Genomic DNA, 72,089 nt, shown 5'->3' on the forward strand with positions numbered 1-72,089 from the left:
CTATTGCTCAACCAGTAGAACAAGCCCTAGCAGCTAAAGTTGAAGTAAAGGATGAATGGATCATTGACTCAGGATGCTCACATCATATGATAGGAGACAAAGGTAAATTCTTGAACTTTCAAGAATACAATGGAGGTTTAGTAAGATTTGGAGATGACAAAGCTTGTTCAATCAAAGGTAAGGGTACAATATCTCTTTATGGTAAGCATAACACTGACAATGTCTACTATGTTGAAGGATTAAAGCATAATCTTTTAAGTGTTGGTCAATTGGTTGAGAAAGGATTTCAGTTACAATTTAAGAATGGAAAATGCAAAATCATGAATAGAACTGGTTTAGAAATTGTAACTGGTAATCAGACTAGAGGTAATATCTTTCATTTGAATAACAGTGAAAAGGCATGCTTGATTGCACATATAGATGAATGTTGGTTATGGCATAAGAGACTCTGGCATGTAAACTTTGATTGCATAGTAAAGATTAGTACTTCTAAGGCAGTTAGAGATCTACCTAAAATTGTCAAACCTCAGAATACAATTTGTAAGGAATGTCAATTTGGAAAACAAGTTAGAGCTAGTTTCAAAAGTATTCCAGAAAAATTCAATAATGCTCCTGATTTGATTCACATTGATTTATGTGGTCCAGCTAGAACTAAAAGATTACAAGGTGATAGATATTTCATGCTAATTATTGATGATTATTCTAGAATGTGTTGGGTTACTTTTCTCAGAGAAAAATCAGAAGCACTTGGAAAGTTCAAACTATTCAAAGCAATGGTTGAAAATGAAACCGGTAAGAAAATCAAATGTTTAAGATCAGATCAAGGAGGTGAATTCACATCTAAAGACTTTAATACATTCTATGAAGTGAATGGAATCAGAAGACAGCTATCAGCACCTCAGACACCACAGCAGAATGGAGTTGTTGAAAGGAAAAACATAACTATCTTGGATGCAACAAGAAGTATGTTATCTGAAGTAAATTTACCACATGTGTATTGGAGGGAAGCAGTCAGCACAACGGTCTATACATTCAACAAAGTTCACATCAAAGGTGAAACCGGTAAGACCCCTCATGAACTATGGTTTGGTAATACTCCTACTCTTAAGTATTTTAGAATTTTTGGAAGTAAATGTTATATTAGAAGAGATGAGTATATTGGAAAATTTGATACTAGAAGTGATGAAGGAATATTTCTTGTTTATTCATCTAAAAGAAAGGCATACAGATGTTTTAACAAGAGATTGCAGAAAATTGTTGAGAGTACAAATGTAAAAATTGATGAACAATTCAGAGGAACTTCAAGGTTTATAGACTCTAAACTGGCAACAGAAATTGTGACAAATGAACCTACTCTAAATCCACCAGTACAGAATGAAGATCCATTTACCTTGGTACCATCTAAGGATTCCATAGTAATTGAAGAACAACAGTAAACTAAGACACCCCGATATGTAAGATTGAATCATTCTGAAGATCAGATAATTGGAAACAAATTTAAAGGAGTTATGACAAGAGGAAGATTGTGAAATGAAGAGGTATGTCCTATTTCTCAAATTGAACCATCATCTATTAATGAGGCATGTGAAGATAAATTTTGGATTAAAGCTATGGAAGAAGAATTAGAACAAATTGAGAAAAATAATACTTGGACACGAGTTCCCTGACCTAAAGATAAAAATGTAATTGGAACAAAATGGGTATTCAGAAACAAACTTAATGAAGAGGGTAAGGTTGTCAGAGATAAAGCAAGACTAGTGTGTAAGGGATATTCTCAGAAAGAAGGAGTTGATTACAATGAAACCTTTGCACCGGTAGCTAGAATTGAGGCAGTCAGATTATTCTTGGCTTTTGTAGCACACAAGAACTACAAAGTTTATCAAATGGATATTAAATGTGCATTTTTGAATGGAGATCTTGAAGAGGAAGTCTATATTGAACAACTTGATGGATTTTTTTTGACAAATGACAATGATATGGTTTGCAGGTTAAGAAAAGCTCTGTATGGACTGAAACAAGCCCCAAGAGCTTGGTATGCAAGATTGGATAAGTATCTTTTAAAGATTGGTTTTACTAAAGAAAATGTAGATAACAATTTATATTACAAAATAACTAATGATGATATCTTGATTATAGAAGTGTTTGTTAATGATATAATCTTTGGAGGAGAAGATGGATTATGTAAGGAATTTTCTATTAAAATGCAACAAGAATTTGAAATGTCTATGATTGGAGAATTAAAATTCTTTTTAGGATTGTAGATTTCACAGACTGACAAAGGTATATTTTTGAGTCAATCCAAGTACTTGAAAGAGTTACTAAAGAAATTTGGGATGGAAAACTCTAAACCGGTAAGCACACCTATGACTACAAATGACAAATTATCTCAAAGGGATGAATCTACACCTTTTAATCCAACTAGATACAAATCTATGATAGGAGGTTTACTGTATTTGACACAAACCAGACCTGATATTATGAATGTAGTATGTATTGTTTCTAGATTTCAAAGTAGTCCTAGAGAAAATCATGAATCAGCAGTAAAAAGGATTTTCCGGTACTTACAAGGCACTACAAATCTTGGATTATGGTATCCTAGAGATGAAAATTTTGATCTATGTGCATACACAAATGCAAATTGGGCAGGAGATATGGATGATAGAAAAAGCACCATCGGCGGAGCATTCTTTCTTGGAAAGAGATTAGTTTCTTGGTTGAGTAAGAAACAGAGTTGTACATCTTTATCAACAGCAGAATCAAAATATGTTGCAGCAGCAACTAACTGTACACAGGTACTATGGCTTAAGCAAATGTTGAAAGACATAAAGGTAAAATGCAAGGAACCTATTACTATATATTGTGATAACACTGTAGCAATTGATATATCTAAGAATCCGGTATTACATTCTAAAACAAAACATGTTTCTATCAAACTGAATTTTCTAAGGGAAAAAGTTGAAGAAAAAGAGATAAAACTGGTTTATGTGAATATTAAAGAACAACTTGCAGATATTTTCTCAAAACCTTTGCCTAACGAGACTTTTGAATATCTCAGAGATCAGCTTGGAGTCATACCACCACCGGTAGAGACTTAGATAGTTGATGATTATCATCAACCGACAAAATTTACAGAGAAATCTTTTACTCCGGTCTTTGATGGGGAAGCTACTTCTCAGGGGGAGTAGTTGGTATATTGAATTGATTGGTATTTTGTATATGAACTTGATTTTATTATTGTAACTTTGGCATTTGATGTCAAAGGGGGAGAGATATCTATGGAAAAACACATTATATTTTAAGAGAACTTTGGATAACACATGTTGCCCCTAGGGGGAGAGATTGTTGTTTGGGAGAGACTATTACTCTTTGTATTCTGGTTATGATCTTTTTGGAGATTGTTGGTTTTTGGCATGTTTGTTTTGGCACTTTGATGGTTTTTCCATCTTGTGTTGCCATCAATGCCAAAGGAGGAGATTGTTGGTATTTTGGTATGGTTTTGTCATTGATGTCAACACCTACTAAAACACTAGCACTTTGGAGATCCAACAACATTCACTGGCAAGCAAGTAACTACTCCACAGTTACTGGTATATGGTTCACCAACAGGATATAATGATCACCAGTACTTGGTAATGTCGAAGACATCATGTGGACAATTTGTTTTGAACAATTAATCATTGGTATATTCATATTTGTATATTTTCTTTTATCGGCAAATAGGTCCAGGGTTACCTAGGGTTACACCGACAGGTTTATCTTTTCCAGATCACCATGGCACGCTATCGAGATGATTAATTATTATTGTAAATGCTTTAAGCCGACATGTTCAATTGGTTATTGCATTGGATATTATATTGCTTGTAAAATGTTTTTTCTTGTAGAGCCGACCTACTAAAATTGGTCTTAGGTTATGGTATAAATGTAAGATCTTATTTGTAAGATCGAATGTGGAATGCGAAAAAGAGTTGTGAGAAGGTATATGCAAGATTAAGCAGAGCTATACATGAAGACATCATTTGAAGGTGAAGCTAGGTTTTTGTGGAAGCATATCAACATTACACCAGTACTGAATCTAGCATATGAAGATGCTATTTTGTATAGTACATTCTTATCAGATTTAACCATCCAACTGTAGTCAGTATGACTCCCTTTTTGTGATTGAGCAGTGAGCTCTAGGCTGTTGGCCTGTTTGCATGTGCAGACCACATTTATGTACACTTACTATCTACAATAGTATCATCTGATTGTGGGTAAGGTTTCCCACCATGGTTTTTCCCCTTACAGGGTTTCCACGTACAAATGTTGGTGTTATGTGTTGTGGATGACTTTTTCTTTTATGTTTCATGCATTAATCTTTACCGGTATAGCAATTAACTGTTAACACTGTCTACTGGCATACTTAACTGGTTTACCGGTATTAAGCATTAATTTGGGTAAGTTGTTTTTAGTTTGAATATATTTGACAACTAATTCACCCCCCCCTCTCAGTTGTCTCCAGGACCTAACACCTTGAAGTCATTAATGAAGTCTTTAGCTGCATTCAAATTTTTCTTTAAGAAACTTATCTCATTTCTTGCTGCATGAATATCCTTAAGAGCTACACAAAGATATCTCTGCAAACTAGAATCCATTAATTCAATCTTCCAGACCTTCCTCAAGTGGTTAGGCTTCCTCGAAGCAAATAGGATTTGATATCAATTATTGAAACTAAGGATCACTGAGGGGGCGATGAATCAATGATCTACCAACAAACAATTTTTTTGACATAATCTCAAACCATCGGAAGCATATGCAAGAAAGTAAGATTCATAAACACGAGGCAATCAAGCAAATAATCATAACACTAGGATTTTTTACATGGAAACTCAAATGGGAAAAACCAAGGCAAGATTTGAACCCACAATATTATTCTACTATGGCCAGTAGCAAAACAATATTAAAAAGAGGGGAATGCACTTTGCATTCGGGCAAACTGCCTAGAGCTTACTGCTCAATTACAATAAGAGCTTCAACCTCGAAAGGATCATTTCCTTAAAAATCATTTACAATGATGAATTACAATGAATGAAATCCAAAACGGCATCAAAAAATTATCGGATGAGTTATGGTTAAGCACAAAAGTCTGACTGTATCTGCTCTACAACTCTACTCTATTTTCTATCTCAGTCAGCTACCACATCAAGAATGCGCATTTGAAACTGCTCTAAAAGGGATTTTCGATCACTAATCGCTCATACTACTTCATACCATAGGTCAAAAAGATCTTTTACACCAGTCTTATATATCCACAACCACAAACAAAACATTTATCAAGTCAGCTTGTAATGTAATGTGTAAACATGAGTCGACTTGAACCAAATTACCCAAAAGATGATAAAATGATTTCTATATGTCGAATCTATCATCCCATGCATGTATCTCACCACCACAATCACCAAAAAGATTCCAGACAAAAACTACTTTGCTTAGCCTAATTTATAGGAGACAGATTACCAATTACTGTGTGTGTGAAATTTTGAGAAGCTGCAAAGGCACAAACACTTCAATAAACCATTATTTGCATGGGTTAGTTAATAAAAAATGACAAAATGAAATCCATTGCAAGTCGGTTTATTGCCTACTAGAAAGTGTGAGTGTGGATGGCTCTCAGATTGCTAAGCTATCCAGTGACTAGACTACACTCAAATGAAGCATGCATGCAACTAGGCCAATGCAAGATTAATCATTAAATGCAAGATTGAATGAAAAATTAATTAATTAAGTGAAATGAGATTATCAAGGTAAATGATCAAAGCTCTAAATGAAGCTAAGTAGATTATATGCAATAAATTGAATCTAGAAAAGTGAAAATGAATCTAAGCTAATGAACTAGAAATCTAAATGATTCTAAGATTAAATGAAAGCTAAATGAAAACTAAGTTGATTGATGAATTAACTATGCAAAGCTTCTTCAAAATTTCCTTGATAACCCACAACACAATATTAGCATAATAACGATGTAAAATTCTCGGATCCTGATTCAAGAATGAGAGCCTAAATTTATAGGAAAATCAAGAGGGAGACCAAAGATCAGGATTGATCTTTAATGAACGGTCAAGATCGATTCGAAGGAAGCACAATCCAAGTGAAATGATTTAATTGGACAATTTAATTCCATTTTGGAGAGATAAGATTGAGTTCAAATTAGCAACTTAGCAATTAAATCCTCTTTCTTGATTTGTTTCCTTTTTTTATTATTTGTGTCAATTTTTTTTTCTTTTTAAAATTAAATCCTCTTTCTTGATTTGTTTCCTTTTTTGAAGATTTATGACAATTTTTATTTATTTTTCAAATTAAATCCTCTTTCTTGATTTGTTTCTTTTTTTTGAAGATTTGTGGCAATTTTTATTTATTTATTAAATATGCAAAATATATTTAATTAAAGAAATGAGATATTTGATTTTAAAAAGATTTTCTATTTTGAATTTTGAATTTTGAATTTGATCAATTAATTAAATGAGAATTTAATTAATTGTGATTGCCATGTTGCATTTTTATACCTTAGGAATTAATTAATCAGGTTGTCATGATTGATTTAAATTGATTATTTGATTCAGGACCTTGATGAATTTTATTGAATTCAAGCACATTAGTTGAGATTAGGGGCTCATGGTTTTGGATGACCATTTTTCGGGTATTACATTTGTCCCTCTTTGAATTGATGTGCGAGCAGCACATTGATTCAACGAACAATTGATGTCTGTGAGATATCCGTTCAGAACTTGATTGATCACAAACCAGATGAAGAGCGAGGTATTTAGTTTGTTTTGAAGCGATGAAACTGAACAAACTAATTGAAAGCGATAGCAATCCCAGACTTGATTGAACTAGGACCGATGAAGAGAAAAGATACCGAACCTGAACTTGATGGATCAAGAAGCGGATCTTACTGATCTAGAACTTGATTGAACTAGACATAGTAAGCGAAGATAAAACCGATCTTAAACTTGATGGCTCAAGACACGATGAGAGAAGATAAGATGTCTAGCTTGATTTGATGTGATGAAACTGAACACCTGCTTAGATTGAGCGTACGATCAAAGATACTCTTTGAACCCTTGATTGAGTTTAAATGAATAATTAGCTTGAAAAAAAGCGATGAAACTAATGAATACTAAGAGGGGGGGTGAATTAGTATGCCAAAAATATTTGCACTAAAACACTTACATAGTCTAAAGATAAACCGGTAAAGCAGTCTGATAATCAAACCGGTTATCACATATACAAACCAAAATGCGAATAAAACATTCACCCACAAAAGCAATACAGCCATAGCACAAGATATTTGACGTGGAAACCCAACTGGGAAAAACCATGGTGAGATGGAACTCACAAGTCATTATCTGTAGAATAGAAACCAGACTGGTTAAGGTCTTACAATGTTCTTCACTAGAACAGATCCTATTAGGAATCTCAATCTCTGTTAGGAGATAAGTCCAATTAAAGACTACCTTGTTAGAGGATTTTAGATTCACATGTGTGAACCACCTTGTTAGAGGATTTTACAAAGGCTTTGAGGCCTACCCGGTTAAGGGCTACAAACTTGTCAAAGATGTGAGTAATCAACAAGTGTTTGATCTATCTACTAGCACAAATTGCTTGGTTAGATCCAGTATTTCTCATAGCTAATGCATTCCAACGTTACTTCAGACTCCTCTATCTCTCTTAGTTACAACTCGATCTTCTCTGATAAGATCTCTCTCCACTTCCACCTTAAACCCTAGCTCAACATAAACCCTATTCGCAACTTCTCCAACCACTCAAAAGCCTAGACATGATGTCCTTTTAAAGGAATCTGATTTCATGTCAGTCCAATAGGATTACATTACAATTTCCTAGGTTCAGTGAATCTAGAGATACTTAGTAACACAACACAAGAATCACCGTCAATGTGTCGGCACCATCAAACAATCATTGGATTGGTAACTCATCACAAAATGCCGGTTGGTAACTCATCATAGAGTGTTACCGGTTCATACAAAATGCCGGTTGCTGGTTTGACAAAAATGAAGACTGGTAAGAATGTGTTGTGCCACTTTGCTTCCTCGTACTGCTTGTGATCTGCGAACTGCTTGGGGTCGATATGCCGCTTTAGATCGGGAAACACATTCTACAAAATCACCACTAGTCTAAAGACTAGAAAACAACATACCAGTTGAGCATGAGCTCGTACATATAAAGGGGATCTCAATACAAGTGTGCATCAATGATAATCACAACATTAACATCAAAAATGCCAACAATCTCCCCCTTTGGCATTGATGGCAACACTTAGGAAAATAAAATTTTGACATCTAAGTGTTTTACAACAAAAACTTGCCATTAACAAAATTGCTCCCCCTAAGCATATACACTATCCCTTAATCAACAGAGTGTATAGCAATTTTGCATTCAGAGCATAATCATCAGAGCATATAGCATATATCACAGCATATATCAAAATTTCAAAACAGATACTTTTCCCTCTGATATACTTCTCCCCTTGATATATCAAAATTTCAAAATTTAAAGACCACCAAAATTTTAAAACCTTCTCCCCCTGATATATCAAACTTTCAAAATTTAAAGACCACCAAAATTTTAAAACCTTCTCCCCCTGATATATCAAAATTTCAAAATTTGAAGACCACCAAAATTTTAAAACCATATACTTCTCCCCCTTTGCCAACAATGACAAAGTACCACTGCAAAAACCTGTTTCCATATATATATTAAAGAGTTTATGACAATAATGAATAATACTTGTCAAAAACCACTTTGTAGTCCTGCAAAAATTGTTTCATGGAGAGAGACCAGGACTCTAGTAGGGAGGTTGCCACTTCCTTCTCTGTCTGCATTTGTGCTACCTGCTCCTCCATGGCATCGATTGTGCTCATTTCTTGGGTGACTGTCAGTGCATCCAGGTTTAGATAGCATTTCTGAAGAATCTGCAGTCGTGGAAGTAATACTAGTTGAAGTTCCTGCAAATCCCTAGACCTTGTGCTGATCTCCTGCTCTATCTTGGCTGATTAGATCTAGAACCGGTGAACGATTTGCCCATATGCTGCAAAGGAGTTGTAAGGGGTCTTGAATGTGCTTAAGTAGGACTGTAAGTCCGTTTGAAGCTGTTGCTTCTTGGCTAGCACATCATCACAGAACAGATGAGGCTGACAGATTTTGCTGAGTAGCAAGTTTCCCTCATCCAAAGCACTCCTTATGTCCTTTTGATCCTTTGACAGTTCAGTCCTAAGCTCATTCAGTTTCTTCACTAGAGCAACATTAAGAGCCTTTTGGTGCTCTTTCTTCACATTGGCCTCAGCTGCTTCTTCTAGGCTCTGCACCTGATCATCCACTACAGTACATAGAAGTTTGAGTTGTGCTAGTGATGAATCAGTGTCAAGAAGATTAGTACTAGGGATTAAACTGGTAAGTGTGTCTACAGTTGCCTGAATGATGTCTTGTTCCTTTTTCCTCCGAATGATCTCAAGGCACTCTTGAGCAACCTTGATGCTCTGTAGAAGCTCTGACTCACTTGCAGATTGGAGATTGATAGGACTAGAAAGATCAACCGGTGAGGGTTGACTTCCGGTTGCCTCCGGAGTCTCCAACTGAGAGCTTTTTGCCGCTTGACATTCCTTGGCTTCTTCAGCCTTTTCCTTCTCCTCTGCTCTCCTCTTCTACTCTTCCTTTTCTTCTTCTTCCCTCTTCTTTTTCTCTTCCTCTTCCTTTTTCTTCTTTTCTTCCTCTTCCTTCTTTTCCTCCTCTTCCTTCTTCCTCTTTTCTTCTTCTTCCTTCTTCCTCTTTTCTTCTTCTTCTTCCTTCCTCTTTTCTTCTTCTTCTTTCTTCTTCTTTTCTTCCATGTCCTCTTCTTCTTTCTTTTTCCTTTCTTCTTCTTGCTTCTTCTTTTCTTCTTCTTCTTTCTTCTTCTTTTCTTCCATGTCCTCTTTTTCTTTCTTTTTCCTTTCTTCTTCTTGCTTCTTCTTTTCTTCATCTTTTCTTTTCTCCTCTTCCTCTTTCTTTTTCTCTTCCTCCTTTCTCTGTTTCTCATCTTCATCCTTCTTCTTTTTCTCTTCTTCCTTGTCTTTTGCCGCTTGTTGTGTGTCCACAGCTTGTTCACCACACTTATTGGCCTGTTGCCCCTGTTCAGTTCCCTCAGAAGTTATGTCCTGAGTGACATCTTCTATATCCAAGGCATCGACATCTATGTTGTCGATTGGTTCCTCCACCAGGTTTCCTTCCTCATCGAAAACTTCATCCGGTTTGGAAATATCCGGTTCCTTTTCTGCTTGGAGGTTGGCCATTCAAGCTTTGTGTGAGCTGATAGCATGGGCCATGTGTTGATGTGTATCCTTTTCTACATCATCAACCCTCCCTTCCAACAACCAGAGCCTTCTTCTCCTTATGAAGAAGAGACCTTTATTTTGATCTAATACATCAAATAATTCTAAATTTGAGAGTTCGGGGAAGTAATGTGCAAAAAATTTCTCCCTAATCCCTTGTTCCTTTTCAATGGCAATGCGCCATTTATTATCCAATGCTTTATACAATGAATCTGGTGTCTGAGATTTAATCTTTGATGGTGACTGGTCATTTTTGCATAAATAAAGAATGATTTCCTGCAGTACTTCATCTTTTTCTTCACTATTGAAATCATCATAATAATCAATTAAATCATGAAGTAACTTTCTCCTAATATTCTTTACTATTCTTTGATAATGTGTCAAAGGTTTGTAAGAGGAGATATCTATATTTACTGGTGCGGATGTTGCCGGTTCATTCTTCTTCACCTTCTTGGTCTGTCTAGCCTTCTTTGGCTGTTCATCAGACTCAGTTTCTTCGGAGTCCGATTCATTTGCCTTAGTCTTTCTCTTTCTTTTAAAGACTTTTGCCGGTGACCACTTGGTCACTCTTGGAGTCTCAGTGGTAGCTGGTGCTGATGTCGCAAGCTTAGCTCTCTTGGCTGCCGGTTCTTTTCCCTTTTTCACCGATGGTTCTTCAACCGGTGTGATCCTCTCCAAGTAGGTTCCGGTTCGTTTCACCTTTGGATCAGGAGGCGAGGCAATAAGGGTTGAAGCATACCCTTCCAACATGTCAAACATGACCTCATAGCCCATAGGCTCCACTTCCTCCATCTAGGTTCAACAGCCTCCATTAGACATTTGTCCACCTGAATAGTGAAACAGATGTCATCTTCATACTTCTTCACCATGTCACCTGAGATTCGCACCCTCTGACTCATCTTTCTTCTGAACTCATCAAAGTATTTGTTCAGTATCTCAGGGTAGCCGGTTCCAATGGCTTGCACACTTTCCTTTATCTGCTTGGTTATTGGTTGGTCTGGGGACCACTGGACATCTCCTACACCTAGAAAGTAGCCTTGGAAATTGAAAAACAAACCTACCAGTAGTTGTCTGAATTTAAATCTTAGTGAATTGTCCTTCTTGATTGCCTTGAGATTTAACAGGAGTTGCCTTTGCATACCGGTGCATAAGTCAAATGATTTATCCTCTATAATCATCTGGTAAGCGGCATTTACCGCTGCAGCAGATACAAAATTAATCCTACTGGCCGAGAATGTCCTGTAGCCTATCACCATGCAGGCGTATTTTACCAGTTCATCCTTGATAGAATTAACTATCATACCTTGTGAATCACTTGTCGAACCGGTGAGCTTGGTCATTTCTATTTTGCTTACCATTCTCAGGGCTGGCACTTCCCCTGTGTTGCAGAAACTGGTGACTGCATGAATTGCTTCAGGCGTGATATCATGCATTCTCTCCAGGTACATCTTGTCACCATGGACTCTGCTCAAGATGATTTTGATGTGATCCTCTGTGAAATCTTCCAGAAAATACACCGCATTATGGAGTTTCTTCTTCTCTAAGATATTGAACTCCAGTTTAATCCTTTTGTCCTTTCTGCAAAATAGACCTAATTGAGTATGAATGGCTAAGGACCCTAGGTCTTCTATCTTGCAATCAATATAGTTTGAAATTCCTTCTTCGACTATGACTCTAGCTGGGACTTGTGACAAAGCATTATACTTAGACTTCCTCTGAATGAAATTTTCTGACTCAATGGATGTGCTTGAACTGGTATGAGATGCGGAAGCCATTGAAGAGTATTTCAAGAACACAAAAAATACCTTTCAAACACGAATTTAGGGCTTCCTGATTCTGCTTTACTTCACTCTCTGTCGGATGCCAAATCACCGCTTTGAGTTCTCCACTGCCGATTGCAAACTATACTTGAATCTCTTTCAAATCTCTCCAATTCCTTGAAATCTAGGCTCAAATCACCTTCTCTTCGCTCTGCACTTGAAAACTTTCCTTCACTTGAAAATCAGATAGTGAGAAATGATTTGAAAATTACATTTATACATGTCTCTCACCTACCATCATTAATGCTCCTATATTAGGGCGTAAACCCTAATTTGCCTCTTTACCATTTTCGATCTTTTGCCAGGCGACAGGTGTAGTAAACTGGTTAAGGTATTTTACCGGTGTTAACTGGGGGTTCGAAAGCTTTTTGCCATTTGCTCCCCCTAAGCCTTTGAGGTTTAGTTTGCCGGTTCCGGTATTTCCACACTGGGTGCAAGAACCGGTTCCTCCTCCAATAATACTGGTTTCTTCTTCCATATTTTCTTCATGTCTTCTTGAACTTTTTCAACCTCTATTTCTCCTTCCTGAGTGACCGGTATATCATCAGATATACTTTTTCTGCTTCTGCAGAATCTTGCAATGTGACCCGGTTTGTTGCAGTGATAGCAAACAAGTCCAAGTGCTTTCCAAGGTCCATTGTACATGTTGCCATTCTTCCTATTGCATGTTGCAGTAGTGTGACCATGACCATGACAGATCATACAACTTTCTCTCCATCTAGTTGCCGCTTGATGACCACCGCTTGTTGACTGATGATTGAAGACATTAAACCGGTTGTGGTTCCAGTTCATAAAATATTTAGGACTAGTTCCTTTGGTCCTCTGAGGATATCTTCCAGTGTTATCCATTACAGACCTGCATTCAAATGCTCTATGCCCAAACTTGTTGCATGCATAACAATGACCATTGAACTTATTGGATCTAGGTACATTGTTGATAAAATAAGGAAAATTATTGTAGGCCTTACTCCTACATACATTGGTAGTGTGTCCTTCTTTAAGATAGTTAAAGCAAACAGGTTTGAATTTTTGCTTACCTTTTCCTTTGAGTGTCGGTTTCTTCTTTGATGCTTCAGCATTTGTTCCTAAGGATTCTCCTTCCTTATGTCCAGAAAAACCAAGACCATTGGTATTCTTTTCCGGTCTAGATGACTCAAGCTTTTGCTCTAGCCTGACTGTACTTTTGCCAAACTTAGCTAGTATTTCCTTTGATTCAAAGAGTTCTTTGGAAATAGCAGTGTTTGTCTCCATAAGACTTGCATTTTCAGAGATGGCAATGTTCAGTTCTCCTTGCATGTCTTCTTTCTCCATTCTGCTCTCATGAAGGCGAGCAGTTAGTGCACTAATCTCATGTTTTAACTTGGAGATCTCATGATCTCTATCTTTTACCAGATCTTCATCTTTTCTCCAGTTCTCAAGCTCTTGGCTAAACCGAATAGTCATTCCTTCCAACTCCTTTCTCAAATTGGAGTTTGAATCATTCAACTTATTCACTTCAAAAATCATAGCTTCCATGTTAGCTTCATCTTGAGAACTACTTTCAGATAGTTCCATTAGCCTCTCTGCATGTTCTCTTCTTTTTGCTTGAGATGCCTTGTATTTGACCATAAGATCATCATAGGCTTGCTTAGACTTAGTGAGCCATTGAGTAAGTTCCCTCAATGTGTATTCCCCCATATCTCTTTCCAAGTGGTTAAACTTATAGAAAGGTTGGCTTTGATACCAATTGATGAATACTAAGAGGGGGGGGTGAATTAGTATGCCAAAAATCTTTGCACTAAAACACTTACACAGTCTAAAGATAAACTGGTAAAACAGTCTGAAAATCAAACCAGTTATCACACATACAAACCAAAATGCGAATAAAACATTCACCCACAAAAGCAATACAACCATAACATGAGATATTTGACGTGGAAACCCAACTAGGAAAAACCACGGTGAGATGGAACTCACAAGTCACTATCTGCAGAATAGAAACCAGACTGTTTAAGGTCAGACCGGTTAAGGTCTTACAATGTTCTTCACCAGAATAGATCCTGTTAGGAATCTCAATCTCTGTTAGGAGATAAGTTTGATTAATGACTACCTTGTTAGAGGATTTTAGATTCACATGTGTGAACCACCTTGTTAGAGGATTTTACAAAGGCTTTGAGGCCTACCCGGTTAAGGGCTACAAACTTGTCAAAGATGTGAGTAATCAACAAGTGTTTGATCTATCTACTAGCACCAATTGCTTGGTTAGATCTAGTGTTGCTCACAGCTAATGCATTCCAGCGTTACTTCAGTCTCCTCTATCTCTCTCAGTTACAACTCGATCTTCTCTAATAAGATCACTCTCCACTTCCACCATAAACCCTAGCTCAACATAAACCCTATTCGCAACTTCTTCAACCACTCAAAAGCCTAGACATGATGTCCTTTTAAAGGAATCTGATTTCATGTCGGTCCAATAGGATTACATAACAATTTCCTAGGTTCAGTGAATCTAGACATACTTAGTAACACTACACAAGAATCATCATCAATGTGTCGACACCATCAAACAATCGGTGGATTGGTAACTCATCACAAAATTCCAGTTGGTAACTCATCACAGAGTGTTACCGGTTCATACAAAATGCCGATTGCCGGTTTGACAAAAATGAAGACTGGTAAGAATGTGTTGTGCTGCTTTGCTTCCTCATATCGCTTATGATCTGCGAACCGCTTGGGGTCGATATGCCGCTTCAGACCGGGAAACACATTCTGCAAAATCACCACTAGCCTAAAGACTAGAATACAACATACCAGTTGGAACAAATACTGGTTGAGCATGAGCTCGTACATATAAAGGGGATCTCAATACAAGTGTGTGTCCATCAATGACAATCACAACATTAACATCAAAAATGCCAACAGAAACTGATTAATGTTAAGAGACTAATTTAGATGAAAACAATGTCATCTTGATTTGATATGACGAAACCGATATGCCCCTAGAGATTGATTTGATTCAGATGATCGATAAACCTCAACTTGAAATGAAGCGATGATGCTGAGATGACCCTAGTGATAAGGTCTTGTTTAATGTTCCGTAAAGAGTAGCTGCTCGACTTGTAATGAAGATTTTGAAAGAAATTCCTGACTTTGAGGATGTGATCACTGATGATGATGATGTCATGACTATTCCCCCTCAGGAATGAAATCGAAAGATCGATAGGTTGGGCAGTGATTTCAACAAATTTGATAAAAAGATTAAGCGATTAATGATTTGAGCGCAAATAATGATTTAGAGGGCCATTTGAAGATTTAGCGTTGATTGATGAGAAATTGAGCACAAATTGAAGAAAAGAATGAGCAGTTGATGAAAGCATTAAGTGGTTAGAGTTGTGCAAAATTGACTAGGAAGATGATCTCAAATTCGATTTCGATCTCGAAAATAGAATCAGGATGGTCAAATTAACCAAGGGTGTAGTTTTCATGCCATTCAGAGAAAGTTGAAAATTAGGGTTTTGACCACTTAGCCATGAAGAGAAGGTTGATTTAAATTCAAGCTCTAGGTAAAGAAAACCAAAATCATCATGAGTATGCTAGATCCACCATGCAATGCACAAAACTTAACATGAATGCAGAAGATGTAACTAGGACCTAGTCATTGGATTTTGATTCGCTTTCTTATCATCATTGAGCGTTAAATATAGGAAATAGACATAAGAATCATGGCACAAAGAGCCAAGATGACTTGAATGTCCTGTCCTCTTTGATATAGAAGCTAAACATAAGCACTAAGGCGAAAGGAAGCCAAGATGACCTGAATGCTTCTTGCATGCAAACACAATAGACACTTAAAATAGACAAGGAAATAGTTCCAACCTCACTGAAGCGTGTATATAAACGGAGTCAAGGTATGAGGCCATTTCACCTTAATGTGAAGGCTCTTATCATAGACATCCAATTTATAGGACGTTTTCAGATCATCGGAATTACATCCACAAGAAGAAAACAAACAAAGGTATTATGCCCCTAGTCCTTGTATCTCTTAGGCAAGATAGACTTCCTTGAGTTACTTAGAGGGAATAATGAGCAAAAGCCAATATAAAAGACAACATACAAAGAAAATGTCAGCATAGCTCAAGCGGTTTGAGTTATTGTTTTTAGTTGTTCTTGTTTTGCATGTTTGATAAGGTGCCAGTGATCAAAAATTTGTATAAGGTAGGAGACAGATGACTGACTCAGAGTGAACGATCCAGACTTGACTAACACAAGGATGGCTTGGGTGAACTGCTAAGGGATTTAAGATTGAAGTGCCCTAGGACTATAATGTTGATCGATTGCAAGCCATGAGGGTTCTAAGGAGAACCAAGGGGGGTCATGAAAGTGACTAAATATTATGCACAAGAAAAAGAAAAGTGGGAAAGCAGAGAAGGAAAGAAGGGAATGCCAAATTTGCATTGATAGATGGAGTGCTTGTGAGTACAAGAGGTGCATGTTTACTAGGTTTTCACCTTCTTGGTAGAGATCCTTTTTTTTTGTCACTGAGCGCCTATTTGCCAGGTTTTCACTACAACAACCATTTTTTCAAGACTTTTTTTAAATTTTTATTGATTTTTTAAGGACTTTTATCTGTACAGAGTAGCCAGAGCTTAAAAATTCTTTAGGTGTAGAATTTATTTAGAGGGATGGTGATGATGGGCTCTCGGAGATGTTCTCCTTTTGATGTAGAGAGCCGATAGGAACCTGAGCCAAAGTTGGTCGTAACAATGTAGGGACCCAACCAGTTGGGTTCAAACTTCCCTTTTTGTTCCTGATCTTACTGATTCTTTGGATTTTCTCTTAGCACAAGATCACCAACCTGAAATTCTCTATGTCGAACCTTTTTGTTATATCCTCTAGACATTCTTTGTTGATAAGCTCTTAAGTGATTGAATGTCGCTTGCCAATGTTCATCAAGCAACTTGAGTTCTTGCAACTTGGATACTCTCTAGTCTTCATCGGTGATTAGATTCTAGAAGGAAACTCTTAGAGATGGGATTTACACTTCTATAGGAATGACTTCTTCATCCCCATATACTAAAGAAAAAGGAGTAGCACCAGTAGGAGTTCTAATGCTTGTTCGATAAGCCCACAGTGCAGGATTGATCTGTAGATGCCAATCCTTTTCATATTTGTTCACTGTATGATTCAAGATTCTCAGTAGTGTTTTATTGGATGCTTCAGCCTATCCATTACCTTGAGGGTAATATATAGAGGACCAGTGTTGTTTGATCTTGAATTTGTCACACAGCTCAGTTATGTCCTTATTTTTGAACCGCCCCCATTATCAGTGATGATTGAAGAGGGAATCCCATACCGACATATTATATGATTCAAAATGAACATGGCTACTTGTTTCCCAGTTGCTTTGATGAGTGGAACCACTTTGACCCACTTTGTGAAGTACTTAGTAGCAGTAATGATGAATTTATGTCCATTTGAAGAAGTTGGATAAATCTGACCAACCAAATCAAAATCCCATTGTTGAAATAACCAGTGTGTTAGAAAGGGAATGAGTTCCCTTGCCGTGGAATGTATGAGATTACCATGTAACTAGCATTTTTGACACGTCTTAGCATATTTCAAAGCATCCTTTTCCATATCAAGCCAATAGTAGCCAACCCTTAGTAATTTACGTGCTAATGTTAAGCCATTCACATGAGATCCACAAATACCATCATGGACTTTAGTTAGTGCTTGTTGAGACTCTTATGATTCTAAACACCTAAGAAAGGCACCATCTAACCCTCACCTATACAGATCATTAACAATGATGACATAACAGGAGGCATTACGAATTAGGTTATGTTTTTCATTACAGTTGAAATTTTCTAGGATAGCTTGGTCTTGGAGATAGAAATAGATATGGTTGTATCGAGATGAATCTTGTCCAATAATGGCGCAAACCATTTGGGAGTCAGGGGAGTCATATGCAGGGTAGAAAAGCTCTTCCACCAAAAATTCATAGCGGAACTCTAGCTCTTGTAGCTGTGGAATGGATGCCAATGTTGCCATAGCATCTGCTGCTTTATTTGCTGACCTTGGAATTTTCTCAAATGAGATGAACACAAAGTATTTCTTAAAGTCATCTACCATTCTTTTATAAGGCATCAACTTTTCATCTCTAGTCTGATATAGGTTGTTGATTTGATTGATCACCAATTGAGAGTCACCATATTTGTGCATTTCTGTGACATTCCATTCAAGTGTCAGCTTAATCCCATTTACCAAGGCTTCATATTCAGAAATGTTATTTGTACAAGGAAAGAGTAACTTGTATGCCTTTGATATGGATTATTTCTAAGGAGTAATGAAAATAATTCCAGCTCTCGACCCCTAATGGGTGAAAGATCCGTCAAAGAACATCTTCCAGAATTTTTGAGTGAGATGCAAAATTGATTCATTTGGAAATTTGATGTTCAAGGGTTGATCATCTTCTAGAGGAGCATCTGCAAGTTGATCCACTATGGCCTGCCCATTTATAACTTTCCTTTCCACATATTCAATATCAAATTCTGTCAAAACCATGACCCATTTAGCTAGTCTACCGGTGAGGGTAGCTTTATTGAGAAGATATTTTAGTGGATCAATCTTAGCTACTAACTTGATGGAGTGAGCTAACATGTAGTGTATTAGATTTTGTGATGCAAATACCACTGCTAAGCAAGCTTTCTCAATTATTGAATATTTTTTCTCATTTAATACCAATGTTCAACTGATGTAGTATATAGCTCTTTCCTTATTCTTTTCATCCGGCTGAGCAAGAAGTTCCCCTAGTGATGTCTCGGTAGCTAAAATATACAGAATTAATGGTTTTCCTTGAATAGGCGGATTGGAAATATACTCTTTGATTTGTTGAAGATGTTGCTCACATTCCTCATCCCAGTTGTATGTTACTCCTTTCCTTAATGATTTTGTGAAAGGTTGAGATTTGTCTTCTAGCTGAGATATAAAGCGTCTAATTTATTGTAGATGTCCTTGCAATGTCCTCATTTGATTGATGTTCTTGGGCGAAGGCAATTCCATTATGGCTTGTACCTTCTCTGGATCAACCTCAATTCCTTTCTTTGAAATAATGTAACCAAGAAATTTCCCTGATGTCACTCTGAAAGCACATTTTTTAGGATTTAGCCAGAGCTTGAATCTTTCCATTCTATCCAGTATGAGGCCCAGTTCTTGGATATGTGTGGATCTCTTCATGGTCTTTACTAGGGTGTCATCAACATAATCTTCCATGTTTTTGTGCATCATATCATGGAAGATAGTGGTTACTGCTCTTTGGTAAGTTGCTCCTGCATTCTTTAGTCCAAATGGCATGATGTTCCAGCAAAAGGTTCCCCATGCACATGTGAAGGCTTTCTTTTCTTGATCCTTAGGAGCTATCTTGATTTGATTATAATCAAAGAATCCATCCATTAATGAGAATATCTCATATTCAGCAGTCATGTCCACTATCATATCAATGGTGGGCAATGGAAAATCATCTTTTGGAAATGCTTTGTTGAGATCTCTGAAGTTTGTGCAAACCCTAATATATTTGTCTGCCTTTGATAAATGTACTATGTTTGATATCCATTCTGCCTAGTTTATAGCTCTGAGAAATCCTTCTTTGAGCAACTTTTTGAGTTTAGCCTTCACTAGTAGTGCCACATGAGGATGCATCTTACGGAGTTTTTTCTTTACTGGTTTAACTCCTGGTGTAATAGACAAATGATGCATGATGAGATTAGGATCTAGGCCTGGCATATCAGAGTATGTCCATGAAAATTTGATCTTCCTCTTTGAAAAGAGGTTGCTGAAATCTTTTAATTCCTCTACTGATAGTGATTGAGCTAAATGGGTGATATGTGGTGTCTCTTGACTTCCAATATTCACTGGTTGAGTTGGTTCAATCAAAACTGAAGACCTTTCTTGGAAGTGACTTGGTAGCATATCAAGTATCTCACCCTCAAGTGCCTCAGAGAGGTTTTCACCCTTAGGTACGTCCTTTATTTTTACTTTTATTTGTTCTGACACCGCCATAGTGTGGTTTTCGCCATTAAAACTTTTATTTTTCCTTTTACTTTTGCAAGTGAGATACTTGATGTCTGTTTCAGTCATGTTCTCACTATGGTTATTGATAAAAGAGCACATTGGTTCAACTACATTCAGATAACATGCTAGGGTATGGTCATCAGAGAAGACTGGTAGGTTCATGGGTTGGCTTTGGAGTGTAAGGTCAATCAATTCAGGATGGACAAGCATTAGAGATCCAACAGGTTTAAGGAAGTTGACGGTAATGTCATCATTGCTTTGAGTTTCTAAGTTGAAGCCTAGAAGATTGTGTTGATTTAGAGTATTTAGCCTAGGAAGAGTAGTAAAAAAGTTATCAAAATCCACATCAGTGTTGTGAAAACCCAACCCAAATGACCTATCACCAGACACGTCTACCACCTGAGATTGGACTACGAGTTGAGGCATACCAACTTTGTCAGAAAATGGTTCAATATTCAGCACACAGACATAGTTTGTTTTAGAATCATAGGAGGAAGCATTTGAGTCTTCATCAGTTGATTCAGCATCAAAAATTTGATTTGTATAGGTATGGATGACATCAATGTAAACATCTTTATTGCTACAGGTTCCTTCTGGATCTGGTTCTCCAATGTCTTGTAGCTAACATACTTTCTCAAAGGGTTTTTTTCTGTGTGTCCATTCAAGTTCCTTGGGACTCATGACAGGTCTTGCCTGGATGTGTTCCAACTCCTCAACTATGTTACCATATTTGACTTGTCTAGATACATGGGAAGATATATTCTGTGAGCAATTTTCTTGTGCTAGTCCTTGTCTCAATTTATGCTCATAGGCCTCTTGTAGTTGTAGCCTAACCTCTTCTAATTCCCGTTGTAGTATTCTATGTGTTGCTTCTTCTGCTTCATCTATAGGCTTAGTAAACTCTTTAGGATTCTCTTCTATAGAAGCATCTGATAATGGTTGAGGTCCCCATTCATACTCATTTGAATATGTTACTGAGTCACTCTCTTGCATCAACCCAGTATATATGACAGGAATATTGAGAGATGCAAACATCTCTTTGACTCTCTCCACCCATTCTCTCATTTCCATTGGGACTTCAACTATTGGTCCTCTCATTGTTTATACTCTGGGAAGATGATTAGGAGTTGTTTCTTCTCTTCTGACAACCACTTCTTCTTGTTCTTTGTCAGAATCATAGTATTCTTCAACATATTATTCATTATATTATTCTTGTGGTGGATCTTTATACCAGTTATAATCACTTGGGATTTCTGAAGTTCCTTCTAGGACCATTTCTCTAAATGAGACTGGAACCTCATATGGTGCAAACATCTCCTTGACCCTCCATACTTGTTCATTGACTGGAACCTCTTTTGGTGTTGTCATTGCAGGTGTATTATGAACTTGTTGGTGAGCTTCTTCTTCTCTTTTAATTTCAAGCTCTTCTAGGGCTGTCTCATATTCCCCTGGGTCTATAGTCTATTGGAGTTTTCATGATCCTGTTGTTCTATAGTTTGACGGGACCTCCAAACTTGTCTTGTTGGAACCAATGGTCTTTCTTCTTGATACCCTAGTCTAGTTTTATCATTTACTACCATTTTCTTCAGGTGAATAGGTTCAATGATCCCTTGTTGTTGCCTGCTAAGAGGACCTACTCCTCAGTATCCCATGCAGAGGAGTATGTTATAACCTCATTCATACAATTCAAATAAAGATTCCTAAGATTGGGCTTCTGAATTTTCATTATCTTCTCTGTAGAGCCAATCTAGAACAACTGCTTCTTCCATTTCATCCACTAGTGATGTTGAGGATTGTATGAATGCCCCATTGTAGATGATATTTGCTTGTGCAGTTTGTGGTCTCATTGAATCTAATGGTCTACCTATTTCTTTAGCTGATTGAGGAAGAGCCATTAGTGTAAGAATAGGTTCTATTTGATATCCTCCCATGCCATCTCCAGTGATTTTAAGTTTTTGTTTCATTTCTTTGAGAAGAATCTCTGAGGTTGCTCTATTATTTGGCACCAAATTATCAACCCCTTTCCTTAATGTGTTACAAGTATATCTAGGATCAACAGGGACACTCACTTCCACTCCATTGTAGGGGAACTTCAAACATTGATGGTATGTGGAAGGTACTTCTACTTAGAAGTATGGTGTAGGATAGTGGAAAATCCAGTACCCGACAAAGAACATCTCTCTCAATAGGTCCCATTCTGATCGGCAAGATAACTAAGCCTTTTGAATTTATTTCCTTTTCATCATAAGCTTTTATTGTGATTTTCTTCCTTGGATCAATGGCATTTTCTAAGAAACCCAGTTGCATGAGTAAATCCAAGGTACAAATATTCAAGCCAGCGCCTCCATCTATCAAGACACGTTTGATGCGGTGTTTGTAAATCATTACTTCAATGTGGAGGGGTTGATTATACGGATGACTCAATGAGTTATCATCTTCCTCAGAGAAAGATAGCTAATGAGGTGAAGTTAAGTGACCCACCATGGATTGAAATCAGTTTAGGTCCAGGTCTTTTGGAACATTGGTATCGAGCAACACTTTATCTAGAATCTCCCTATGCACAGGAAAGGTTTTCGAAAGTTCTAATATGGATATCAGAGCACTTGTTCATTCAAGTTTCTTTAAGATGCTATATCTGGAGGAATTTGATGAGACCGGTTGTCGTGATGAAGAGGGTTTGGTCATGTTGGTAGCCGATTGCTTTGATGATTTTTGTCCATTTGATGATGTGGGTTGATCGGTAGAAGAAGAGGCAACTCCTTTGAAGGTCACTTTACCTTGAGCTCAGGTTAGGACATTGGCAGATTTTGATTTGTCATGATTGTCTTTGATTATGATCACATTACAATATTATGATCCAGTTGGTTCGATCATGTGAATGAATTTGTCGTTATTAAAATAAGTGTAGTTGATTTTAGCTCCTTCCTTAGATTTCAAGGAATCTTCTTGCTCATAGGTGGGCAAGGGGTCTTTGAACACTTTGTGATCTGAGTTTGTTGCATGATTGCCAATAACTACTTTACCACCATCAATTAAATCTTGGATCTCATGTTTTAACTTCATACAGTTGTTGGTAGCATTTCCTTTGTTCCTGTGGTATTCACAATATTCATTTTCTCTCCACCATTTTGGTTTGACTTCTGGATCGTATGGTTTTGAGTTGTTTGGTAAAGTGAATAAATTGTTGGCCAATAATGTTTTCAATGCTGATTCGTATGGCTCTCCTAAAGGAGTTAACTCACATTTTGGTTTTCGAGCCCAAGGTTTGTTTTCCATAAAGTTGCTCCATTTGCTCAAGGTGTGTTCTATTGCATTCTCAGCAACATTAAGAGCTTGTGTTCCAGTAGTCAAGTTGAATGATTCTTTTTTTTGCTTTGGTTTGATATTATCTACTACTCCATTATTGATGACATTTTTGTTGTTGTCTTTTCCATACTTCCAATATTTATTCTTGGAGGTAGATCCATGAGATGTTTCCTTATAAAGCAAAATCTCCCATTTCTTGATCAGCACATCTTCTATTTTCAGAATGACTTCTACCATCTTGTTGAAAGAAGGGTGTGTTTGCATTGAGATTGCATAATTCAAATCAGGTATTAAATTACTAATGAAAATCTCCATTTTATCTGATTTTGGGATCGATCTTGGATATATAGAGAAAATTCTCCTCCATCGTTGAAGGAAAGTAAGGAATGGTTCTCCTATTTTTTGTTTCGCGTTGCATATGTCGAGCATGGTGACTGGGTTGTGAATATTGTAAGCATATTATTGTAAAAGCAATTTAACTAGGTCCTCAAACATTTTTATTTCAATTGGCAACTTTGAGAACCATTCCATGGCTTGTCCTCCCAGACTCCTCGGAAAAAGGTGCATGACGTAACTTTGTTCATGCATGAATTCCATGCATAGGGCACAAAATTCTCTAACATTGTCCTGGGGATCCGAGTTTCCATTGTATTTGTCAAATTTTAGTATCTCGGTCCTAGATGGAAATGGAAGCATGCAAAGATTTTTATCAAAAGGGAAGGGGCAAATCGAATCCAGAGAGTATGGTGAGGAAACCTTGTCCTTGTTTTTCAATTCTTGAATTTCACATTGTAGGGCTTGCCTTTGTTTCGCCATTAGTGTTATTAGTGTTTCCTCTTCTTTCATAATGATACTCTCTACATTAAAACAAGGAGGACGTTTGCTCCTTGTCTTGCCAGCTCTAGGAACTGCTCTTCTTTTTGTCTTTCTATAATAACCTTCATCATTCTCTCGAAGCCTCTGTCATTCATGTAATTAGTGACATCTATTTCCTTGATCTCGGAATCACTAGATGACCTACCATTGCCATTTTCATGGCTTCTTACGTTATCAAAGTCTGTGTCGAATCGATAGTTAGTTATACCTCTATTGAAGGCCAACATTGTGTTGTGTAGTGGTTCATCAAAGACTAGAGAATCTTCAAACAAATTGTTGATGTAAGACATTGTGTGAGACCTAGTTCCAACAGGCATGGGCAACTTGATCTGATCGATATAGGAGGTGATGCAGAAGTCAAGATTGAATCAGAGCTAGTTTGTTTAATGTGATGTTTAGATAAAGAGATGAGGTCAAAATCTAGTTTCGAGAAAAATCTATCCCATTTAAGATGTGACCTAAGATGATCAAGAAGATCAAGGTTTGATTTGATGATTGATTGATGAATTAGCTAGGACATGACCGACAAATCACACAACACTACCACAAGGGTGCATTATCAAGATACGTTTTGCTCTAGATCCAAGTTTTCATAGTTTAATTCAATGTTCATTGTTAAAGAATGAAGATCAATGAGCTTAACAGAGACTAAGATTAGACAGATTGAGTTTGGACACAAAAGTGGACATTGTAGTTATCTCAGTAGAATTCTTGTCCTACGAAGGGAAAATTGACTTCTTTCTCTCTCTCAGGGGTTGGAGGTTTAGGTCGAGCCTCGTTGTAAGTGATGCAAACTTCTAGAAATAGAGTGGGATTGATCTTCCCTCCCTTGTTTAAGCGATAACTGAATGCAGATTTCTGAGAAAAATCCCTATTTCTCAGGGGTTCTTCATCAAATTAGTTAGATTTCCCTTGAAGGTATAACCGCATATGTCTTAGGAACATGCTATGCGATAAGAAGAGCTAACAGTTGATGTATAAAAACTTTCTCCTCTTATGGATTTGCCTAGGACTAGGATGCTTCTTTTTCAGTTTAGCCTCTGGATTGAGGCTTCTTCTTCTCAACACTTGAGGATTGGACATACAAGATATTGACGCTCTAGGTCTTTATTAGAATGACAATTTGACAATAGTGATGTTTTATCATATGAGTTTAAATTTGACCAGAATGATAAAATGATGACTTGTTGTTGGTGATGAATACTAAGAGGGGGGAGGCATGAATAAGTATACAAAAAAATGTTGTAATCAATCTTTTAAACAGTTTAGCAGATAACCGATGCAATAGATTCACTAATAAATTGGTTAAGATAAGTGCAAACCAAATAGCAAACAAAGCATTCACCCACAAGAGCACAATCACCATAACACAAGATATTTGACATGGAAACCCAAATGGGAAAAACCATGGTGAGAAAAAATCACAACTAACTATCTGGAGAATAGTAACCAGACTGGTTAAGGTCAGACCGGTTAAGGTCATACAATGTTGTTCACCAGAACAGATCCTGTTAGGAATCTAGATCTCTGTTAGGAGATAAGTCTTGTTAAATGATTTCAGATCCACAGTTGTGAACCACCTTGTTAGAGGATTTACAAAGGCTTTGTTGGGCCTACCTAATTAAGGGTTTCAGACTTGTCGAAGATATTAGTAATCAACAAGTGAATGGTCTAGATGCTAGCACAACATACTTAGTTAGATCCTTGACAACTCATTGTTAATGCATTTCAGCATTACTTCAGTCTTCAATATCGCCACACTCTATATCTTCACACAAACCTAATCTTCTCTTCACTGATTGTACATAACCTTTTCTATTCTGTCTCTCATACATGCGAACCCTAGACATGATGTCCTTATAAAGGAATTTGATTTCATGTCAGTACAATAGAATTAGACTACAAGTTCCTAGGTACAGTGCATCTAGACACATTTGGTAACATGACAAAAACACACCGGCAAAGTGTCGGTGGATGATAACTCATCACACTTTACAGAAATACCGGTTAATACAATATGTCGATTACCAATTGTAAAAAATGAAGACTGGAAGATCGTAGTGTTCCGATCAAAATTTAACTACCGCTTGGCTCCTTCGTACTGCTTGAGATCCTCGAACCGCTTGGGGTCTTCATAACACTTGGGATCTTCAATCAATTTGTGACCGAAAAACCATCCTCTACAAAATAATGATAGTCTAAAGACTATACATTCAATAATACACAATACCGGTTGGAACAATTACCGGTTGAGCATAACTCATACATCAAGAAAGTGTGTGTCCATTAATGACAATCAAAACATCATCAAAATGCCAACAATCTCCCCCTTTGGCATTGATGGCAACACTTAGGAAATTTTTGACATCTAAGTGTTTTTACAACAATAACACAAAAGATGCTACAATGAAAATTACTCCCCCTAAGCATATACACTACCCCTTTTGCAAAAATTACAATGTACACTACTCCCAAAAATGGTAACATGAAAGTGCATGAAATGGTAACATTCACCAAAATTTTAATGTGCACTACTCCCCCTTTGCCAACAATGACAAACTAATGCAAAGTAACCCCTTTTTTCTTATATAATAAAATAGAGTAGATGTTCATGACAATAAGGATTCAAATTTCTCAAAAATAGATTTAAAGTTCTGCATAAAAAATTTCATGTCCAATGTCCATGAATCAAGTAATAAGGTAGCAACCTCACTTTCAGTCTTCATCTGGAATGCCAGTTCTTCCATTTCATTGATGGTACTCAGCTCTTGAGTTACCATGATGGCTTCCAAGTTGAGAAAACATCTCTGAAGAACCTACAGTTTAGGTAATAGGAGTAGTTGAAGCTCCTACAAGTCTTGAGTCCAGTTGCTGATCTCTAAGTCCATCTTGGCAGTCTGATGCTGAAAATGATGAACAGTTTGTCCATAGGCAGTGAATAAATCATAGGGCATTTTGAAGGTGCTGATATATTCCTATAACTCCAATTGGAGTTTAGCTTTCTATTTGAGCACATCTTCACAAAACAGATGGGGTTGGCAGATTTTACTCAAAAGTAATTTACCCTCACTCATAGCAACACTGATATCATTCTGCTGCTTCAGTAGATGTATCTTGAGTTCATTCATTTTCTTGACTGAGGCAATATTGAGTTCCTTTTCATGGTTCTTACTTGCATTTGCTTGAGCAACATCTTCCAAGCATTGTACCTGGTCCTCTACTACGGTACAAATAAGTTTGAGCTTGAATAGAGAGGAATCAGTACTAGGGAGGTTAGTACCAGGAATTAGGCTGGCAAGGGTTTCAACTGCAATTTGTATGACATCTTGTTCTTTCTTCTTCCACAGTTCTTCTAGTCTCTCCTGTGCAAGTTTGATGCCTCAAAGTAGCTCAGACTCATCTACTGATTGAGTCAGACATGCAAGAGTTAGATCAATAAGATTGGTGGAATCAACCAGCTTGGTTTGATCACCATTTGCCTTAGGAGTTTGTCCTCCTTCTTTGGTCTTGATCTCCTCTTGTTTTCTCTTCTCTACTTCCTTCTCCTCTTCCACTCTTATCTTTTCTTCTTCTTTCTTCTTCTCCAACTTTTTCTTTTCCTCTTTTTGTTTCTTCTCCATTTCTTCCTTCTTCTTATCTTCTTCCTTCTTTTTCTTCTCTACCTCCTTCTTCCTTTCTTCTTCCTTCCTCTTGTCTTCTTCTCTTCTTATTTTCTCTTATCTTCTTCTTGCTTTTTCTTTTCCTCTTGTTCTTTCTCTGCTTTCTCTTTGTCCTATTTCTCTTTTTCAGATTTTTCTTTGTCAGGAGTGACATCCTCATTATCTAATGCGTCAACATCGATAGGGTCAATTTTTTTTGTCACTCTTTCACTTTGACTATCAAATACCTCATCCGATTGGGTTGAGGATATGTTGGGTTCTTGATCATCCTTCCTAGTGGCTTTAGATACTTGGTATATTTCTACAACAGCTTTAACATGTATGTGTGTATCCTTTTCTACTTCAGAAGTTTTACCTTCAGGTAACCTGAGTCACCTCCTTCTCATAAAGAACATGCCCTTGCTCTTATCCATAATTTCAAATAACTCAGAATTAGAAGCATCAGGAAAGTATTGTGCAAAAAATTTCTCCCTGATCTCTTGTTTTCTTTCAATGTCAATGCGCCATTTATTATCCAAAGAATTATACAAAGAATTTGGAGTAACAGATTTAATCTTAGAAGGCGATCTATCATTAATACATAAATATTTGATGACCTCCTATTCTGCCTCCTCTTTCTTGCTATCATTAAAGTCATCAAAATACTCCTTTAAATCATCAAGCACTTTCCTCCTAATATTCTTTAATGTCCTCTGACAATGTGTCATTGGTTTATAAGAAGAAATATCTATATTTACTGGTCTAGAGGTTGCTGGTACATTACCAATAGACTTCAACTTTTTGCTTGATTGCCTTGTCTTCTTTGTTTGAATCTCCAGTTTAGTGTCTTCTGCCTCCGATGAGGGATTCCTGGATTTCCTCTTCCTCTCAAACACTTTTGTAGGAATAATCTCAGGTTTCTTTTTGGCTAGTGACCGCTTGGTCACTTTCGGACTGGCAAATGTAACCGGTGTAGATACCGATGGCACTGCTTTGCCCTTTTTCTTCTTCAGTTCCTCAATCGGTGTGAGCCTCTCCAAGTAGGTACCAGTTGTTTTCATCTTTGCATCCAGTGGTGAGGCAAGTAGGGTAGAGGCATACCTGATCAACATGTCCTTCACCACTTTATACCTCATAGGGCCAACTACTTCCTTTCTCGGTTCCACCGCTTCCAATATGCAGTCATCTATCCTTATTGTGAAGCAGATGTCATCTTCATACTTCTTCACAATATCATCAGATATCCTCATTCTCTGGCTCATCTTTCATTTGAATTCATCAAAATACTTATTTAGAACCGCAGGATATGTAGTTCCCACTACTTGTAGACTCTCCTTAATCTTCCTGGAAACCGGTAGGTCAATAGACCATTGAACATCACCTACTCGAGGGAAATAACCTTAAAAATAGAAGAATAGACTGACCAGAAGTTGTCCAAACTTTAACCTCAGAGATTTATCCTGTTTTATGGATTTGAGATTCACCAACAATTGCTTCTGTAAATAGGTACATAGGTCATATTTAGTACCTTCCTTGATCATCCTATAAGCAACATTCACCGCAGCAGCAAGGATAGAGTTTTGGTGACCTTTCGTAGAACTGGTACTTCACCAACATTGCAGAATCTGGTAATGACATGAATTGCTTCCGGTGTGATGTCATGGGTCCGATCGAGCTACATCTTGTCACCATGCACTCTGCTAAGGATAATATGGATATGTTCTTCTGTAAATTCTTCCAGAAAGTATAACGCATTGTGCAGATTCATCTTCTCAAGGATGCTATACTCTAGTTTGATCTTCTTATCATCTCCACAGAATAGACTTAGGTGGGAGTGAATTACTAGGGATCCTAGGTCTTCCAATTTACAGTCTATATACCCTGAAACATCTCTCACGACAATGACTTTGACAAGAATTTGAGATAGGGCATTGTATCTCATTTTCTTTTGAAGAAACTTAGGTGTATCTTGAGGTGCACTAGAACTAAAATGCGATGCGGAAGCCATAACCAAATGATAAGAAAGAATTTCTAGAAAATACCTTCACAATCTGAAAGTTAGGTTTTGTCGATATCATGCACTGTACACCACTTTGGTTGCTAGTTCACCGCTTAGTGTTCTTCACCGATTGCTTGAAGATGATTGCAAGATTTCGCACAAGATTTCTTCAACCACTAAACAAATCACTCTGGTTGCTCTGCTCTTGAAAATTCTTCTTTCAAAAATAGATAAGTGAAAATGAAGACAAAAATCCCTTTTAAACAAACTCTTACCTACCATAATAAATGCATCACCACTAGGGTACAAACCCTAATTTTTCCATTTGCCACTTCAGATCTTCTGCTGATTGACAGGTAACATATACCAGTAAAGGTATTTACAGATAAAAACTGGGGGTTCAAAATATTTCACCGATATGTTCCCCTAAGCTTTTCTGAAGCTCAGTTTGTCAGTTCAGAGACTTCCACACTAGGTGCAGAAGCAGGTTCATCCTGTGACTCTTCTTCTAGTTTCTTTTTCCAAGTTTTATTCATTTCCACTTGAATAGTTTCAACATCAATCTTTCCTTCTGGAGTGATCGGTATATCACTCGATAGGTTCTTTCTCAGTGTGCAATTTCTGGCAGTGTGTCCCAGTTTGTTGCAATGATAGTATACCATTCCAGGTTTTCTCCATGGTTCGTTATTCATACTTCTATTCTTCCTCCTGCATGTTGCAGCAGTGTGACGACTACCACGAAAGATCAAACAAGTTGCTTTCCAACTAGTTGCCGCTTGATAACAGACTGACCATTGGTCATAGGTATTGTACCGGTTGGGATTTTGGTTCATGGGAAGTACTGGAATAACTCCTTGAGTCCTTGGAGGATATCTCCCAGTGTTTTGCAAAACCGACCTGCATTCAAATGCTATATGCCCAAACTTGTTACATGCATAATAGTTTCCATTGAATCTATTGGATCTAGGAATATTGTTTTAAAAATAAGGAAAATTGTTGTAGGCCTTGCTTCTACACACATTGGTAGTATGTCCTTCTTTGAGATAATTAAAGCAAACAGGTTTAAATTTTTGCTTTTTGCTTACCTTTATCCTTGGATGTCTATTGCTTCTTTGATGCTTCAACTTTTGTTCCAAAGGTCTCACCTTTCTCATAGCTAAAGAAACCAAGTCCAGTGGTATTCTTTACTGGCTTTGCCGATTCTATCTTTTGCTCTAACTTAGCAGTACTCTGATTGAATTTGGCAAGTATTTCCTTTGACTCAGTAATTTCCTTGGAAATAGCAGCATTGGATTCCATCAAGGTTGCATTCTCGAAAATAGCCATGTTTAGTTCACCTTGTATTACTTCTTTTTCCACTTTACTCTCCTGGAGATGAGCGGTAAGGGTATTGATTTCATGCTTCAGCTTGGAGATCTCATGATCTTTGTGTTTTACCAGATCTTCAGCTTTCCTTTTGTTCTCAATCTCCTGACTCTTTCTGATATTCAATCCTTCCAACTCCCTTCTCAAATTGACTTTAGATTCATTGAGTTTTTCAACTTCTTCAACTAGGGCATCCATGTTAGCTTAATCAAAAGAGCTATTTTCAGTGAGTTCCATCAGTTTCTCAGCATGTTCTCTTCTCTTGGTCAAAGAGGCTTTATACTTGACTTTGAGTTCATCATAGGCTCTCTTAGTCTGAGTGAGACAATGAGTAAGTTCCCTCACACTGTATTCCCCCATATCTCCTTCCAAGTGGTTAGACTTATAGAAAGGTTGGCTCTGATACCAATTGATGAATACTAAGAGGGGGGGGGGAATAAGTATACAAAAAAATACTATAATCAATCTTTTAAACAGAATAGCAGATAACCAGTACAACAGATTCACTAATAAACCGGTTAAGATAAGTGCAAACCAAATAGAAAACAAAGCATTCACCCACAAGAGCACAATCACCATAACACAAGATATTTGATGTGGAAATCCAAATGGGAAAAACCACGGTGAGCAAAAACTCACAAGTAACTATCTGGAGAATAGTAACCAAACCGGTTAAGGTCATACAATGTTCTTCACTAGAATAGCTCTTGTTAGGAATCTAGATCTTTGTTAGGAGATAAGTCCTGTTAAAGACTACCTTGTTAAAGGATTTCAAATCCATAGTTGTGAACCACCTTGTTAGAGGATTTACAAAGGCTTTGTTGGGCCTACCTGGTTAAGGGTTTCAGACTTGTCAAAGATATTAGTAATCAACAAGTGAATGATCTAGATGCTAGCACATTATACTTAGTTAGATCCTTGACAGATCATTGTTAATGCATTTCAGCATTAATTCAGTCTTCAATATCTCCACACTCTATCTCTTCACACAAACCTAATCCTCTCTTCACTGGTCGCACATAACCTTTTCTATCTTGTCTCACATACATGCAAACCCTAGACATGATGTCCTTATAAAGGAATGTAATTTCATGTCGGTCCAATAGAATTAGACTACAAGTTCCTAGGTACAGTGCATCTAGACACATTTGGTAACACGACACAAACACACCACCAAAGTGTCGGTGGATGATAACTCATCACACATTACAGAAATACCTGTTGGTAACTCATCACAAATATATACTGGTTAATACAATATACCAATTACTGGCTGTCAAAAATGAAGACTGGAAGATCGTAGTGTTCCGATCAAAATTTAACTACCGCTTGGGTCCTTCATACCACTTGAGATCCTTGAACCGCTTGGGATCTTCAATCAATCTGTGACAGGTAAACCATCTTCTGCAAAATACCGATAGTCTAAAGACTATACATTCAATATACACAATACCGGTTGAGCATAACTCATACATCAAGAAAGTGTGTGTCCATTAATGACAATCAAAACATTAGCAAAATGCCAATAGTTGGCTCGTATGACCTAGGACTGACCCAAGACGAGTTTTGATAGAGTTTTGATCACTGACTTGGTTTTCAGTTTGTCTTTCAGTTTTAGTTTGATGTTTCTGATTGTCTTGAGGTTTTGTTTCAATTGTTTTGTGGTATGAAAAGCACAACAAACAGCGGGTGTGAAATGATAACAAGCACAACATGATAACCCTATGGAAGTTGGTTGAGAAGGAAAACCTTTGCCTGCAAACTAGGTACACACCAAATAGCTAATCAAAATATGATCACCGAGCCTCACACAATGGATTCTCAATGTCGTATTAGCCGAATCCAAATGCAGCTTCTAACCTAAAGTTTGCAGTAAGGGTTTCATTTAGAAGGACTACCTGACTATCATGCAAGCATGATTTAGATAGAAAACTCAGTAGGATGTTGAAACCATGTAGTCACACAAGTGTGATTTAGACCGCAAGGCCCTACAAGATGCTCAACATGAGACACTCTTTATAAATGAAGCAGTTCCACCAATTATTACATCTCATGGGACTTTCACCCCAGAAACATTTTATTATAGTGAGTTGGATTCGTGGCTTTGGCCGGACTCACTTGGGTCGTTCCCTCTCACCGAGCCTTAGGGGCTTCTTGGGAGGCAGGCTCTCTAAAGGTATCAATAGATCTAAAACTCTAATAGAAAAAACCTCAAGGTTTGGATTTCTGATTGTCCAAATGGACAAGAGCATACTCTCCTACTCTAGATTTTTCCCAAAAACACGTAAAAAAAAGTTCTTTCCCTTATATAAATTGAAGTGTTCCTAAAAAGATTAAGAAGACAGAATGTTTGTTTGTATCTTCCGAGGCAACTTGCAAAACAAAGATATCAGTGGTTCAAGTTTATAATCTTTGGCAAACGTATGTTTAATGATTGAATTCTTTGTCAAGCGGACCTGCAAACATTAAAAGCCCAAAATTAGTTGCCAAAATAAAATTAAAAAAATCATCAAAAGAAAATTCTAACATGCAAATTGTAAATTAAACTAATCTAACAAGAATTTCCATTCTTTATGACTATCCTAGTTATGACAATTTTGATAGTACTACACTATATCATTTATAACTTTCCAACCTGACATAATTAGGCAAATCGCTTCAGTATAAATGCGGAAAACTTGATTTGAAACAAAGTATAAAAAATTTGTTTAGATCCAAAGGTTCAATAAAACGTTATGCCCTTCGAACAGAGACCATTTTTTAGTGTCACAGAAGAACAAGCAAAAAGAAAGATTTTTATTTGCAGATTTAACACATGTTTATTAATTATAAAAACCAAACATTAAATTTGTTCAAGCAACAATAGAAATATTGTAGTCATGGGTTCAAGCCCCACGATGGGTGCCAGAAATGTGTGTGTGAAATTTAGGGAACCTGCAAATGCACAAGCACTTCAATAAACCATTATTTGCATGGGTTAGTTAATCAAAAACAACAAAATGAAATCCATTGCAAGTTGGTTTATTGCCTCCTAGAAAGTGCGAGTGTGGATTGCTCTCAAATTGCTAAGCTATCCAGTGACTAGACTACACTCAAACAGAGGATTTTTAAATGCATGCAACTAGGTGAATGCAAGATTAATTGATTAAGTGAAATGAGATTATCAAGCTAAATGATCAAAGCTCTAAATGAAGCTAAGCTAGATTATATGCAAGAAATTGAATCTAGAAAAGAGAAAATGAATCTAAGCTAATGAACTAGAAATCTAAATGATTCTAAGATTAAATGAAAGTTAAATGAAAACTAAGTTGATTGGTGAATTAACTATGCAAATCTTTTTCAAAATTTCCTCGATAACCCGCAACACAATAGTAACATAATAACGATGTAAAATTCTCGGATTCTGATTGAAGAATGAGAGCTCGAATTTCTAGGAAAATCAAGAGGGAGACCAAAGATTAGGATTGATATTTAATGAACGGTCGAGATCGATTCAAAGGAAGCGCAATCCAGGTGAAATAATTTGATTGGACAATTTAATTCCATTTTGGAGAGATAAGATTGAGTTCAAATTAGCAACTTAGATTATTTCCATTTTTTTTTGAGTTCAATTGATTTGTTTCCTTTTTTGAATTTTTGTTCTCATAATTTCCAATTAATTTTTTAAATTAAATCCTCTTTCTTGATTTGTTTCCTTTTTTGAAGATTTGTGGCAATTTTTATTTATTTTTCAAATTAAATCCTCTTTCTTGATTTGTTTCCTTTTTTGAAGATTTATGGCAATTTTTATTTATTTTTCAAATTAAATCCTCTTTCTTGATTTGTTTCCATTTTTTGAAGATTTATGGCAATTTTAATTTATTTATTAAATATGCAAAATATATTTAATTAAATAAATGAGATATTTGATTTTTAAAAGATTTTCTATTTTGAATTTTGAATTTGATCAATTAATTAAATGAGAATTTAATTAATTCTGATTGCCATGTTGCATTTTTATACCTTAGGAATTAATTAATCAGGCTCTCATGATTAATTTAAATTGATTATTTGATTCAGGACCTTGATGATTTTTATTGAATTTAAGCACATTAATCAAGATTAGGGGGCCATGGTTTTGGATGACCACTTTTATGGTATTACAATTATGAGACCACTTCTCCAAAAACTATAGCTACCAAATAGGATTCTCGTGAAGAGTTGCCATCAATGACAACCCTAAGATATTATCCATGTACCAAAATTCACCGGATGAGTGTCAATTGCCAACACATACCAATAAGGGAAAGTTGAGATTTTGACAAATATAATGGTGGGGGAGGTGATATATGGAATGCAAGTTAATATGGCTAAGTATAAAAAAATGGAAGGGTAGAGTTGCAAGAAAAGGTATACATGGGAAGGGAAAAACACGACAAATGGAAAGAAAGATAACACAGAGTACAAACCTAATATGTATAGACATAGATTGACTAGAAATAGGACATGGTATTATTTTGTATATGTGGCATCACAAATTGTCACCGGGTTAATTTACACCTCATGTTTGTGTCCCTACTTTATGTTAGGAATTGCATCTAGAAATTACCAATTATATGCAAATAAAGATTAAGTAGAGGAATGAAAAACACATAAATAATAATAGAGAGCAGACAAATTTAACGTGGTTCACCCAAACTCGGGCTACATCTACCAAACAGAGAGTCCAATATTATTATCTAGTAAATCGAACCGATTACAACCATCAATCCCTTGCAACTCAATATAGTTGCAAAATGGACCAATAAAAGTGGAGAAAATTGAGGGGAAACTGTACCGATAAAAGTGGAGAAAATTTAAACTCCTAGTCTTATTAGGCTCCATATAACAAAACTTTAGAATCTCTCCTTCTCATCTCCTATCTGGGTCCATTGACTTAACTCCAATTTTGGTACCATGTACACCTCCATACTGATTTCCTAGAGGGATATCCTTCTCTTGGAGCTAAACCATGATCCTTGACTGAGAAAGACCAAGGCGTTAGTGCCCTAGTCCCAATTAGTTAGTCCCCATTTTGAAGTGGGAGATGGGCCCTATCTCTCTAGAAAGAAATAAAATTTGTGGCTCTATATGACCGTTAGAGGTCAACGTAATTGGTAAATGACCTACATAACCTTATATAAAAAAAATGATCAATTCATTTCTAAGGTCAAGTCTCCATCTCCAAGAAATCAAGCATCCATGCATCTATGAAGTACTCATCATCAAGCATTTTATGAGATCTTCAAGGCTACATATTCTTCATTCAACCATTGTGGAGGAAAATTAAATCATTCATATGCAAACATGAGTGTGTGATTAGGGTTTTATCATGTTCATGTCATTTCATACAACATATTTGATTACATTCAAGAAGCAAAGCATCATTATTAGCAATTGCAGATCTCAGGTATACCTTTCCATCATTTATTTCAGTATTTGTAGCTATGCATTCAAGGTTAATTCCTAAACTAGGGTTTCACATAGGCAAACCCATATTCCCAACCATTTTTCCTTCTCTAGTAAACATGAATAGGTGCAAAGTTGTAACTTTCAGGATCAATATTATTTGTAGAGATGAACAGGTTCTCCTTTGGATGACAAAAAGTGCAAAGGAATAGAGCGACAAGAATTGTGGTCCCAAAAAATTAGGATGACCCTATGGGAATAGACTAGAGCACTCATATATTACTCAGATAAAGGTTCGTGGCCTTGTTTGATGATTGCAGTTCACTGTTTATGCGTAATTGCTTCAATTTTAACACATTTACCATAATTTCAGCATTTTTACAATTTAACTTAAAATAAGGTATCAAATCCTAACCCATTTAATCCAATAGAAATTTTTAGCCCTATCCTTATTGATTTGAGGCTAGATCTATTGGGTTTACCCCTCTTTAATGTAATTGGTCCCTAAGAAAAAATCAGTGGTCTTCTCCCTTCTTATGGTGGAAACACTAATTTTTTACCTTTACATTTTGGTGAATCCAACTTACACCTTTATTTTTTATTTATGTTCTCAAATCTGAGTGTTTATGCAATTTAAAATTCAAATTTACATTAACAAGTTTAAGTTGCAATTGAATTTCATAATTTTAGAGGTTAAATTCATAAAAACCTTAATTTTTAATTCCAAAATGGAGCTTGTGTGTTTTCTAATTTGGATTAATTATTTCAAATCTAATTTGGGAACATTTTTAATTTTCAATTTTGCATCTATAGATCTCATTTTAATAAAATTACATAATTAGAAGTTACATTTTAAAAAAAACCCTAATTTGTTTTGGTTAATTTGATTTGTGGGTTGCATAATTTTTCAAATCCATTTTCAGGTATGATTTTGAACATTCATAATGGCACTTAATAGATCTGTTTCATTTTGTATTTCACATATTATTACATTTCTTTTCACTTACATCTATCACACTCATGTGTTGGATAATGGTTTCTCTCACTTCACATTGCTTCTTTTCATTCATAGCACTTTGGCATATTGCATTTTTAGAATTTCCAAATTTCTTTCTTTCAATTAATTAAATCTCAAGGCTTTTAACAATAATTCATTTGGTTTTATAGTGATATTTTTAGGAAAATGCATTACATACATAGATCACATCAAAGATTTTGTATATCTTAATTGTAGAGATGTTAATAGAAAACATAATATTTGTACCTATCCTAGGGTATCTAATGTGAATGAAAAAAGAGCTAATACTCCTATACATTATCTCTCTAATGGAGAGAAAGCATTGAAGAGAAACATGGCATTATCTTCTTTTCATACACATACCCTAGTGCAAGGGGTAAAAGATCAAAATATTGGTGTTTCAATGTCTCTAGATCCCACTTATTCTCCTAGAGCCTACCTTAGTCATACAAATATTTGTAGAGAAGATGATGTTATGCATTTCATTCATGATCTATATCCCAACATAACATTAAGTAAAGATGAGGCCTTATGTGACAAGGATCTTCCTTCCCAACATGTCAAAGAGGATATGCATGATGATAGAAAGGAAAATCCTCCTACACAAGATATTCCTTCTTCATCTACTTTTCCCTTTGCTCCTTCTAGATACACTTGCACTACAAACTTCAAATAAATTAATTATAATGTTCCTCCTTCTCAATTAATAAATTCTTATAGGAGTGGCTATAACATCATATCAAAACAAGGTTTTAGAGGATAAGAACCTGGAAAATTCGAACAAGAAATTATAGTTTTTGTAAACCCTCCTACACAAACTAGTATTGAAGGTGTAGGACATTATCATGATTCTCCTAACGATGATCTCCTTATAATTCAAAACTTGAAGCATTATCTTGCAAGATATAAGACTTATTGTCCATCTAAGGGTGCCTTTTCTTCAAAAACTCCTTTTTGCTTACATCATCAAACTAGTGATCATGATACCAATTATTGTCCCGACTTTCAAAATGGAATGCAAGGAATCATTGATGATGGCACAACTAAAATCATATATGGCAATCCATATTCTTCTAACAACCCTTGTGCTAAATCACAAGAGACAAGACCTAAACCTATTGATGATCAAGGAAAATTAGCTACTAGAATCTTTTGGATATTGAAGTATGATAAGCATGTTGTCTTTCCTTTTATTAAAATTAATAACAATTCTAAACATAAGAAACCTGATGAACATTATCTTTTTCATCCTATAGTTATTCTCATTCTCTTGGAAAATGTAAATCATTTAAAATATTTATCAAGAACAATATGATAAAGCTCACATAGCTCTCACAACTGATCTTGCTCTCTTTCTTGGTGAAGAGGTAGTTCCTTAGCACACCATTCACTCTTGTTGTTTCTCCTCACCCTATGACACAAGTAGTTAGCTTCATTAGGGGCTCCTTGTCATAAGAGGTGATTCTTTTTCATTTACAAACATTTTTGGACAACAACATAATTTGTTCTTACCTCTATCCTATCTTTCCTCTCTATCTAAGGTTCTCACTATTCCCTTTAGGAGTTGCATTTTTTCATAGTTTGATGTCCTTTTTTTATGGATGTTATATCTCTTATGATTAATCTCTCCTTGGGGGAGTGTGTAATAATTCATCTAAATATTTCTCTCTTTCTCTTTGAAGATTACCTCTTCTTTAAAGTTTCATTTTACATATATTAATGTCTTATGTGCATATTTAAACTTGGGTCCAATTCACTTGACATATGTGTGCATGTGTATAGGGGTCCGTAGACCTTAATTAAAACTCAATAGAAATTTGTCCAATGGGGAATAAAAGGACTAGATTAGAGAAGTATGATCAAATAAAAGAGACATAAAGAAGAGATACAATGCCTACTCAAGAACAATCAATTGATGATGAAGTGGTTGTAGTTTAGAAATGATAAGAAATCGGTCCTGTTCAATCCATAAATTTTTCTATTATGGTATGGAAAATTTGATGGAGATGGATGAAGATTCCCTTTTCAATGAGATTTCAACTGAGGATATGATAACAAATTGTTGGCAATTGACACTCAATTGGTTGGTTTCAATATGTTCTTATTGATGGCAACATGGCAACTTGTTTCGGCTTAATATTTTGGTTTAGTTGTGTATCAACATGCACTTCACAGACACCAACACTGACAGGTTGGATAGATTTCTTTGGTTACCAGCAATGAAGGCCAACATGGTTTAGAATCAGGTTATCGGTATTGGAGGTCAACATCATTTGGAGATCTAGCATCGGCAATTGTTTTTGATACTCATGTATTTATGTTTTTGAGCCGACGTGTATATTCATATTGTAATCATCTTTGTAAGCCGATATAAGGCATGATGATTTGTAAAGGGTATAGAGGTCACTTGGTTAGACAATTTTGTAATATGGAGGGATGGATAGGATAATGTGATAATGTTTTGTAATGCGAAGTTTATGTAAGGGGTTATTTCGGTAAGGGTTTAGGGTTTCAAATCGGAACAAACAGAGCTTAACAGGAACTATATTTAGGCATAGAAGATGCTATCATTGCAGTTCAATCATATCTCCAGATTGTAGTCTGGATTTGTACGTAGTCAGTAAGGATCCTTTTGTGATTGAGTAGTGTGCTCTAGGCTGTAAGCCTTCTTGCAAGTGCAGGCCCTCATATTTTGTAATATCTCTTCATATGGCAAGTGGATTGGTATTGTGGGTCACAAATCCTACCATGTTTTTTCCTCTTTGAGGTTTTCCACGTATAATTATGTGTGTTATGGTATTCATTTATGTTATTTTCTTATTGGTTGCTTTACTTCTTTCAATTCTATATGTATGGATATACCGGTTGGTGAATGCATTTTTTAATAAGGTTAAAATTGATTTTTTCGGTAGAACACCGATTCACCCCCCCTCTCAGTGTTCTTGGATTCCATCAATTGGTATCAGAGCCTTGTACCTTGGAGGAAGTTTAATAGCTTGAGGAAGATCCTGAATCCAAAATCCATAGATATGAGTTTGGAGAAGCAACTTGAGGTGGCACTTGAAGATTATGATGCTGAAAGACTGAAGAACTTGAAGCAACAAGATGAATTGAATTCTTCCTAGGAATTCATTCTTGTCATACAAGAGAGGTTGTCATTTGTTCAGGCTAGAAGGAAGGAACTTTTGCAGAATAAAGATAATGATGAGAAAGATGCACTTAATGAGAGATGTCTGAAGCTGAGTCAGGAGAACATGGTCATGAGGAATTAAATGCAAGATATAACTATGAGGATGCCTAAGGAGATTGAAGACAGGAAGAAAAAGGAAGAAAAACTTCCTTTTTTCTCTGGAAAATAAATTTGAAGAATGTGGTAGGTTGGTTCATGAAAATGATATGTTGAGAACTGATTTAGTACAATCCTAGAGTAATGAACAAGAGTTTGAGAGACAAATGATAATTCTGAGAGATGATCTAGCTATTGCAAGTGAGTATAAAGAAAAATTCAAGATTAGTTCAACACAACTAGATGAGTTATTGAAGAGACAAAGGCAAAATGGAGATTCCAGTGGACTTGGATTTGAACAAGGACATAGTTCTGATACTGCAAATGAAGATCAAAACCATAAGGCACCAGTAAGGTAGTTTAATGCTTATAAATTTAATTGTAGATGCTTTATTTGTAATAAATTTGGTCACATGGCTAGGCAATGTAGAAATAGAGAAAATCAAAACACTAATTTTGCTTCTGGTCAATGTTCTAAATGTAATAAGTATGGTCATAAGACAAAAGATTGCAGAATGAATATTAAATGTTATGCATGTGGAAAATTTGGACATATGGTTAATCAGTGCAGGTCAAGCAATTACACCAGTTTTAGCAAAACAATTCAAAAGAACAATGTTACATGTTATGCATGTAATGAGGTTGGACATATTGCTAAGTTTTGTAGAAGCATAAATCCACTAGTTGGTAATGATGGGTCAAATGAGAAAGGAAAAGAGAAGGTTAATGAAATCCAATGAGATCATACCTAGAGATGGGTCAGAAAGTCAAAAGAACAATCAACAGATGGAAATGCACCAGTTACTCAACCGATAAAGGAGGTTGCTCTTGCACCGGCAAGAAGCTCATCCGACAACTAAGGTAGATGCCTTAGGGGTAGGAAAAATTCTTGAAGATACTGCATATGCCCCGGGAAGAGGTTCTGGAAGATGTTCCAGACATTGAAGATGCTTATCCAACATGGAGGTGTTTTATCAAGATCCGGTATCTTCCACCGAAAGTCATTAATATCAATGATAGATTAGGGTTTCTTGGAGGTTAAAAGTTCAAATTCACTTAATTTTTTATCACTTTGCATTTAGAGCAATTCAGAGGAAGTCTAAGGTGATTCAGTGTGATCGATATCATCTTGAATGATTTCACCAGCAATTGGAACAGTTCTTTATGGTTTTTCACTGACAGCTATTCATAGGTATTTATCTTTCATCATGGAAGTAATATCTTCATATGTACCTATGTTTATTGAAAATCCTATTGTAGTTGAGGTCAAGGACCATCCCAAACCGATTTTCAAGTGATATCCGCACGTTGCTACCCTGGACGATTCAGTTGGTGCTTTTTCTCGTGTCCCGAAAGAAGTTGTGTATGTTGAAGATTTAAGAGATTACATTGACTTTCATATTGAGGATTTAGGAATGATTGATATTAAGAATATGTACATGAGTGGGCTTATGGGAGATTCTAGAAAGATTAAGCCCGAATACCAGCATATTGAGGATCTAGGGTTTACCGACATTATGGATATTCTAGAATTTGAAGACGAAATTGTTAGTTATGTTTTGAGTAGAGTACATGGAGAGTTTATCTAGCTTGACAGATCGTATCAAATTTCAAAGGAGGCCATCAGGGCAATCACTGGTTTACCGCAGGTTGGACAACATCTAGAGAAGAAAGTTTCTAATGATTAGGTCAACAAGATCATCGATGCAACATTAGACAAGTGATCAATGAGGATTAGTACTATTACTGATACAGATATCAGATTCAGAAGCATGGTGATCAGTTACAAGGTAACTCAGTCAAACCGTCTGAATTTTGTTTCTAGCTCCTGCATTTATGCAACTCATAAAATGATGAGGGAGAATGAGAAGTTAGATCTATATGGTTGGATGTTGGATGAACTGTTGATTAACCTAGGAAAGATCAAAGGAGAAAAGAAGGGAACATTCTGGTATGGAAAACTAATTATCTGTTTAATGCTATTTTTCATCAATGAGACTCCTAGTTTCGGGAAAAGAAAATGGGATTTTGATATCCAGGTAGGGAGGCAACTAAAACAGTCTATTGCTACATTGGGTAGTCAGAGAGATGATAAAGTGTGGGGTTAATTTAAAGCATTTTAGAAGGCTATTAATTCTAGGGTGAGGATTCCAAAGCACATTGTTGAGAAGTACTCAACCAACATATGCTTCATGGTCAAGAAAGATGAGACTTTGATAAAAGTTGTAAGGCCCCGAAAGATTTGGAATGAGGAAATGGGCTATGAAGTTGATGCTTAGATTCTTGATGCTTATGTACAAATGCTAATTGAGGCACCTATTGATGAAACTATAAAAAACCTTTGGTACTGCTAAGAAGAAGAAGCAAGAGATTGAAACTGAGTTCAATCGGGAGAAGAGAGAGAAGTAGGAAGGAAAGGCAAGTAAGTTTTTTGACAAATTTTCATAGGATATCAAAGGATTGATTGATGTTGTTCTAGAGAAAGGAAGGAAGAGGAAAGAACTAGAAATATTCATTGATCCTATTGCAGTAGAGTCTACATCTGATGATGACACACCCCTGGCATTCAAAAGGGTAATAAGGAAGAAAAATAAAGACTCTAAGGTAGAAGTAAGAAGAAACTGGTTAGTAAAGTTACTATCAGAGTGTTGGCACAAAAAAGAGCAGCAAAAGAAACACCTTCAGCCCCATCTAGTACTGTAAGGAGAAAGAAGAAGGATGACATTGATCTTGCACTTGAATTGGGTAATGTAACTATTACTTCACCAAAGACTTGTGCAGAGTTAGTTGATAAAATTACTAAAGATGGTATGTTAAAGAATGTACAATTTTATTATGAACATTTGGATAATGATGAGCAAAGAGAAGTAGAGGAAGCAATTTTGCTATACTTGGATATTTATAAGAAATCCTTGTTAGAAATTGAAGACCAAATACCAACACCATTATATGACATTTTAGATGCTAGAAGACTATCAACAATGAAAGAGGACCAGCACATATAAATATTCAAGAGTTGTTATCTATTTGTGTTTATATTACTCTAGAGGAGATGGATGGGACACTTGAAGTTGCTGACAGGAAAATCTTTAACAACAAACACAAAATAATCAGTCTTATATTAGGTAGGGTCAATGAGATAATTAAGGAGACCCACAAGGCATGGGTTAATTTCTTTGCAACAAACCGTGGTTTTTATACTTCACCGGAATCTAAGGTAGATATTGTAGACATCCCGATTGAAGGGAAGGGTAAAGGTATTATGGGCACTTCACCCTCAATTTTGGAAAACATTAAGATAGTGGATATTGATCCCCCAGTAGATACAAATGTACAGGGAAATGTTGAGATATTGGTAGATATAGTAAGTGTAAAGGTAGATACAATAGTCCTCTAGATCAGATTATACAGGATGAGGTTACAGTTCTTAGGGAGGAACCAACAATTATTGAGACTGCACCAAGTGGCGAAGCCACCGATGCAAGTGAGGAAGATATTAAAGTTAAACCATCAGAAGGAGAGAAAGGGGAATCTGGTAGGGAATAGGTAGTGAGTCCATCATTGTTGCCAATTGACACCTCGCAGGTTGAAAAGAAAAGCATAAATGAGATGAGTTCTACTGAACTCATGATGATGGCTACATAGAAAATGATGAAGGAAGGATCTATGGATAAAGGTGTTATTGATCATTCTATCACTATTTTGCATAGAATTGTCTTGGAGTGCAAATCTGATAATGAAGTGAGCCTATCTGACAAGCTTAAGATAATTTGGTGCAGGGACACTTAGCAATTTTTGTTGAGTTTGTTCCCAGGATGTTGGAATCATGTTTTTCAGTTTTGTAATAAGGCTAAGATGTCATTATGTGTGTGCTCAAATGATTGTAAGGGCCCTAAGATTCTTTGTTTGGCCAATGTTGGCATGTGAGCTCTTAAGGGTGCTAGGTAGAGCACTTAATAGGATAAGTTGCTTTTCGATTAATGTAGGTTGGTTGATATTAGTATGATGTTGTTAATGTCATATGAGTCATTTGAAATTGACCCAAGTTTGAGTTTGAGCAAAGTTGCTCACCTATGCAACAAATTGCAAAAGTTGCAAAAGTTGCTCATCTCAACTTTACAACATTTTCATACACCAAACGTTAATTGGTTGACACAATCAATTGTGAGCATTTGTAACTACTCCAAGGATAGTATAAGGCTTGGAAAGATCAAAGATAGTTAGTTGTTGAAGTTTTTTGAAGATCTGAAGCTAATAAATAAGTTTTGGTTTCCCATTTGTGTGTGTTCTTTCAAGTTTTTGTTGTTCTTTGCAAGTTTGTTCAACCTGTACGGATCGAGCATCTCAAAACAGGGACATGAATTATTAGTATGGTGTCTTACCTTCATTTTGTTTTTGATTTGGAGTCTTGAAGTGTTGTAGTTTGTGAATAAACTCCATATTGTTGCAAGCGGGTTCAAGAGCCCTAAAAACCAAGGTTTTTAGAGCAAAATGGCTCAAACCTAACGTTCCATGGTGGATTTCCACTTTGAAACCTTGTGGAATGTTAGGTTGAAATTTATTCTATGTTTTATTTTTGGTTTTGAGACAGGGGAAGCCAAATCAGAGATTTGCCTCGATACCCTAAGCTTGGCACATTGAGTTGGCTAGCGTTAGGAATCATGGATAACAAGCCCTAATTGGGTGAATCTAGTGGTGGAAGTGAAGTATGATTGGTTTGGACTTCCACATGGAAGCACAGACCCCAAACTATCATCTGTTGGCATTATGTGAACCAGTATAAGGACATAATGACATTGTATGTGTTGGTGTAAATAAATATTCATTATGGATATTATTACACTTTACTTAAGTTAACTTAGGATAATGAATTTCTTCGTAGTTTGGATTTGAGACACTTAGGGAAGTGTGCACATAGGGATAGAGCTTGTAGGAGAAATTCCACCTTTTGTGGTCTTATTTTGTTGTTACACTCCACATTCGGTGGATCATCCACCTCTTGTGAAATATTATATTATTTCTCCTACCTACCCCTAGTATTTCTTACCTACCCTTGTTTCTCATTGAGCCACATGTCATGATTGTGTGCTCGTAGATCCATATGGCCTTGCCTATATAAGAAGGCCTATATTCATTGTATTGGTGAATCCAGTTGATCATGTTCATATTGATGAGAATACAATTTGTTCTTGTCATTCTTTTGTCTCTATTTTAATACTTTTCATTGTTCCCTTGATCTTGGAAAAATCTCACATGGCATCAGAGCCATTGGGGCTTCATTGATTGGTTTTTGGAGACATCGTGAAAGGCTTCTATTTTCGGATCTGAGGAACTGCACTTTTTGGAGGCATCTTGGAGCGTTTTTGACCTCACCATTGCATCTGGGAGGCTGTTTCCATAAAAATCGAGTATAAATTCGACCTATTTTGGCAAAAATCAATTTTTGGGTGTGGAGGAAATTTTCTGCCCAATTCGGGCCGTACGGTACGGAATTTTCGGACTTTTTTCAAAAAAAATATATATATATTTTTTTTGAAAATTTTTTTTGAAAAAAAAAAAAAAATTGAAAATTATTTTTGGGATCTGTACCTTCTGCCCAGTCAACAGCACCCAGTCAGTGCCCAATCAGCATTTTCTTTGGAAATTTTTAGACCCCTCTCTGTTGAGCAGTTTGGATTTTGGGGTCAACTTTGGAGGCCCATAACTTGCTCAATTTTGCTCCTTTTTGGGTGCAATTTTTTTTTGTTTGGGCTAATTTTTCATGCTCTTCACAGTGGTGTAGTTATTTTCTGGTTTTGGTGTATAGGTGTTTCAGAATTTTTGGATTCTCTCAACTATACCTATCTAATCCTTAATTCTGCAACTTCAAAGGTTGCGTTTGAGCTCATATGACCTCCTTTTCAGGTGCCGTTTTTTTTGAAAGTGCATGTTTTTTGTTTACTTTCATAATCTATGATCAGATTTTAGAGATTTTAAAGTGGAAATTGTACTTTCAGATATTGTTCTTATTTGGCCTATTTGGTACTTGTAAATTGCTTGGATCTTAGTTTAGATCTCTTGCATTATTAGTTTGAGTCTCTTTTGGCCTTATTGAGGTAGTTGTAAAATTGAAATCAGAAGTCCACTTTGTCATTTTTTGCAAGTGGCCCATTGTACATGCACTAAGTATAAAGTGCCAAATCATCACTTTTGGGGGGGTGTCTTGTGTGATTGTGCCTCTCTTTCCTTGTGCTCTTTTATTTTTTGTTGCAATGAGTTCTCATAAATTTCCACATTTAACTCCACATAATTATGCATCACGGAAAATTAAAGTATGGAGCAAATTAATGGAAAAAGGTCTCACTGATTACATAGATGGAACAATAGCAGCACCACCTGATCCTAAGGCTAATCCTAATACTCAATTAGAATGGCTCACTAAGAATTGCATGGCTCTTGGAACTTTGTGCAAGTATGTATCAGATGACCTCATCTTTCATATTGAAAAGTGTACTACAATCAAAGATGCTTGGGATATGTTTTAGAAATTGTATGGTCAAGTTGATGAAATCAGAGGTTATAAGATTGACAATGAGCTCACCAACTTGGATCCCAAGAGTTTTGATACAATCCAAGATTATGTCACCAAAGAAAATGAGCTAAGAGCAAAGCTTAAGGATTGTGGAATTGACAAAAAGGATGCTCAGTTGATATTCAACTTGTTGGACAAGCTTGCACCAGAATATGCAGCATTTGTGTCTAGCTTCCAAACTCATCGTTTGACAGTGGGGAGTTCCTATGTTATTCTTTCATTTGATGCTTTCATAGAAATGTTGATATTGGAACAATCTAAGTTGTTGAACATGGGGCTTCTCAAGTCTTCAAACTCCCAGGCTTTGGTGCTAATCAAGGGAATCAAGGAAGTCAAGGCAAAGATTCCAACAAGAAGAAGAAGCACTCCAAGTCTAAGCCACAACAGGAAAAAGGACAATCATCCTCTCCATCACAAGGCGATTTTTCATCCTCTTCCAAGAAGGGGACACCACCTAAGAAGGATAGACCAACTTGTGCATATTGCAAGAAGTATGGTCATGATGAGAATCGATGCCACACAAAACAAGTTGATGAGTTAACTAATCTTCTTAAGAAAAACAACATCAACTTGCCATCCGCCTACACAAAGAAGGATTCATCTCCTTCCTCTTCCGCACATTCTAAGGGAAAAGGGCAAACATTTGTGGCTACAATGGGTTCTTCACAGCAGTGGATACTTGACTCGGGTGCGTCATATCACATGGGTTCTACAAAGGAGCAGTTTTCTTCATTGGAGCCATCTAAGGTACCTCACATTTACATAGGTGATGATACACAAGTAGAGGTTGAAGGGAAAGGTTCGGTTGACATGGATGATCAAACATTTGAGAATGTTCTCTATGTTCCTAACTTGTCTACCAACCTTCTCTCTATCTACCAAATCATTCACTATGGGAATGGGAAAAAGGTTGAGTTTACACCAGATTCAGTTGTGATAAAGGAACTTGATGATGATTCCTTGGTAGCAGTGGGACAAGTCAATGACAACTCAAGGCTTTATTCATTCTCCCACTTTGTGCCAAGTTCACCTTCTAGGGCCTTGCTTACTCATTCAAATTCAGAAAGTAAGCTATGGCATGAGCGGTTTGGTCACTCAACTACCGCTATCTTCAGCAGCTCAGCACTAAAGACATGGTCATAGGTCTACCTCGAATCAATTTTTCAGTGGGTGTATGTTCAGGTTGTTCTATGGGAAAGCATCCCGAGGAGAAGTTTGATAAAGGGAAAGCTTGGAGAGCTTTGGAAGTTCTTCAACTTGTTCACAACGATGTAGCAGGTCCATTTCCAGTACCTTCATTTAGTAAGGCCCGCTATGTCCTCACCTTCATTGATGACTACTCCTGCTTCACTTGGGTCTACTTTCTTATTCATAAGAGTGAAGTATTTGACAGATTTCAAGACTTCAAGACTCATGTGGAGAAGCAATCCGGGAAAGTGGTGAAGATTCTTCGCACAGATAATGGAAGGGAATATGTGAACAAAAGACTTGAGGATTTTTGTACATTTGAGGGGATTGATCTTCAACATTTTGTCGCATACACTCCACAACAGAACGGAGTTGCAGAACGCAAGAATAGAACTCTCAAAGAAATGGCTAATTGTATGATTCATGCACGTTCTCTTGATCTTGCCTTTTGGGCCAAGGCTATCAGTTGTGCCACACACATCCAGAATCGGGTTCCTCACAAAGCTTTGCAAGGTATTACTCGTTTTGAGGCTTGGGCTGGTAGGAAACTGATTCTGAGACATTTCAGAGTCTTTGGGTGTCCAGCATGGGCTCGTATACCTCCACAAAAATGCAAGGCATTGGAACCTCAGAGTCGGCCTTGCATATTTGTTGGATATCTTGAGGGTGTTAAGGCATATAGAGTGATGGATCCTGAGACACATGAAGTGTTCATTGAGAGGAGTGTTCACTTTGAGGAAAGATCTCCTAGCTTAGCCTCTCTACCTCCTCCACCTTACTCCATTGTGGATAGTGATGCTAGTGATTCAGATGATGAGACTCCTTCAACTCCGACCCGTAGGGTCCACTTGTAGTTGAGGAGCCTCATTCTCCACCTCCACCTAGACCTCGTTGGGCTCAATAGACACTTGAGTCAGCAGGTTCTCTTGTTGGGGATCCTTTAGATACATGGAGAACTTGATCACAACATCAGGATCTACCACATGCATTCATTGCTACTACTTCCAATCCACAGACATTTTGAGAAGCATCAGGGGTTCCTGAGTGGCACCAAGCTATGGAGGAAGAGTATAGTTCCTTGATGAGGAACAATACATGGGATTTAGTCCATCTCCCTAAGGGGAGAAAGATGGTTCGATGTAAGTGGATCTATCAGACCAAGTTTGCAATGGATGGTAGTGTGGATAAGTATAAGGCTCGACTTGTTGTAAAAGGTTTCTCTCAGGTTGCAGGTGTTGACTATACTAAGACCTTTGCACCCGCAGCCAAGATGAACTCCATTCACTTGACACTTGCTATTGTTGTAGCTCATGGTTGGGTTGTACATTAGATGGATGTGAAGAGTGCTTTTCTTCATGGTGATCTTGATGAGGAGATTTATATTGAGCAACTGTAGGGTTTCATCCAGGATACTTCCTTGGTTTGCAGACTAAGGAAATCTCTCAATGGCCTTAAGCAGGCCCCCAGGGCTTGGTATGCCAAGATGGATTCCTTTCTTCTCTCAGCAGGGTTCACCAAGTGTCATTCTGATCCGAATGTCTACATTTTGCGATAGGATGACTCTCACTTGATACTTGTACTCTATGTTGATGATTTGATCATTACAGGGAGTACCGCATCCATCATTAGCAGGGTCAAATTTGCTTTGCATGATAGATTTGCTATGACTGACTTGGGTCTTTTGCACTACTTTCTCGGGATAGAGATTTCACAGTCACCTTCCAGGATTACACTATCACAGCCCAAGTATGCTCTTGATCTACTTGTATGCTTTCATATGGTTGATTGTAAGCCTGCACTGACTCCCTTTCTTTCAAGAGTCAAGCTTGAGGCTCAGTGTTCTTCTCCACTAGTTGATGCCACTTTGTATCATCAGCTTGTGGGTAGTCTGATCTACTTGACCCATACACGCCCTGATATTTCATTTGTAGTTGGCATGGTTTCCCGCTTCATGCAAGAACCACATGAGCTTCATTGAAAAGCTGCCAAACACATCCTTCATTACATCCAGGGTACACATCACTATGGGATTCACTATGCAGCATGCACAGGACTTCGCTTGGTTGGTTACACATTCTTTGATTGGGTTGGGGATCTTGATGATTGTAAGTCTACTTCTGGTTACAGTTTTCACCTTGGTTCAGGCCCCATTTGTTGGGAAAGCAAGAAGCAACATGCTATTGCTCTCTCTTCAATTGAGGCTGAGTATCGAGGAGCTATTAATGCATCGACTAAGACCATTTGGCTTCAGCAGATTCTCATAGAGTTTGGGTTCACCACTCCAGGACCGACAGTTCTACATTGCGACAATCAGAGTGGTATTGCAATCTCGAAGAACTTGGTCCAGCACCAACAGACCAAACACATGAAGATTCATATGCACTATATTCGAGAGCTCATTCAAGAGAAGGTCATTGATTTGCAATATTGTCCTACAGCGGAGCAGGTTGCAGACATATTCACCAAACCTTTCACTGAGAGTAAGTTCCAGCAGTTGCGAGCTCTCTTGGGGGTGCAGGATGTGTCATTAGGGGGGATCAGCTAACTTCTCCTTCCTCTCTTATTGGGGGGACTTTTTCCTCTTTGAGGTTTTGTCCATCTTCTTTGAGATTCTTTTGTACATTCATCTCTCTTTTGGGGGTTTTTTTTTTCCCACTGGGTTTTCTCCCTTTCTTCGTTTGTGAGAGATTGCATTGCATAGTTTTTCTTGCATTTTCTTATTGTACATGGGTACCTATGATGGCCTAGTAGTCGGGACCCATCTTGCATTATTGACTTGAGTCTTCATTCCCCTAAGTTGCACTTAAGGGGGGTGTTGGTGTAAATAAATATTCATTATGGATATTATTACACTTTACTTAAGTTAACTTAGGATAATGCATTTCTTCGTAGTTTGGATTTGAGACACTTAGGAAAGTGTGCACATAGGGATAGAGCTTGTAGGAGAAATTCCACCTTTTGTGGTCTTATTTTGTTGTTACACTCCACATTCGGTGGGTCATCCACCTCTTGTGGAATATTATATTATTTCTCCTACCTACCCCTAGTATTTCTTACCTACCCTTGTTTCTCATTGAGCCACATGTCATGATTGTGTGCTCGTACATCCATATGGCCTTGCCTATATAAGAAGGCCTATATTCATTGTATTGGTGAATCCAGTTGATCATTTTCATATTGATGAGAATATAGTTTGTTCTTGTCATTCTTTTGTCTCTATTTTTATACTTTTCATTGTGCCCTTGATCTTGGCAAAATCTCATAGTATGTTGTCATTGATGTCAATATGTTGAAAGAGGTGTGAACCAGCATATGTGAGAACCGGTATAGCATTGTGAATCGAAATTTGTGCCAAAGTGAAGCAGTGTGTTTGTTCAAGGTGAACCGGCATATGGTTATGGGAACCGGCACATGGAATCATTGTATGACTACTGGTTGGTAGTCTCAAATTCAGGGTTTCGGGTTGAAGTGCTTCAATCCTGTGTGGCTCAATCGGTGACATTGTGTGATGAGTTAGCATTGTAACGAAGAACAGATCATGTTGTTACGTCAGCCTTGTGTGCGTGAAGGATCTTGCATGAAGGAGATTGTTCCTATCTACATCGAGAATGTGCGAAGTTTGTAAAATGGTGATAACATGTGATGGGTTATCAGTCGCCATGAAATCGGTGAAAATGGACAATGGAGAATGTCTTGAGATTGGATCAAGACTGTTGCAATTAATGCTGTGTTCTCAACAGTTAGGATTGAACCGTTTGAATTCCTTAACCCATCAGGTTTAGGGTTTAGGGTTTATGCTACTGACTTATTTGTTTTCCTACAAGGTTGATGTTGTGTCTCTTTCTGAGGTTGTTGGCAAAAGTTCTGTGTGTGTATCCAAGAGAAGGGATACATGATTCTTGCCAGACCAAAAGGAGAGAAGTGATACCTGCAGAGTGTAAGTGCAGAAGGTGAAGAGGAGCTTGAGAGGATCTGCATTGGCATTGAGTGATGTTACCAGATCATTGTAATACGTGTTGATCTCTAACCACCTCAACAGTTGGAAAATCCCTTAACAGGGTAGCCTTAACCGGCTTGCTATAAATCCTTTAACAGGGTAATTCAAAGCTATTGAGTTTGAAACCCTTTAGCTATTGAGTTCTTAAAATCCTCTAACAAGGTTTAACCCTTAACTGGGTATTTTAGCCATCCCTTAACTGGGTGATCCCTAACAGGATCGATTCCTAGCAGTACCTATTGTAATGTCTCTAACCGGACAAGGCTCCTAATAGAGCGGACTTCTAAAGAGTTCAAAAACAACTTCTGGGTATTCATCACCACCGTGGTTTTTCCTAGTTGGTTTTCCACATGGAAAATATGTGTGTCATGTGTGATGCTTTTAGCTTGTGATGCTTTCCTATTGTTTGTCTAGCATATGATGGTTCTATGTTTTATGCCTGTCAATAAAACATGTTGAACTAGCTATTATTATGATCTGATGATAGATTACCTATTTATGCATAAGGGTGAAATAGTAGTGTAGTCTTGAGCTGAGTGAAAAGCTAAGTGAGTAACCGGTTAGTGCTTGTCTCAGTCATTCTTAGCTTTACCGGTTGCACTATGTTTCAAATTGGTGTCACTGTTTGCCAGTCATTTGAAGTGCCCACTGTCAAACCAGTTTAGGACTGTATTTTTGTCTATACTGATTTCTCCCCCCCCCTCTCAGTACCAGGTTAGTACTATCTATTCATCATTGAGTTATCATCATCAATTTTCTTAGGCAATCAAACCAGTGAAGAAGTTTTAACCAATCCCTATTTTAAGGCCTAGAAAGGGGCAATTAGGCCTAGTTAACCGGTAAGGGTTAGATATGTTAGTGACAAAACTCACCTCAAGTTTTGAGATTGTGTGGGGGAAAAAGTGAGACTAGGTTAACATGCCCTAATCCTACCTTTTGACACACATTACAGAATACGAAAGAGCCTAGAGATATCACACAATTGGCTACTTCTTTTGGTGAAAGAGAGAGCCACGAGATATCTATTAGGATTTCTATTCCCTTGTTGAAATTGTAAGATCAAGTAATGCAAGTTCAAACCCTAATCCCAAAATGCAAGTATGAGCTAATAACAAGATTGCAGAATTGAGATTAAACAATGAACAGCTGTAAATACAAGGATGAAATAAGAATGCAGATGTGTACCCGGAGTCAAAATTGGACTGAAAATGTTCGGGACAGGGGCGCGGGCGCCACTGTCCTGAAAACTACACCGGAAACTGTTGTTCTGCACTCTAGAACACTGTCGGAAAGCTGTCTGAAAGCTGTCTGTCCGGAGGACCAGGGCGCCTAGCGCCTCTGTCCCAGGGACCAGGGCGCCCAGCGCCCTTGTCCCAGTCTCCTGCTCTGCAATTTGATACAGAGTGCTGTCTTGACCTTCTCTCTCCGGATCTGTATCCTGCGGCGTCGTCTGAATCCAGAAACCTGCAATGATATCTGAAAAAGGGTGTATGGGCGGCTATATAGGGTTTTTCCTTAGTCAAACCCCCGCTTCGGTGATTTCCACCTCCACGAATAGCCAAGTTGTTTTGTAAAATGTATTGTGTGTGCAGACCTAGTGTGTATGCAAGGTCCTAAAATGCAAGAAAGCAAACTAGAGCAACCTAGAAAGTAAACCCTAATTGCTTGTAAATGATAACGTAAATGCTCTAAATCAAGATGCAAAGTGATCTAAAGCATGAATAAATGATGTATTGAAGCTTATGCAAAGACATGAAAACAACATGAAATCATACCCAACCCTCAAGGGAGGAGTACAAGCCAATCTTCAGTCGGTAATCTCCTATTGTTCTTCAATGTCTTCCAAGCCCTAAATGGATGAATGGAATTGATAAATACTTGATAGAGGGATGTCGTAAGATGTTGAAGTCTTCAAAGATCTACTCTTTCGCTGCATATGAAATTCCTGAAAACAAAAATCAGATCCTTTCAAATGAAGAAAGAGAGCTCTTATGTATGAAACCCTAGGTCGCAATTTCGTCTTTTGGCCGACCTAGAGATTGAATATCCCGCCAATTTCTTGGGGTTAAGCTTTATTTTATGATTGGATCGCGCTCCTAAAATTTCAGGAAAAATGTCTGGGACCGTGTGCACTTCGGGCGCCACGGTCCCGACAACTTTTCACCAAATTTTCAGGACCGTCAGATATGATGATTTTAGAGAGAATCCCGAAGTTACAGGTGATTTCGAGATGTTTTGACCCCCGAAATTAAGCCCCCAAGCTCAGAATAGGGCCTAATTAGGGTTTTTGATTAAGTGATGTATTGGAGGAATAAAATGAAAGGGGCACGCTTTAATGAAAGGGCCCAACTTTGTGATGTGGAAAATGGTGAAATAGAACCTTTAGACCTGATTAATTAAGTGCTAAAGGGGAAATGCCATGCAAAGTGCAACTACGCCAAGGCGGGTGCTAAACTAGGTGTTAAATTGTACTGCTTTAGCAAGTGCGTACAATTTATGATGCTACATTTAGCCCCCACTTTAGCGGTCATATGAGTACTACGTGCATATGCAAGCTAAATTACAGAAAGTAAACATTATTTGAAAAAGGATATATCCATAAGTTGTCGGACGAAGCCCCCAGCGGCATCTGCAGTACACAGTTAGGAACCGCACCCTACAAAACACACGTTAGATCACAAAAATCACCTAATGCTTACTAAAGAAAGTGATGAAATCTGTGAGTAGCTGTATGCCCCCCCCTGTTTCGACTTGCTTATTAGGGAGGTGAAACAGGGTAGCATGTTTACTTACGACAAATTGTGTAAGAGAGTATTGATGAGGGATGTTCACTGAAAAGGCTTCATCAGAGCACTTTTTGGAACATCCCGGGAGTAGGGGACTGAAAATACGATTCCTATGCAACAAACGGTTTGAAAATCACATCTCCCAAACTCAAGTTATGATGAAATGAGTGAAAGAGGAAAATTAGGGTTTTGAAAATAAAGGTACAGGAATGAACGTATATACCTTGAAAGAGACACTTGCATTTGTCACTTTGTTGATTCTGAGTACTATTCATTGCAGCGGAGCCCACATAGCTATCATCATGCCTTCACGACGACCAAAGCGTCCCACGAGGGTTGAGATCCTGCACCAGGCCGTGATTGACGATGAGCCACTGGACGAGGTGAGTTGACTGAACTTTGACTTTTGATTTTCTGCATTTTAACTTTTTTGTGACCGTATGCGGGCCCTGAAGGCTGACCCAGGGCCCACCCAGGGCGCCATGGTCCCTGTGGGGTGCCCTGGTCCCCCCAGGGTGCCATGGTCTCTGACAAGGGCACCATGGTCCCTTCAGGGCGCCATGGTCCCCTCAGGGCGCCATGGTCCCTGACAGGGCGCCATGGTCCCTGACAGGGCGCCATGGTCCCTGACAGGACACTATGGTCCCCCAATCAGGGCTTGGCGAGGGGTTTCAGGAATAGCACACGATGTTCGATAGTTTGCATTAGCGATTTTGATGATTGAGTACTGATTACGGTTATGTTTTTGTGTTGCAGGGCCTTCCGTACATGAGAGAGCATACAGCGGGACATATTCTTCGCAGTTTACGAGATCAGATTCCGCGGCTTACTCAGTCAGAGAGAGACACACTGTCGATAGTAGGATTATGGTATGTGATCCTCATGCCAGCCATTCGGTTCCATCCTGTGATGCTGATTGCATTGATGGAGCGATGGGATCCTGACACATGCACATTTCATCTTCCAGTAGGGGAGCTGACGGTCACACTCGAGGATGTGTACCGCATACTTCGTCTGCCTATCAGAGGAGCGACTGTTACATACGCGACTGATCGGTCAGCGGAGGATCATCAGAGAGAGCAGGTGTATTGTATAGGGAGAGTCATGCCGAGTGAGATGAGAGGTCGCATCATGGTCAGCTGGCTCTTACATCCTACAGGGGAGGTACCCCTTCTGAGACGCCTTATGATAGCCATTATAGCACTAGCCGTCTACCCACACATGCATGGGGGTCTCACATGGTGTATCAGAGCGATGGAGCGACACAGGAGAGTGTATGCTTGGGGTCAGAGTATGCTTGCACATCTCTATCACAACCTTGAGGAGTATGTATTTGGACAGGGTTGTAGTTTGATGACATGCACACTTCTGTAGGTGTGGATTTTAGAGCACTTCACATGCACCAGGCCCGTCGGCTTTCCGTTGAGTACAGCGAGCGAGCGACCTAGGGTGTTCGCTTATCCACTTACCAGCGAGTGGAGATTTGGAGATTTGTTATATTGGGGAGTGATTTTTGACAGACTGACAGCCGAGGTGACAGTGTGGAGACCTTACCTACGGATGCACAGATGGGATGGGATGGAGAGACAGTTAGCATGCCTACAGAGGAACCGCCTACTGCAGGGATGATATGCACACATCATAGTCCCTTTCTACTTTGACCGAGTACGGAGGTAGTTCGGGCTAGAGCAGTGTGTTCCAGTCGATGTGCCCATCTATACTCGACACTCGCGGGTCCTTCCCAGACCTAGAGCAGTAGCGAGACTGACGATAGATGACATCAAGACTACAGACTTAGAGGGATCTGATCAGGATGTAGTCACTGACTACTCTGCAGAGCCTGGAGCACAGCGCAGGTACGTCTCATGGTTTATGAGATCATATCCAGGTCCTATCTTTCCACCAGATCATCCGACAGGCTATCCAGGCCCATGGAGACATGGAGACCAAGACGAGGACCAGGGATCCAGGTCAGAGGAGCTAGAGGAGGGAGAGGGTCATGAGGAGGCGGGAGATCCTGATCCACCTACAGGCGATCAGCCCAATGCTGAGGAGGAGGAGGAGGATACAGATAGAGAGGAGGACGAGGGAGATGCAGGTGATGATGCAGATGAGGACAAGGATGAGGATGATGAGGAGGACGATGAGGAGGAGGATAGAGGTGATGAGGAGGAGTTGGATGTAGCTCCCCACCATTCAGGAGATGATACCATAGCTCTGGATCCACCTCTTATTCCCCAACAGGGGGAACATGAGGCGATACGGAGACCTGTTCCTAGTACCGTCCAGCCCACACCCATCGTGCACAGATTATTCGAGCGAGGGGAGCCTAGTGGTGCCTAGGCACAGATGCTACCATATCATGATCCCTACTGGCGTGAGGGAGATCCAGGTATAGTAGTTTTATATTGATTGATTAATGTTTTGATGATATAGAATGGTACTAACAAAAAATCTGTTCTACTGCCACAGCTAATGTGCAGGAGTGGCATTCCTTAATTCAACAGGCAATGACAGACATTTCCATGATAGCACAGATCCCCAGTTCCTCACAGATTGCCTATAGGCCTCAGGGGAACGCGGGTCGACATGAGGACTTGTTTTCCCCATTCCGAGTACAGGTAGATATATGGAGGGAGAGAGAGAGAGTCCTATCAGAGGACCTCCAGCAGGTGCGGCAGAGAGAGAGAGTCCTATCAGAGGACCTCCAGCAGGCGCGGCGAGATCTAGCAGCGGCTCAGGCCGAGGCTACCACCTATCGCGCGATCCTTATGGATAGGGATCGTAGGAGTTCGTCTCGGAGTCACTCACGGTCTGTATCGCGCTACACACCCATGGGTCCACCTTCACGGCCAGATCAGGAGGGAGCGTCCAGTCGACACTCTCCAGCCACTAGCCCTAGGGATAGGAGATGATTTTATGATGTAAAAGAGAGGTCACATTTTGGATATACAGTGACCTATATTTGTATACGATCCACACATATATATATGTATATATACATGCTTCTCTTTTGTCTCAAATGTGTTATCTTTAATACTTAAAACAATGTATGTTTTGTTTTGATTAAATCTAATACATCTGGTAAATGTACATGTATGTCTAGAATTTAATTTCCATGTGATTGATTTCTCAATGCTCCATGATTAAATTGATACATGTGTGACTTAATTAAATATTTAATCAAGTACTACATTCATGATAGGGAAGAGATATGCATTAAGTCTAAGAATCATATAACTAATGTGATTTAATTCTGAACGTAAACACAACATGATATGATTCTACTTAACACATAAAGACACTGTATAATATGCTAGCATAATGGAATGTAAATCTTTCACAATTTACATAAATGAATTCAAGACAAACCATAAAGTAAGAAGACACGCTTGTCAGGAACGAAGCAATATAGATTAAACAACATAACATTTAATTCTATTTTGCTTTAATTAAGAGACACTAACATATTATCCAATGTTGAAGAATTGAAAAGAAGATAAATAAGGAATGAAGAATTAAGCATATATCTATGCAAGTGCATAGCATTTATAGGTTCTTTAAGAGGCGTACCATCTACATCCGCTATTTTGTAAGCACCTGATCCATAATCCTCAATAACCATATATGGTCCAAGCCAATTAGGACTAAATTTTCCCTTTTCTGCAGGTAAGGCATTCACATTGCGCTGATTCTCATAGAGGACTAAGTCACCTACTGAGAAGGAACGTTGAATAACCTTATCATTATAGCTTCGTTGTAGAGTTTTGTGATATGCTTGAATATGCTCAAGAGCGTTTATACGCTGTTCATCAAGCATCTCAAGCTGTTGAAGTCATTGTACTCTATAAGAGTCATCATCTACTATACCTTTGAGAGAAACCCTAAGTGATGGAATCTCTAACTCTAAGGGCATAATAGCGTCAGCACCATAAACAAGATTATAAGGAGTCATTCCCATAGCAATTCGTACACTCGTTTGGTAGGCCCAAAGAGCATAGATTAGCTGGTTACTCCAATCCTTACCATGCTTATTCACAGTTTTGCGAAGAATTTGTTCAATTATCTTATTGGATGATTCGGCTTGACCATTTGACTGAGGATAGTATGGTGTAGAAAATCGATGTTTGATATGATACTTCTCGAGGAATTTCTTCACATCCTTGTTCTTAAACGATGTCCCATTATCTGAGATAATAGTGGAAGGTATCCCGAATCGAGAAACAATGTTTTCTAGAAGAAATTGACAAATCACTTCAGTAGTGGTAGAGCGAAGGGGAAAAGCTTCTACCCACTTCGTAAAGTAATCTGTTGCGGTTATAATGAAGGTGTGTCCTTGAGATGAAGGAGGAGAGATTTTACCAATAAGATCCAAACCCCATGTGGAAAAAGGCCAAGAAGCTACTTGAGAACGGAGTTCTTGGGCAGGAGCATGAATCAGATTATTGTGTTGTTGACATTGATGACATTTTTTAACAAATGAAAAGGAATCCTTCTGCATAGTTTGCCAATAGTATCCCATATGAAGCAATCTATGAACCAAGGATTTGCCCCCAAAATGCCCCCCACAGGCACCTGAATGTGCCTCTTCAAGAGCAACAGGGATTTCTGACTTGTTAAGACAACGAAGGAGAAGACCATCATAACCCCTTCGGTAAAGGACATTAGAAAGAATGATATACCTAGCAGATAGCTTGCGGATTCTAGCCCTAGTGTTCCTATTAGCGGAATTAGGAAAGGTACCATCGGTCAAATATCTTACGATATGCGAGTACCATTCATCTGAGTCTATAAAATCACAACATGTTACCAAGCTAGAATCGTCTACAATAGCTGGAGAAATAAGGTTGTGAATAACAAATTTAAGATCAACCATAGGGTCCTCTAAAGATACAAGAGAAGCCACACATGCCATTGCATCTGCATGTCGATTATCTTTTCAAGGAACAAGTTCCATGGTATAAGAATCAAATTTCTGTAATAAGGAGATGGCAAGATCTTTATATTGTGATAATTTGTCTTGTTTTGCTTGATATATTCCTGTTACTTGTCTTATAATCAATTGCGAATCTCCATAGATATGTATGTGTTTTATGTTCAGAGCTAAGGCTGCTTTTATTCTCGCTATAAGAGCCTCATACTCAGCAATGTTATTGGTACACAGGAAATTTAGACGATAGGATAAGGGAATGGGTTTCTTTGTAGGAGAAATCAGAACAACACCTGCCCCCGATCCCGTATGACACTTAGAGCCATCAAAGTATAACTCCCAAGTTTCATCTTTCTCTATAGAAAGAATGAAGTCGTCAGGAAAGGACTCAGGGTTAGGGAAGGAGAAAGGTGAAGGGGCCTCAACTAAGTGATCAGTCAACGCTTGTCCTTTAATTGCTCTTTGTGAAACAAATTTAAGGTCAAATTCAGTTAACATCATAACCCACTTAGCTAGACGTCCTGATAAATCAGTTTTAGAGAAAAGATGCTTCAAAGGATCAAACTTTACCATGACATGGACTTCTGAATTCAAAAGATAATGTCTCAATTTCTGAGTTGCAAATACCAAGGCCAAGCATTGTCTTTCTATCGTAGAATATCGGGTCTCATAATCGAGTAAGGTACGACTTATGTAATAAACCGGACATTCCTTACCATCTTTATCATGTTGTGCCAACAATGCTGCGAGAGCATGAGAGGAAGCAGCTGTATACAGAAGGAAGGGTTTAGAAGGTTCGGCAGGTTGAAGAATAGGAGGACTAGCCAAATACACTTTTAAATTTTCAAATGCTTGCTGACAATCCTCATTCCATTGAAAAGTGATATCCTTTTTAAGAAGTTGAGTAAAAGGAAAGGTACGATCCGCAAGCTGAGACACGAACCTACGAATAGCTTGAATCTTTCCTTGTAAGCTTTTAAGTTGAGACACATTTCTAGGAGGTGGCATGTTGACAATAGCATCTATTTTCTTAGTATCCACCTCAATCCCACGATGTGAAACTATGAACCCTAATAGTTTTCCACTACCCACACCAAAAACACATTTGTGGGGATTCAAGCGCATGTGATATTTATGAATTCTTTCAAAGATTTGACGGAGGATTTTAACATGATCCATGCGAAGAAAGGATTTGGCCAAAATATCATCAACATAATCCTCTAAAATCTTATGCATATAATCATGAAAGATAAGGGTCATCGCTAGTTGATAAGTTGCACCGGCGTTTTTAAGTCCAAAAGGCATCATTATCCAACAAAACGTACCCCAAGGAGTGGTGAAAGCAGTTTTGAATTGATCTTGAGGGTTAATAAAAATTTGATTGTAGCCTGAAAAACCATCCATGAAGGATAACAAGGCATGTCCCGCCGTAGAATCAACTATCATGTCAATGTTTGGAAGAGGGAAATCATCTTTTAAAGAAGCCTTATTTAGATCCCGAAAGTCAGTACACATTCTTATTTTGTTGTCTGGTTTAGCCACAGTGACAATATTTGAAATCCATGGGGAATAGTCAATAGGCCGGATAAATCCAACCTCCAATAATTTTTCAATCTCAGTCTTAACAAGCAGAGCCACCTTAGGATTCATTTTTTGAATCTTTTGTTTCACAGGCTTAGCATCAGGAACTAAGACAATATTATGAGTAACGATCTTAGGATCTATACCAGGCATGTCAGAATATGTCCAAGCAAAGATCTCTAGGAATTCATGCAATAGTTCTTCATATTGTTTATGTTCCTCTTCATCCAAACATTTCCCAATTTTAATGACTTTCTCTTTATTGCAAGGATCCATCTTAACATCAGTGGTGTCACTTATGAGAAGATTACTTTGTTGAGGAGTATCCTTTAACTGAGGGAATTCTTTCACAATCTCGTCATTATCAATCTCTTTTCCAAAATAGGCTTCAGTGTTCAAACAATAAGGGAGTCCCCTATTGTGATGATAACGAGGAAGAGTGTCATAGGCTCCCAAGAACTCAGCTAAAGCATCGTCGATAGCGAAGACATCCAAAGCACAGGCACACGAAAATCCCCATCATTATACTCAGGATGTTGTATTGATAAAGATGTAGAGATAGCATTAACACTAATGCATGGTCTTTTAGAAGCTTTAGTACGTTTGCAGGGATTAAAGCCAAGTCCAAAGGCATAATTGTGAAAATTAGTCTCTAGAGGAACTCTTATCCCTTGTTCATGAGCACCACAACCTTTTCCATGATACCCATGCTTAGCAAAAATGCGAAAACCACGACCATAATGATCAACCATTTCAGGAAGAGAAGGTGGTTTTTCATAAGACAAAGAATCAAACTCTTCATAATTAGAGATGTGAGGAGAAGAAGTTTGAGAGGCGGCCACAAAATTATTACTCATAGATTCAGGTAAGGTTGATTGATTTTTAGTTTCTTCTTTCTTTTCAACTTTATGATTTTCAGCTTCTTCCTTCTTTTCAACTTTAATTTCTCTAGAAGGAACCTTATATTCACCGACAAAGGTAGGATTAAAATCAAGGGATCCCCAATCATCGTCTTTGAGGATCTTCCCAAGATCAAAATCCTTCTTATGTGTAGTTTCAAGTCGAGAAGAATCTTCTCCAAGAGCTCCAGACTCATCCAAAGAATTTTGATCATCGGAGAGCGAGGATTCACCGATAGGTATCTTATTTAAAGATTCATCACTAGATGAGGACGGCTTAGAAGAACCCCCCTTAGAAGTGGATGTTTGCAAACAAGCTTGAAAATTAGTATCACCTATCAAGGTATATGTCTTATTGTTATAAATAAATTTAACTTGTCTATGCAATGTAGAGGGGATAGCTTGCATACTGTGAATCCAAGGTCTCCCCAGTAGCAAGTTGTACGTTAGATTTCCCGACATAACATGGATAGGTGTAGGCAAAGTAACAGGCCCCACTGTGATGGGTAAGGTGATAGTACCTAATTAAGTTTTAGCCACATTATCAAAGCCTCGAATAGGACGATAGTCCGGCTCAATTAAGGATGTATCCACATTCATCTTATGCAAAAGATTAATGCTACACACATTAAGACCAGAGCCATTATCTACTAGTGTTCGCCTTATAGTAGTGTCTTTCATGATAACCACAATCATCAAGGGATCATATTGTTGTTGAATTTCACTAGTAGGCAACTCATCTTGGGTAAACACAATTTGAGCTTTAGGATTCATCACAGAGTTAACCAAAGATGCTATATTACTAGATGTATTCGGTGGAGGAACATTCAAATCTTTCAAGGCATCTTGTAACATTCCATGATGAGCGGAAGAAGTTTGAATCAAATCCCAAAGGGATATCTTAGCAGGGGTAGCTTTAAGTTGTTCTATGAGATCATATTCCTTACTAAGAACTTGCGAAATACGGGGAGCTTGTGGAAGAATCGGTTGAGGATTCGGAAGGGAAACTGGGATAATAGGAGGAGGACTAGGTTGCCTATTATTTCTGGTATGATAAGTATGGGCAACCGCATGATAACTCTCTCTAGTTATTTGCTTGGCATAATTATAAGGACTTATAGGTTTTTTTCCTTGCACAGTGATGATTGGTTTATTCGGAGTACGAAAGGAATCATGATCATACCCTCCTTGGACAGTAAGGAGAGGTGACTTAGAAACTTGAAAGGTGGGAGAAGGATAAGCTCCTTGGACTTCAAAGAGAGGCTTTTTATGCTCATTCAAGTTTATCATGTTAACTAATTTAGAAGTTTTGTTCTTGTTTAAAGATTTCGATAAAGCCACAAAGTCATCAAGAGCATCATCCAACAAAGCATGATCATATCTATTGAAAGGTTTATCTTTTGATTCAAAAGGAGACATCTCCTCATAGAGGGGATTGGTGAAAACAACCATGTTACTAGATTTAGTGGAAGAGTTGATAGGAATGTACCCTTGAGAGGACTCATTCAACTTATCTTTCTCATCACAATGAAATGGCACAGTAACAAGGTTTATGAGTTTTTGGTAAAATGAAGGTTTGGCATCTTTAGGGTTTAAAAACTCATCTAAAGCTTCATCTAATTCGTCTTGGCTATACTCATAATAATCATCGAAAGCATGAACATTTTGTAAATAAAAATCTGACATTTTGAAAAGATTACACAAAACTTAAACACCCAATGCAAAGAAACACACTTATTTTTTTTCTTTTTTTGTTTTTCTTTTTAATGAAAATGAAATGAAAACACACTAAATCTAGATCTAGATCTAACAAATGCAATGCAAGAGGAAGCAATGATAGATTCACGTCGGGTTCACCAAAATGTGTGGGGGAAAAAGTGAGACTAGGTTAACATGCCCTAATCCTACCTTTTGACACACATTATGGAATACGAAAGAGCCTAGAGATATCACACAATTGGCTACTTCTTTTGGTGAAAGAGAGAGCCACGGGATATCTATTAGGATTTCTATTCCCTTGTTGAAATTGTAAGATCAAGTAATGCAAGTTCAAACCCTAATCCCAAAATGCAAGTATGAGCTAATAACAAGATTGCAGAATTGAGATTAAACAATGAACAGCTGTAAATACAAGGATGAAATAAGAATGCAGATGTGTACCCGGAGTCAAAATCGGACTGAAAATGTTCAGGACGGGGGCGTGGGCGCCACTGTCCTGAAAACTGCACCGGAAACTGTTGTTCTGCACTCTGGAACACTGTCGGAAAGCTGTCTGAAAGCTGTCTGTTTGGAGGACCAGGGCGCCCAGCGCCCCTATCCCAGTCTCCTGCTCTGCAATTTGATACAGAGTGCTGTCTTGACCTTCTCTCTCCGGATCTGTATCCTGCGGCGTCGTTTGAATCCTGAAACCTACAATGATATCTGAAAAAGGGTGTATGGGTGGCTATATAGGGTTTTGCCTTAGTCAAACCCCCACTTCGGTGATTTCCACCTTCACGAATAGCCAAGTTGTTTTGTAAAATGTATTGTGTGTGCAGACCTAGTGTGTATGCAAGGTCCTAAAATGCAAGAAAGCAAACTAGAGCAACCTAGAAAGTAAACCCTAATTGCTTGTAAATGATAACATAAATGCTCTAAATCAAGATGCAAAGTGATCTAAAGCATGAATAAATGATGTATTGAAGCTTATGCAAAGACATGAAAACAACATGAAATCATACCCAACCCTCAAGGGAGGAGTACAAGCCAATCTTCAGTCGGTAATCTCCTATTGTTCTTCAATGTCTTCCAAGCCCTAAATGGATGAATGGAATTGATGAATACTTGATAGAGGGATGTCGTAAGATGTTGAAGTCTTCAAAGATCTGCTCTTTCGCTGCATATGAAATTCCTAAAAACAAAAATCAGATCCTTTCAAATGAAGAAAGAGAGCTCTTATGTATGAAACCCTAGGTCGCAATTTCGTCTTTTGGCCGACCTAGAGATTGAATATCCCACCAATTTCTTGGGGTTAAGCTTTATTTTATGATTGGATCCTGCTCCTAAAATTTTGGGAAAAATGTCCAGGACCGTGTGCACTTCGGGCGCCACGGTCCCGACAACTTTTCACCAAATTTTCAGGACCATCAGATATGATGATTTTAGAGAGAATCCCGAAGTTACAGGTGATTTCAAGATGTTTTGACCCCCGAAATTAAGCCCCCAAGCTCAGAATAGGGCCTAATTAGGGTTTTTGATTAAGTGATGTATTGGAGGAATAAAATGAAAGGGGCACGCTTTAATGAAAGGGCCCAACTTTGTGATGTGGAAAATGGTGAAATAGAACCTTTAGACCTGATTAATTAAGTGCTAAAGGGGAAATGCCATGCAAAGTGCAACTACGCCAAGGCGGGTGTTAAACTAGGTGTTAAATTGTACTGCTTTAGCAAGTGCGTACAATTTATGACACTACAGAGATATTGTATGTAAACTCCAAAAGGATGTCTTGAATGAAAAATTCTTCATAAGGTTGTTCAATAATTTTAATTGGTGAATGCAGAATACCTCGCTGACAGGGCTACTAGAATTGATTAGAGCTAAAAGTGTAGTTTGTTTTTAAAACACCAAACCGGTAAGTGTCAAAATATATTGAGTAAGGAATAGGGTTAGAAATCTATCCAAATTCATCCATCCTAATGTGTGTAGTGTTGGGAATGAAGATCCTATGGTATAGGGGTTGAACTCTCAGGTTGAGTGTGAAAGAGAGTGGGAAAACAAGTTCTCTGAAGCAAGAAAATGGAACTCACAAAACAAAAAGAGCTTATCCTAGCCTAAGGACCTTGGGAAGGTCAGAGAGGGTAAGTCTTGCAGACCCTTGGAGGGTTTGAGGTGTAGAATTATTGGATGGTTCTTGTGTATCTTGGAGGAGATACCTAGAAAGGGTAGCACAAATCGGTGAGAGACAATCCATTCTACATCGGATTGGTATCAAAGCCAATTAATTGAACAAAGTGGTGTATGTCTAACCTAGAGGTAGAATCAGAAGCTAGAAACATGCCACCAAAGGCAATGAGCCAAGAGGCCATCAGGAAGTTGGTCCAAGACATGCTTAGTGAAGTCTAAGAGAAACAAACCAAGAAAGGCAAGGGAAAATTCATTGAATGGGGTGATGAAACCGATGATGAAGATGCAGATGTGATAGGAGTCATAACAGAAAAGGAGTTGGACAAAGATCAATAGATCTTCTTGGATGCCCTCAAGTCACTCAATAAAGACAACATAGAAGGTTTACCTGCCTACAATGGAAGCCGAAATGGCGAAGATTTATTGGATTGGATATAAATCTTGAACAATCATTTTTAATACAAGGAAGTTGCAGAAGAAAAGATGGTCAATTTGGTCAAATTGAGATTGAAGGGATCAGCCCTAGTGTGGTGGAACATGATGCAAGAAGAAAGAGAACAAACTGGGAGAAAGAAGATCATCTCTTGGGAGAGAATGAAGATCAGGATTAAAACTCAAATCTTACTAGTAGACTAGGATGTGCAAATGCACAAGAAGTTACAAAATTTGAAACAAAGAGAAATGGATGTGAGTACTTATACAGAGGAGTTCAACAAACTTACCCTAAGAGCTACGAAGAAAGAGGAATAAGTGGAGAAGGTTTTTAGGTACTTAAATGGCCTTAGATAAAACATTCAAGATGAGATCAGCATGATAGCACCTGACAGAGTCCATAAATTCTTTCAGTTAGCCTTGAGAGCAGAAGATAAGATCAAAAGGAAAGGTGAATAGAATCAAAGGGACAGAGGTGGCAGAGGTTACAGAGGAAGAGGCACTTTTGGAAGGGGTTGTAATCCCAACAAGAATGATGAAGGCAATCAATCATAGAATGGTGGTGATAATCCTAATAAAGGATGACAATTTAGAGGCAACTCTAGAGGGAGAAATAACTATAGAGGCATATTTGGAAATTCGGGAAGAGGAACCACAGTCTTCACTGGAAAATGATACCATTGTCATCAAGTGGGACATACCATGAGTCGGTGTCCTGAAAATACTTCAAGCTCTCATATAGGAGATAGGAGAACTCAGTTGGTGCAAGAAGAGGATTGTTAAAGTGTTGCCTCACCAATAAGCAAGGTAGGACCAGTCCTAGAAGGTGAGAACCTGATGCTAAGAAGGACCTTGTTGAAGGTACCAAAATCTAAAGAACCTACACAAAGGAAGACTCTTTTCAAAACTACCTGCAGATCGCATCGTAAGATTTGTAAAGTTATAGTAGATTCAGGGTCTACTGAGAACATTGTAGTAGTTGAGATGGTAGATAAACTAAAATTGAAAAGGTTTCCACATACCACCCTATATAAGGTATCTTGGTTGAGTAAGGTTGAACATGTGCTTGTAGATGAGCAAGCTTGGGTAGATTTTGAAATAGGAGATTACAACGATAGTGTACTATGTGACATATTACCCATGGATACATGTCACTTATTGTTAAGACGCCCTTGGCAGTATGATGTTAAAGACATACATGATGGGGAGAAGATTTCCTATGTTATCACCGAGGAGGGTAGAAAGTTTCAAATGGATCCTTTGATTGATCAAGGAGAAGAAAGACATGTTGGATCAAGTGTTATTTTTCTCAATGGGAAAGATTTCTTAAAATTGTTGAAGCATGAAGGGAACCAAGGATGTGCTCTTATAGTGAAACCCAAAGAAGAGAAAAAGACTGAAACCAAACCGATGATACCTCAATAGGTGCAAACCTTACTAGACCAGTACAAAGACATAGTTGTCAATGAGATTCTGGATTCCTTACCCCCTCTGAGAGATATTAACCATCAAATAGACCTCATATCTAGTTCAACTTTGCCAAACAAAGATGCTTACAAAATGACACCTACTCAAATGAGGAAATAGCAAAGAAAGTGTAGGAATTGCTAGATAAGGGATTGATAAAGAAGAGTTTAAGTCCATGTGTAGTGCCTATCGTTTTGGCACCTAATAAAGATGGTAAGTGGAGGATGTGCACTGATTCAAGGGCCATAAACAAAGTCACAATTAGATACCAATTTCCAATGCCGAGGATTAGGGATCTAATGAACTACCTAGGTGGAGCTTGCTACTTTTCTAAGGTGATTTTGAAATCAGGCTATCATCAAATTAGGATCAGACCTAGTGATTAATGGAAGACAACCTTTAAAAAAAATTGGTGGGTTATATGAATGGTTGGTGATGCCCTTTGGGCTCACAAATGCACCTAGGACCTTCATGAGACTCATGAATGGGTTTCTTTTAGAGATCATTGGTAATTTTTCCATTGTTTATCTTGATGACATATTGATTTTTAGCAGGTCAAAGGAGGAGCATATCAAACATCTAAATCAAGTTTTGAGGAAGATACATCAAGAAAAGTTGATGATCAACTTGGATAAATGTGAGTTTTTCAAAAATGAATTCGTGTATCTTGGTTTTTAGTTTCTCAAGGTTGTTTAAAAATGGATCCATCAAAAGTGGAAGCAATAGTGAATTGGCCTACTCCTAAGTCAATAGGAGATGTAAGAAGTTTCCATGGTTTAGCTTATTTTTATAGAAAATTCATTAGAGGTTTTAGCCATGTGTGTGCCCCTATCTTGAACACCATCAAAGGTGGGATAAAATGTCAATTTAAGTGGACTAGTGCAACAGACAAAGGGTTTGAGTTGTTAAAATAAAAGGTAGTAGAACTTCCTTACCTTAGACTCCCTAATTTTAATCATCTCTTCACTATGGAGTGTGATGCCAGCAAGTTGGCTATAGGTGAGCCAAGAAGGTCACCCTATTGCATTCTTCTCTGAGAAGTTCAATGAAGCAAAACAAAATTATTCTACCTATGATCTATAGTTATATGCCATGGTGCAAGAACTCAAGAAGTCGCGACATTATTTGTTACCTAAAGCGTTCAGAGTCTACACTGATAATCATGCACTTAGTTTGTATAATGTGGAGGAGAAATTGAATCAAAGACACCTCAAGTGGGTTGAGTATTTGCAAGCCTACACCTTTTCCATTAAACACAAGAAAGGAGTCACTAATAAGGTAGTATATTCTTTAAGTAGAAGGGTTATAACCATTCAAGAAGTACATCTACAAAGTGTGGGGTTAAATGACCTCAAACATCTCTACCAAGGTGACAGATTTTGGTGAAGCATATGATGTTTGCTCAAAGTTTGCTAATGCTTGTCATGTTTCTTATTCAAATTTTATGTTGCAAGAAGGCTTATTATTTAAAGGACACCTAATTTGCATGCCACGGTGCTCTATGAGAGATAATATCATCAAGGTAGTCTAAGTGGACATTTTGGTCTTGACAAGACCTTAGAGCAGGTTGGCAAGTTCTACCATTGGCCTAGACTACAGTTAGATGTTAGAAGATTTGTGGAGAAATGTGCTTTTTGTCAAAGGGATAAGGGTACTTCCAGCAATGCAAGTTTATATCAGCCTCTATCCATACCAACAAGGCCATGGGAGTGTGTGAGTATGGACTTTGTTCTTGGTTTACCTAGAACTCCAAGAGGATATGACAGTATCTCTATCATAGTGGATAAAAATAGAAAGATGGCACACTTTGTGTCTTGCAAACTCACTAATGATGCCTCCTACATAGCGGGGTTGTTATTCAAAGAGATTGTGAGGATCCATGGTTTGCCTCTCAGCATTGTGAGTCACTTTTGGCGAACCTTGTGGAAGAAACATGGTACTAACCTTTCTTTTTCTTCTGCATACCATCCACAATCTGATGGTCAAACTGAAGCAGTGAATAGGTACTTGGGTAATTTACTAAGATGTCTCACCAAACAACATGGTCAAGCTTGGGATCTAGTATTGGGACAAGCAGAATATGCCTACAATGACTCTGTCAATAGGACCACAAGCCGGAGTCCATTTGAGATTGTATATGGATGTCATCTGAGGGGTATCTTAGAACTCGGAGACCTAATTTCTATGGACCATAGGAGTTCTCAAGGTGAAAACTTTGTAGAGAATATGAAGGAGATCCATGAAAAAGTCAAGAAAACATTGCAGCAGAACAATGAGAAATACAAGACACAAGCAAACAAAAAAAAAAGAGAAGTACACTACAAGGTAGGTGATCTAGTTATGGCCTACCTGAGAAAGCAGAGACTTCCTAAGGGGCGGCCTAGAAAGCTATGTATGAAGAAGATTGGACCTCTTAAAGTTGTGCATAACTTTGGCAATAATGCCTATGAGGTGGAACTACCACCAAACTTGGGAATATCACTAGTCTTTAATGTATGTGATTTGTTCCATTATAAAGGAACTCGGTCAGCTACAAACCAAAAAGAGACTAGTGCTACTGAAGAAGTAGATTGGATACAAGACCTACCTCCAAGCCAACCGGTGACATTGGACTCCAAGACTGTCAAAAGGACTAAGAAAGAAGTCTATAGAGACTACTTGGTTAAATGGAAAGGTCTACCTAAATCTGAAGCTACATGGATGTCAGAAGGAGATATACTACAACATGGAACCACTATTCAAGCCCTATCCACTCAAGGGACTTGAGTTTTTCCTACCCTGAGAGTATGGTGCAGGGGCACTTAGAAATTTTTGTTGATTTTGTTCCCAATATGTTGGAATCATGTTTTTATTTTTGTAATAAGGCCAAGAGGCCATTATGTGTGTGCTCAAATGATTGTAAGGGGTCCTAAGAGTCTTTGTTTGGACAATGTTGGCATGTGAGCTCTTAAGGGTGCCAGGTAGAGGACTTAATAGGATAAGTTTCTTTTGGGTTAATGTAGGTTGGTTGATGTTGTTTTGAGGTTGTTAAGGTCATATGAGTCATTTGAAAGTGACCAAGTTTGAGTTTAAGAAAATTTGCTCACCTATGCAACAAATTGCAAAAGTTGCAAAAGTTGCTTATAGCAACTTTGCAACATTTTCATACACCAATGGTTAGTTGGTTGACACAATCAATTGTGAGTGTTGGTAACTACTCCAAGGCCAGTATAAG

The sequence above is a fragment of the Cryptomeria japonica genome, chromosome 3, assembly GCF_030272615.1.
Source record: "Cryptomeria japonica chromosome 3, Sugi_1.0, whole genome shotgun sequence".
Lineage (NCBI taxonomy): Eukaryota > Viridiplantae > Streptophyta > Pinopsida > Cupressales > Cupressaceae > Cryptomeria > Cryptomeria japonica.